The sequence below is a fragment of the Mytilus trossulus genome, chromosome 2, assembly GCF_036588685.1.
Source record: "Mytilus trossulus isolate FHL-02 chromosome 2, PNRI_Mtr1.1.1.hap1, whole genome shotgun sequence".
Taxonomy (NCBI): Eukaryota; Metazoa; Mollusca; class Bivalvia; order Mytilida; family Mytilidae; genus Mytilus; species Mytilus trossulus.
In genome coordinates this window covers 15027080-15099168 of record NC_086374.1, presented here as the reverse complement: position 1 = coordinate 15099168, position 72089 = coordinate 15027080, and the positions used below count along the sequence as shown (strand labels likewise).

At 31.5% G+C, this 72089-nt stretch overlaps 1 protein-coding gene across 1 annotated transcript; it reads left to right on the top strand.

The window, feature by feature from the left end:
• Nucleotides 1–31061: 31061 nt before the first annotated feature.
• On the top strand, nt 31062–35237 carry LOC134705624 (uncharacterized protein K02A2.6-like). The gene is made up of 3 exons (XM_063564346.1): nt 31062–31989; nt 32194–34842; nt 35092–35237. The coding sequence occupies exons 1-3, from the start codon at nt 31062–31064 to the stop codon at nt 35235–35237; spliced, it is 3723 nt and encodes a 1240-aa protein (XP_063420416.1).
• Nucleotides 35238–72089: the final 36852 nt, after the last annotated feature.

Sequence of the window (72089 nt, the reverse complement as noted above, 5' to 3'; positions counted from 1 at the left end):
CATAAACAAATATAAAAAAGAAGATGTGGTATGATTGCCAATGAGACAACTATCCACAAAAGACCAAAATGACACAAACATTAACAATTATAGGTCACAGTACGGCCTTCAACAATGAGCAAAGCCCATACCGCATATACTGTATAGTCAGCTATAAAAGGACCCGAAATGACAATGTAAAACAATTACAATGGTTCTGTTTCTTTATGTTTGTCTTTCAATATTAAATTAATTTCGTCAGCCAATATCTGTTGTTTTGGACAGTAAATGCTTGGTGATCTGAAACTTTGATCAAATAGTTATCAAAGGTAGCAGGATTATAATTTAATACGCCAGACGAGCGTTTCATCTACACAAGACTCATCAGTGACGCTCAAATCAAAATATTTATAAAGCAAAACATGTACAAAGTTGAAGAGCATTGAGAACTAAAAATTCGAAAAAGTTGTGCCAAATACGGCTAAGGAAATCTATTCCTGGGATAAGAAAATCCTTAGTTTTTTCGAAAAATTCATAGTTTTCTAGCAGATAATTTATAAAATAGATCATAGAATTGATCATAAAGTGCTGACTACTGGGCTGGTTATAGCATCAGGGACGAAACGTCCACTAGCAGTGGCATTGACCCAGTGATTTAGTAAATAGTTATTAAAGGTACCAGGATTATGCCGGCGTCACACATTGGCGTATAGACCGGCGTTCACCAAACGTACAGAGAACATTAACAAAGTCGGTATACGTGTGTTTGCACGCCAGAGGAACGTTAAGCAATCGTTAAACGCGCGTTGCATAAGTTTGAAGTAAGTCAAAATACGAAGGTATACGTTTGGTGAATGCAACAACTCGAGTAATTTTTTAAGCAGCATACATTCGTCTCAAGCGTGTGTCAAGCGTTTACCTATACGCTACACGCACGTTAAAAATATGCTTCGAGCGCGTTTAACACGCTACAGATAGGTTTGAGACACGTCTAGGGAACGTTGAATACGCTTTGAGATTGTTCGACTTTAACTAAAACGTATGCGGGTGTTTTTGTAACAAAAACCCTATAAAAGAACGTCCAAGATACGACCGGGACGCGACTCAAATACGTTCAAGATTTTTTTTTCCTTCGTAGCGTGCATTCCATCTACGTTAGACAAACGCCACCATACGTTTCTTGAACGCCCGATAAACGCTAAGATACGCTTCTCGTACGCCCAACACACGACCAAAGCTCGTTGTGCACACGTTACAGATATGATTAACAGGTTGAATGCATCCAAAATTACTAGCGTATTGGCAGCGAAAATTATTTTTTAACACGCCTTGCGTACGTCGGAGCTATACTCTGACGTGTGACGCCGGTATTATAATTGTATACGCCAGACACACATTTCATCTACATACGACTCATCAGTGACGCTCAGATTAAAATAGTTATAACGAAACGTCAACCAGCAGTGACATCGAGCCAGTGGTGTAAATAGCAAGTTTTATTTCATTACTATACTTTTTTAGATTCATGAACTTTTATCTTTTGACAATTTGGATGATACATTCGGTTGAAATTTGGAAAAAATGATTATTTGAAGAAATACATGTAACCAGTAGTTATTTCTTGTCAATAAATCATAAAAAATAAACTGACAACGCCATGGCTAAAAATAAAAGGCAAATAGACAAATAATAGTACAGAAGACACAACATAGAAAACTAAAGACTAAGCAACACGAACTCCACCACGAAAAGATATCTGATTGTGATGAAGGAAAAAGAAAAATATCAAAATGACATATGTTTTACTAGATGAGCGATTCAAATTATAGGGGTGCTTTTGTTATATATTTGATCTCTTTTGATTATGGTTATTTTTGCGATCATACATCTTTGATTTTCAAAACTTTTGATTTTCATCGTTTCTCATTTTAGTAAAAATGGAAAACATCTGTAAGGAAAAAAAACCCGACCCTTAATGTTTACACAAAGATACCAAAGTGCATGTCAAACTCATAAATCGAAAATAAACTGACAACGCAATGGCAAAAAATGAAAAAAGACAAACTGACAAACAATAGTACATATAACACAAAATAAAAAACTAAAGAATAACTAAACAGGTAAATTATCTAATTCGGTAGGTCACATTCATGAAAAGGAAGGGGATTGTAGTTACGACGTAAGGAACATATCCGATATCATTTGTAAAACGCTTATTCCATAACGGGCAACCAATTCGTGATTGCGTCCGTAAAATTTAAGAAGGGATGATTTCAACTTCACCATTTGGAACTCTTGGTTTAATACCTTTCTTGTGAGCAACAACCCTCTATCAAGAAAATCACGATAGAAAATGCAAGCATGGAAATATCGAATCAATTTGGAAATATATATCCCGTATGCAGGTGCTGTGGACTGTTGCTACTTAGAAATGAAAAGTTCACAATTGGAATGCTGAAATCATCTCTTTTGTCGTAAAGTTTTGTTTTCAACCGACCCTCATTGTCAATTTCTAGATGTAAGTCAATATATGAGGCCTGTATCTGTAGTATCCTTTATCTCCAGTTCGATGGGATAGATGCGTTCTACATAGTCACCAAATTTTGAATTATTTAGTGAAAGAACATCATCTATATAGCGGAAAGTAGAGTCAAATGATATCGCTAACTTTTTATCTTTCTCCCTTAGAAGTTCCTGCATGATGTCAGCCTCACAATGATAAAGAAACAAGTCGGCAAGTAGAGGGGCACAATTTGTTCCCATTGGAATGCCGACAGTCTATTGAAAAACACGTCCTCCGAACGTAACAAATATGTTGTTAATCAAGAAATCAAGCATCTTGATAATATCAGTTTCAGAGAACTTTTTGTTGAATCAGAGTGATCCTTTACAAGGTACGATTAATCCCTCCATAAGACAAGATACTTGTATCTGCGTTGGCCATTCTGTTTTATGAAGCAAAGCAATGCCAACTCTTTCAGTTTGTCTTTAAGATTGGACTGTGGAATACTTGTGTAAAGAGTAGAAAAAGTAAAATATTTTAATACTGTTACAATGTTACAAGATGAAAGAGAGATAGCTAGCATGTACTCTAAATCTTTGGAATTTTTAAGTATCCACAACTGAGTTGATACCACAGCGTCCAATTTGTATATACACCAGTGTTCCAATCGCCCGATTGTTAACCTTCCGACTAAGTTGATGTAACAATATTACATACTAAGATTTTGTGTTAAAGATTTTCAGACCTTGAAGACATCTTTGACACATGTAATCACATCCTATTTGTTTGCATTTTGCAGTAACGTTTGATATAGAACTTTGTGATAAACATCAATATAAATATATTGGTATTTTAAATAATTTAATTCTCAAAGAAACTGATCTTAACATTCACATGTTCAAGATCTTTGGCTGTATTTATTGGTATTAGCATTGATATTTTTTATCTGGTTGATACTCAATAAAGCATGTAACGCTGTTAAGTTATTACCACTTCTGGTCATAAATTTAGCCATTTCACACGATTATGATTTTTTCAGATTGCTTATGTTGTCTATACGCTACATTCGTTGGAGATGTACTAAATGATTCACTATGTGGCTTTCTCAAAAAAAGAAGCTTGTATTGCTGTGTTTGTAGGAAGTAATTGTTTTAGGAGAGGTTTAGCGCTATACAACCCGGTTTGATTCACCATTTTCTACATTTGAAAATGCCTGTACCAAGTCAGGAATATGACTGTTGTTGTACATTCGTTTAATGTGTTTTGTCATTTGATTTTGCCATGTCATAAGGGACTTTCCGATTGACTTTTCCTCCGAGTTCCGTATTTTTGTGATTTTACTTCATATACAGGAGTGTGCTACTAACGCAGACACTGCTCCAACAAAGTTATGAGGAGGACAGATTTAAAATGACACTCCGTAAATTTTACGGACACCATCACGAATTGGTTGATCCATACGATGTATCTTTGTCCAAACTAACTATGGACATTTTTACCACGTGTTAGATTGTGGTTTGTCATTACGTCGTCTGCTCCTTTTTTTTCTTTTTTTTTACCGATTATTCCCGATTGTGACTGTTTTGCTGAGTGTGAATTCGTATTGCTTTAAGACGTGGCACGGTACTTTTCCATCCCAAATTAATTGATTTGGTTTTGATGTTGTGTTTGTTGTTGCCATCGGATTTTGTCAAATGTCTGAACGTTTGTAGTTGTAAATACTATTTTTTCTGTTGTATTCGTGTGTTGTGATGGAAATTTACACGATATATTTGGTTTGCAGTTTGATCAGAAAAAATACCGACAAAGCTAGATAATACAATTAATTATCTAATTACTACTTACTACATTATAAGTTTTATAATTTTCACAGTTTTTAATATAAGTTAGATAAGTCATACAAATCTAAACTTGAAGTTCATCCAAATTCTTTCTTGGTTTAGAAATTTAAATGTGACGTCACGTCAATTTGGGCGTTGCAATGACTATGGCTAACATGGCTGTGATTGTAATGTATTCGTTTCTTTTGCTAGTCACCACTTCAGTTTAATTATGTATATCTATTATATAGTCATTTTATAAAATTAACTGTTTGCAAAACTACGTGTTATTCTTGATAATAATGATGTTTTTGTCCGAAGCGGATAACCCTGGCCTCACAACTTTTTGGAACTTTTGGTTATCGGCGATCTTTAACTTTGGAGTTGTCATGACCTTCAAACTTTTTCCATCTGAGCATAGTTTTATGTGGACGTAGCAAGCGTCTGGCGTATAAAATTATGTTTTAACCTGTTACCTTTTGATGGCTGTTATTCGTTTGTTTCTCATTTTTTTCATAAAATACCCTGTACCAAGTCAGGAAAATGGCCATTGTAACATTATAGTTCGCTTCTGTGTGTTTTACAATTCGGTGTTGTGTCGTAGTTCTCTCATATTTGATACGTTTCCTTCAGTTTTAGTTTGTAACCCGAATTTGTTTTTTCTCTATCGATTAATCTATTTTGAACAGCGGTATACTACTGTTGCCTTTATATACTTTTTATTGATATCACTATTAGTTCAATCAGGTTTATTGAGTTAAGAAATGTGCAAATGAGTATTCATTTCTTAACTTTTATCATTCGCCTACGATATACTTCGTATGGCGTGACAGATCTTCCGTTAATTGAAATATTTGTTGTACAATTTGCTAGAAAATGAACAATTGGAAATACTGTACTCTCACATGAAATAACTCGTACTTCGAATCTTAAATTAATTTTGCAGCAAAGCATAAAATTCAATACATGCTTATGAGCTGCAAAACAGGAAATGAGTGTCTGCATCTGATCTATGCATACTCATTTGCGTACTTTTGGTATGTACTATAAAAAAAATATAAATCATAAGACATTTTCATTATAAAAAGACGGTTCATTTGATTCGTTTTCATTTAATTTATATAACGAAAACAAGAAAACAATAAATAGTTCTTGATAATCTGCCGTTATTGAAAACAACTAAATGGTTTAACAATGTAATTTTATCCTAAATTAATCAATTTGACATTATTGTAATAAAAACGTATTCTTCGTCCTACGTATTATTGTTCTTACATTTACTTTGTACTCAAGATTAATTCAAACTATCAATAAAGATTCATTGAATTTGCAAATGAATAACCAAGTTATTCTAGTGCTGTAACCATCCATGTCTTAAAACATAAATGGATTACTTTGATTTACAATAAAGTTAAATAAGCATGGATTACGGTGTTTAGTAAAATTAAATACTGAAGACTTCAAAATGTCTTATCATAATTACACATCCGTCGAGCAATTTACTTACTGACTGATCGTTTTATTTGTCCTTTTTTAACATATTTTGGTATTGATAAAAGTGACAATTTTAACATAAAATACGTAATTCAAGTGGCATTAAGTTCAGTCTGAGGGTCGAACAACAAGTGTTAACTGAGAATCCTGTCTATAATGGTTTTATTATTTAGTCAGACTATCAACTGTTTTCATCCCTAAAAATATTTTTTCATAACAATATATAACAAAAGTGTTGCAGGTTTTGAAATTTTATTTTTTGCCTAGCCATATAGCCATGTGAACGACGACACAATATCCAAACACATAAACATTAGTTGACATTACACAAAGCAACTCAGCTCACCAACAAGATTTCTGTCACAGGGTACCTGATGTTAAAATACGATCTGCAATGGTTGCCAATCAAAACACGTTAATCGATTACTCAACTCTATCCTGATTTCTAAATTACTCAAATATAACCATAAGCATCGTTCGTGAATACACAAACCAGTTCGATCCGTCTTTTTAATATCAATTGTTTTTGAGTTTCCTTTGATTATCACATAAAAAATATTTGAAAAGAATTAAAAAACAAAAGAGGGACGAAAGATACCAAAGGGACAGTCAAACTTATTGATTGAAACAAGCCCAACTTGTTTATTTAAACTGTAATTCAAAAATTGATTGTTTTTCTAACATTTTGATTTGGAAGACAAGTATGATTGAACCGATGGCATTTCTATAAACTTCTTTTTTCGGAGGTAAATAGTTAATCAAAAGTGCCGAATTCAAAGGCATATGTTTAAAACTAAGATATTGGTAGTCATGCCGCCTCTTGTGAAATGTTGCTGTGTTGTGTTTAAAAAAAATCATCTGTTTATGTTCGGTAATTTCAGATTACCCAGCTGAATTCCTTCTGTTTAGGAGTTCAAGTTTAAGTATCATTTAGTCCAACTGGGGTTTCATTTATTAATGTAAGGATCATAAATGTGTTCATATTTAAATCTCCCAATTATCCGCAAGCTCATTGTCTTGTTCTTCACAGAGATCTTGCTTTGAATTGTATTATAATTTGATTCAATTAAATTATTGAAAATGTCGTTGATCCTAATAAAAAGGCTTTGGCGCCTGTATATTTACTTGTTAAACTAAGGACTAAACCAACGATAGTAAATAAAAGATATAGGAAATATTGACTGCATATTCTATTCAAGATCGAATGAGAGTCTTGGGATATTACATTTATCACTTCGTGCTTTATTTTTGTCTTTTCAACTTGTTTTTATTCGAACGTCACTGATGAACAATTTTCAGCTTTCCAATTGTGAACTAGCCATTTCTAAGAAGCAACGTTCCAGCAGCACCTCCATACGGGGTATATGTCTCCCAATTGATACGATATTCCCGTGCCTGCATTTCTACCATGATTTTCTTGATAGAGGGTTGCTGCTCACAAGGAAGCTATTAACCCAAGAGTTCTAAATGATGAAAATGAAATCATCCTTTCGTAATGATATCGGATATGTTCCTTATGTCGAAACTATAATTCCCTTCTCTTTCATGAATGTGACCTACCGAATTAGACTATTTACCGGATTTGTTATATCATAAGCAACACGAATGGTGCCATTTGTGGAGCAGGATCTGCTTACCCTTCCAGAGCACCTGAGATCAACCCCAGATTTTGGTGGGGTTCGTGTTGCTTATTCTTTGATTTTCCATGTTGTGTCATGTGTTTTATTGTTTATATGTGTGTCTCCTTTCATTTTTAGCTATGAAGTTGGCAGTTTGTTTTCGATTTATGAGTTTAACTGTCCCTCTGGTATCTTTCGCCCCCCTTTATAGACGAAACGCGCGTCTGAATTTCAATCTTGGTATCTATGATGAGTTTATCTACAACCACTGAGTTGATGCAACTGCTGGTGGAATCTTATTTCGAGAAGGTATCACCAGCACGGTAGTCAGCACTTCTATGTTGACATGAATACTCATTGATATGGTCAAAATTCGAAACTAACTGTTAACAAAACTTTTAGTTTTTGAAATACTAAGGCTTTTATAAATCAGGAATGGAGTAATAAGCTTTATTTGGAAAAACAGGTCCTCGATGCTCTTCAACTTCGTACTGTATTTGGCCTTTTTAACTTTTATTTATTCGAGCGACATTTATAGACGAAACACGCGTCTGGCGCGAATAGTTTACGTCAATCAAGGTATCCATTATAAGTTAATGTTATAATATCTCTAGTCATCTTCAAGCTATTTTTAGGTTTCCTTGTTTTCTCATTGAAGTTAACCAAATACCTATTTTCAAATTCAAGCCAACAAGTTAAAATTATAAACCCACTTCTATATCTAACCACTTCATAGAAATACTTAAATTTCATCCTTCAAATTCATTGAATAGTCACCGCTGCCTATAAAGCAAAGCAATAACCACTAATAGTTAAATAAATGTCAGAATATTATTTTAGCAATTCAAATAAACCAAGACATGTTTGTCGGTATAACGCGTAATACGGCATACTAGTTCTTAAAAAATGAGGCATGGTATGCAGTCAAATTTGAAATTATGCCATTGTAAAGACTATTGGTTTATTTATAAGCATTCACTGTCATTCTGTGTAATACAATTCGACCGATTGTAATAAGCTAATTTAATCAGTTACTGTATCTAAACGTTATTTATATCATCTAATTTTTTATTCTAATAATTTCAAGGAACTAAATGTCTTCGATAAACATCAAAAGTACATCAGCGAAGTTATTACTTATATTAGAATGGTTTATAACATGACATTTATTAGATATGTTAAAAAAATATGTATTTTGATTGACAATATAACATGAGTATCATATTTGTAAAGCCGATAAAACTTTTGAGTATTTTTAGAGCGTTCTTTTGAACGTTCGTATTAAATGAAGTTTTGTTATGTACAAATGACATAATTACCCATAATAAAATTTTGGATAAGACAAATGTCATGAATCATGCAGTTAACCATCTCAGCCAAGAAATATTTAAACATGAGGCTGTGAAAATCATAAATATGAGACTGTGACAATCTAGCTATGAGGCTGTGAAAATCAATATCATGATACTGTGACAATCATTTTCATGATACTGTGACAATTATAATCATGATAATGTAACAATCATAAATATTAGGCTGTGATCATCTAGATATGATGCTGTGACAATCATGAATATGATGCTGTGAAAATCATGAATATTAGGCTGTGAAAATCAGGAATATGAGGCTGTGACAATCATGAATATGAGGCTGTGACAATCATGAATATTAGGCTGTGAAAATCATGAATATGAGGCTGTGATAATCATGAATATGAGGCTGTGACAAACATGCATGTAATGATGTAGCAATAAGGAATATGAGTTTGTGACAATCGTATATATGAGGCTGAGACAATCATGTATATGATGCTGTGAAGACATCTTGACATAGTAGAAACTACAAAAAACATTAGGCTGCGACGATACCATATGACCTAATCTCGATTTATGTCCAATTTTAAGAAATTTACCTGGACGTCACTTTTTGTGGCTTTGGTAAATTCATGTGACACAAACGTAAAGGCAACAGTAGTATATCGCTGTCATAAATCATAAATCGAAAGTCATAAATCGATTGGAAAACAAATCCGGGTAACAAACTATAACTGAGGTAATAAATTATAACAGGAAAACAACGAAACAACAGAAACACTGAAGTGCAATAAATAAAAAAAGACAATGCAATACACACAAAAACAAACTATAAGATAAATACTGCCATTTTCCTGATGTGGCACACAACATTTTTACACTTTTAAAAAAAAATATTTTAGGTATTCGTTGTTTTTCTGTGGTTAACATGTCGAAATGTACTTTTTATTATTTATTTTTGTTTTTCTCTGTCCTTAGTGTTCTTGCATATTTTTGTTCTGTATTCCTGTCATATCATGTTGTCAGTTTACCGGTACATTTAACATAACCATAAAGCGCGAGGTCTTGCTAACAACAAAATCAGGTTGAACCCACCATATTTTTTAAATGTCCAGTACCAAGTTAGGTACATGGAGATTGACGAACCAGGGGTATGTCATAGAACGTCTAGTACTTTTTCTATAAAAAAATCATCGGAATGTACCACGACCTTATTGATAAATATTCCGTATCAACTCTACAAAATATACACGATGTTCTTGAAATATAAATTTTGGGTGGTTTATCATCCTAATGACGTCATAAAGTATTCTTTCATTTGTGTAAATGAATATTATTTTCCCTGTTTAGTTTGTTTGTTACTCTGTGGATTTGTACTTTTACATTCCGTCATTGTGTTATTGTTCTATGAGAAAATTTGTTTTCTTGTCTTTCATTTTTGCTAATGTGCTTTGCATATATGCATTGTTGTGTGTCTTTGATACATATGACGTGAATCTGTACTTATACATCCCGCCAATGTGTTATTGTGCTAATGTAAAACATTTTGTATCATTATGCTTCACGTCAAAATGCCAGAATGTGTTTGGCTAATAGTGGGAAACAATTTACTCTACCCATGGCTGAGCGGGCGACATTTTTTTAATGTAATCCTTTCGTCCAGACCAATAAAAAATCGATAACATCAAGGACAATGGATTTAATTTACATCAAGTAATTTAAGACGTTGCCTAAGTTTTGGTTCTCATTTTATCAAGAAAAATATATTGCTTAACTTTTGTTAATTTTTCTTATACCCGTAACTTTGTTATGTACGTGACGTCATAGACAATACTTAAATAAAATTCATATGTAAAAGACAATAATGATAGGTAATTGAGTATAATAAATCAGTGTTAAAAATAAAATAAATCAATAGCACATAGCTGAGGAGTAAATAGAGCAGATTGATAGCTCGAAAAAGCATTGTCAATATTGGCTTCGCCGCGGTTGACAATGTTTTTTCGGGATTACAATCTGCTATATCACCTTCTAAGCTATGTGTTATTTATAAACCTTTGACTTTAATTTTTGCTTATGTGCTTTGACTACATGCGTGTTTTTTTTTTACATATTTGTTTGTTTTTATAGTAATTAAGATTATAACATAATTTTGGCTGCCTTGCTCCTTTTTGACATTTTTACCTATGTCTGTATGTTTTATTCATACATAGTTGTCTACATAATGAAATTTGATGCGACTGTCATTTAAGTGAAAGGTTTAGCTAGCTTTAGGAACAAGTTTTTCGACAGAAGAAAATTGTGACATTTTGTATTGATGATGAAGTGTGAAGTAAGAGTGTTCTGAAGCTTATGTTTATTATTTTTACTGTATATTTATGCCGATTCTGTATAAACTTTTTGTCATGTACTTTGTAATAGACCTTTTCAACATCTCTCGACACCGACTAATGACACCTACAGTTTACAGGTAAAATGGAGGGGTCGTCTCAAAGACAAAAACCATCATGATTATCATTACGTAACATATTGGATTGGCGGTTTTATACTGTTTTGACTATATAGTTTAAGAATATATATCAACCAAATGAATAAATAATTGTTTGCGTTTTTGCTTTCTCTATTTCTCGATTTCCCAATTTCTCGATTTCCCGATTTCTCAATTTCTCGATTTCGCTTTCTCGATTTCTGGATTTCCCCGAAAATACGAAAAGGGGAAACGTCTGCATCCGTCCACCATATATATGTCTCTGTCATATAATATTTTTATTTCGTATGTATTTGCACGACATTTCATGTTGAATTGATTAAACAAATATTACAATCATTCTGGATCCTAACCCATTTTCTCTTCACTTTTGTGATTATGTGAGTATTTCGCCAAATATTTGCCGTTTTTTTTAGGTCGAAGGAAAATATCATGTTTTTTTATCTTCTCCGCTTCAAGATATCTTGTTCGAGTTGAAGTTTTTCCTTGATGAATTTTGAAAAAAATATAATTGACCCCTCGATTCAATATAACAATATTTAAGCAGTGATTGGTGAATACAAAATTCAAGTGGAACACCAAATTGGTGAATTGAAATGATACAAAGTATTGAGTACATTATGGAGGCATCCAAGGCTAAAACTAACAGACATATGCCGCCCTTGTCAACCGACATAATCATTGTTTAATTTAAAAATATCAACTACAATAAAACATGATTTGTTCTTTTCGTTTTCCAAATTCAACCAGGACAGCTAGAAGATAAACGTCTAAAAGATGAAATGTGACTTAAAGTCTGTCATTTTCTTTATAATAAATTTTAAAAAAAATGTCATTTGGACTCTGTAGGAAAGTTGTATCATTGTCAATGATTGAAAGCAATAAAATCAATAATGATCTCATTTTTTTTTAATTTTTAGGACGACCCTGTCGTAGTCGTTCTCAACTGTAGGTGTCGAGAGATGTTGTAAAGGTCTAATATGACATGGTAAACAATGAATGTACTAAATGTGATAGTAGTAATCAGGTTTTAATCGCAAAACTCCAAAAACGCATGATATATATTTAAACGCGGTCACATCGATTTTTAATGTTTAAGCTCTATCGGGATTTTTACCTGTCTTATAAAATATCTTTTCATTATCATATCTTCATTCTACTATATAACATATTAATTTCGGCGTGTTTATTTGAGTAATCGGGAAAATGAATTAAAATAAGTCGCTTGTCTTAATCATTGTTATGCTAAACGGGAAAAAGAAAAGGAAAAAGAATATGGGGTACTGATATGACTTACACCGCTATACGATAGATTGTCAAAACAAGAATATTAAAACATCTCATTTGATTCGTCATTTAAATCAGTTGATCTTTATCACAGTATTTGGAGAGTTTTGCTTAATGGGAAAAGGATTGAGACGTTGACACTTGTCTTGGAACCTCGTCCATTATATCAGCCGAATCAGTGTTTATATTGATTATTTGACCATTCCTATTCTCCCGAAGCGGTGTTAGAGACGACATATTAGATGACCATAAATAACATAACATCATCGCAGCAATTTGTAGATGATGGCACTGTTTACCTTAACATTACATCAATTAAGTAATGCTGTCTAGGTAATTGCGTTTGTGTGAAGAATATATCGTAAATATATTTACAAGATACTAAATAAATCATTATGAGACGGTTTTTTTCAAAAGTGACGAGATTGATTGCCTTTCTTAACTGACCGACTAGAATGCTTATCAAATGAATCTGCTTTTCAAGTTTGTGAACAAAACTATGTTTAATAGATGAACGTGATGTTTAAACAAAAAGCTCAAATCTATATTTCTGCCAATCTGTCAAATAAAGTAAATCTCTTTATCATGGAAGTATTATACCAAAACTTTCCTTGTCCTTAAATTGTAGTCTAGGATTTAGTTAACGTCTTTTTCATACTGACTGTGAGTTTTAGTTCCATTAATATTTTTGCCTGTGCTTTATCCTTTGTGATCGTAGAACGTAGAAGAATTTAACTTGTTCTGTTTAAATGATGCTTTACTTATTTAGACTTAAGGATCCATGTTCCAACATTTGGATCTGAAACCGTCAATCAGTCTGGATGATTCTTAAGAAATACATTTCTACTTGAATTTTTATAGCATCGACGTCTTTTCACATAGAACAGTAAAAGTATGTTATGAACGATTTTCCAGTTATAAATGCAATAACGATAAAACTCCGATACATGCACTAATCATATAATCGTTACTATCCTAAAGAAGAAGGACCTATTTCTCCCAAGAATATTTTACATCAGACCCATTATCAAAGTAAGGGTTGTGTGTACATTCCTATTTTGATATCATTTTGATATTTTGTTTGGCATATATTTGCTTTAAATTCGTCAAGGCTTTAGCGATAGATGCTTTACAAGTTACGGTGGCAAAAATAGAAATACTGTGGATTCATTATTATTCGTTGGGTACTAATTTTAGTGGGTATCTCGGGAACAGGTAAACCACGAATTCAAATGTTCAACGAATTGCTAATTTTCTACAGGCTTTAATGCACAGATTGTTAAAACCACGAAGTCAAATATCCGTGGATATGTAAGTTTCCCTCAATCCACGAAAATTATACAGTATTTTCCAATCTGCTTTTTTATAATTCGTAATCACTAAATATTGTTTTTCAAGAAAAATACGTCAGGAGAAACACGAAAGGGTCTCACTAGCGAAGCCAAAAGTTCTTACACCTCAATTTTACATAAATGTTATTTTAAGTGCTAATTGTGTCAATCATTCTGCTGTTTTTTGTGATTTTTTTTGTTTATATGGGTTGTTTTTCGTCGTTTTGCTTCTGACCAATGCGTTTCTGTTTTTTGTCTCCATATTCTTTTGAAGTGTTATTTTACGAAAATTCAACCGTGATAGACTTTTGTTCACAACGAACATTTATATCAAAGTTATGTATCATAGAGTTTAAATAACTGAATTTTTAGGCATATTTCGGAATCACGACTGTAATGCACCAACCGAACATACGGTTATATCATATACCATTTTAAAGCTTTTTATTGTACTTTATGTTTTGCCCGGTTGTGTTGTCAGTGTTTTAGAAAGTGCATTTTGTGTCAAGACCAAGTTCAATAACTAAGTCAAACTATATCTTCTCGGAGGAAGAAAATATGAAGTGTTTGTAAAAATGCAGTAATTGTGAACAGTTAATTTATCATTTTACCATATCAGTCATAACGCATGTTAATACAAAAGATCCAACTCTAGGTTCTAACACCGTCGATTCGGAAACCCCAAATATTAGTGTCATCGACCATGTGGTTTTTAATACACTTCTTATTTTTGTATTTCAGAGGCGTGATTTGTCAACATTAGTGACGCTCGAATCACAACATTTCAAAGAGCCAAATAATAACGAAGTTGAAGAGCATTTGGGACATACAATTTCAAATGGGTTTGCCAAATATTTCATGCAACTGAATTTTAATGCAAATAGAACATTGCGTAGTTTGATAGGATCTCCTACTTTGGACAGTCACAGAGATTATTTCCAGAGTCGTAAAATAATTGTTTAAACTTTTTAGCAGGTAGTTGTATTTTGGGAAACTGTATCGGATATTATGATTAGTTTCATAATACGAAAGAAGTGTGATAGCAGAAGTATGATGTTACTAAAACCTTCCACATCACTAAACGCAATATGTTATGTGGTTGTGTATTTAAGCTGATTAATAATTGAATCACAGACAATTATTTTAGTGTTTATTCTTTTCTTTTTTTATCATTTTCATTGTTATTTCTGGAATAAACGCTATGAATTTTAAAATAAAGTTAAGTACATGTTAAAGTGTGTCTTATAATTGATGAATAATATCTGTTCTTAAAGTTTGTTCAACATTTCCATATAAAATTTTATTATTTCAAAGGCAGAATTTGCAAATACTGGCATCTGCTTAAATACGAAATTGTCAGTCCTCGAACTTTTTATATAATGACAAAATGCGCAGAAATTATTGTTCATTTGGTCCATTTTTCTTTGTCTCTTACGCATTTGAATCGAATGCGTTTATTAATTTTTACTCATGAAACAAAAACGACCATTAAAATGCTATTGCGACAGGAGTAAACAAAAAATGAACAGCTCTTGTCAAAAGCATTTGACGACAAATTATTAAAGATATACATATGGAAACTAGAATTTGTATTCATACTAAAACAACAAACAACAACATGCAATACAACAAGAAATCAACAAAGAACATTTGATATTGTTAACAGAGGATGGTGAGTTTCTCTTATAAATTCATATCAACCCTTGAGCACAGCTTTTTGTTAAAACACATTAGATCAAGATTCTTTTGATTTTGAGTTTTTCAACATCTAATTAAGTGCTAATAACACGAAATTCAGCTGATTTGTGTAACTATAACATCATTCAAATATATTTATACTAAGTGCACGTAAACTCGATGAAAAGATATAAAAGCGGAGAGCAAAGTACATTTTCGTCAGCACTAAAGATATTCAGTATTTTGAAATTCAGTTAATTTTATATCTAAAATAAAATGTTAAAAAAAAACATATTTTTATCTCATTTAATTGACATCTTTACCGAAGTCAATGTGGAAAGTACATTGTTCATATATCAAACCTTCATTTATATCACAAAGCAGCCGATTACTTGGCATTTACAATAATCAGTTTCCAAAGAAAAGGTTAATTTGGTTCAAAACAATGCTAAATTATTTTATTTTTTTCAATATACTTTATCCACCTTCAAACATATTTCGTTAATATATTTGCAATCATATTTTCAACTATGGTTCGTTAAATAATTTGCACTTCTTAATATAAAAGACTGATTTGATTTATATGAAAATCGGAACTCTTAATTAGATTTCTTGAAAAATATACTTTAGCAAAAGTAATTTTCTGTAGTATTTAAGCGTTAGTAGGCCTTCGTATACTGTCACAGCTTGTAATAAACAACAATTTAAAATTAAGTCTTACAAGGCAAATTCGAATTAAACGTTCTTGTAAAAAAAGAGAAAAACCGGTTTGATTTTCCAGTAATATTCTTTAAAGATTTTGTTTTGAAATTAGATTGAATCCATTGAACTTCTTGCTGAATTGTAGGAAAGAACGCTGCATTCAATATCGCCATATTTTTTTTTTATCGTTCCCATTTTGTTAATTCAATTTTAACTAAAAATCAATGCTATTGCACTGCAAATCATTTTAAAAGTCGATTAGTTTCGATATTATAGCAACCCTTCTTCTTGACATATGTTACATGCCAGCTTTTATTAAACTATTGAGTTAAAATGCTCACTTATACCCAATTCTGTACAATCGTTGTTTATCTAGTAGTTTTTACTTAAATAAGCAGCAAGCCGCTGTCCACATGTGGAACATGACCTACTCACCGTTCTTGAGCACTTGCGATAACCCCTGAACTGTGGTGGGGTTCATGTAGCTCAGCTTCAGTTTTCATTGGTGTGTTATGTTTACTTTTGTTTGTCTTTTGATCTTATTTCTTATTTTGTCGTAGCATTGTCAGTTTTTATTTCGACTTTTAATATCAGTTTGTTATCTTTGTCTATCGTTTTCTTTATCTCGATGGGATAGAAGAGTTCAACATAGTCACCAACATTTTAATCATTAGGTCAGAGAGCTACGTCTTTATAAAAAGACGGTTGACTTCATTTCTTTATTCCTGTAAGAAGTTGACTGTATGAAGTCAGCGTCATAAGAATAAAGATTATTAACTTCTTTTCTTTATTCCTGTAAAAGTGCTTGTATGAAGTCAACCTCATATAAATAAAGATTGTTCATTCCTTTTCTTTGTTCCTGTAAGAAGTGCTGGTATGAAATCAGCCTCATATGAATAAAGTGACAAGTTGAAAAGAAGAAAGCACAGTTGGCTCCCACATTGATTATGCAAATTTAATTGAAATACACGACAGACCGAAAAAGAATTAACTTACGTAATAGTTTCTATTATTGAATCAAAAATAGTGAGTTTAGGTACAGAAATATTTATCATAATTTTGTATAATAACATTAACGTTGCCAGTTTAATTGCACCATATGATTTTTCGACAACAAAAGTCTATTATGTCATCCTCAAGGACAATATATTTGAAAACCAAAACCGAATGCAATCGTAGAAGAGCTTTTAATACGTAACTATGTCCGGTTCGAATAGAAAAACAATGTTCTGTGTTGGATGAGTATGTTATAGAATTTTTGTTAGAATTCTATGAGAAGTCCATAGCTTGGCTGCTACAAGACAACCATGTATTCCCCAACCAAACATAATCTTTTTATTGGTAGTAAAATTTTACCCCTTTAGACTTTACCTCGCAGAACCTAAATAGTTCATTGATTGTTTGTTGTCGAACTGATTATGTAAATATTGACCACTTGACGTTAAACAAGCAACGATTCATCTTTAAAATCCTGCGGCCCTTTTCACAAAATTTCTTTATAGTCAAAATACTGGTAAATCGTACAAATTTTAGCATAAATTATGATCGATTTAAATTTTCATTTTTTTTTGGTGAAAAGTCCATGAAGTTTGCAGACAATTGTGTCCGACATATTGGACCAAGTCGAGTTCCAAGTCCTGGTATCTATGATGAGTTTTGACAATTGGTAAATTGCTTCCGGAGAGTCAAAAAACTAAGTGAATTATGATAATATCATTTTGGAGTTGTTTTTTCGTTGCATAATATTGTAAAATAATTACCTTACAAGTATTATTTTTTTCCTCCTCATCTCTAGAGAGAGTTAAATTGATGGATGGATATTTGCTTAAATTGGAGACTTGAAAAGTAATCTAAACGTTTAAACTAAAGTTATTCATGATTTCGCAGTATTCATTTTGGATAGTTGTAACTTTAATAGTCTCTTCTGGGTGTGAAGCAAGCGAGATTAAGTTTATTTTTATACATTCTTTTCGGTTTAAAGTTGAGTTAAATAACATAACGACGAAGTATATCGTTACCATTCAATAATTTAGAATTTAAACATAGTTTTAATCAAATCTGGAGTAAAATAAAACAACCCCTTTTAATGAATCAAATATTAGCCCAGAAGAGTTGAGACCAATCAGTTGATAGAAATAAATTATGTATCACAAAAAACATTCCACATGTAAGGAATACTGGTTTACCTGTTCTCAAAGAGGAGTTTACCATGCTTGTTTTCTGCTCCTTTTGTTTCAATTTGCTTGGTAATTTCCATGAAAACAGTTCTTTATATAAATTCATAAATTCAGAAGACATGATTTCCAAAAATAAAATCGAATAGACAAACAAGAGTCAAGAGAACACTGCACTATAGTTTTCGAAACAAATGAGGGTCTGACAAAGCTCTAGTCCAGTTTGAATGCATCCAGTTTTGTCTATCAAGGCTTATGACAACTTAACACTTAGCTGTCTAGTACATTTGAAAAAGATTATTCTACATAGTGAATAGCACTTTGCTTAGATAATTAGCACTCATGAAACCATAGCACACTCTTAGAAAACAAAAGCATTGCTTTTTTATATACTTTTAGGAAAACAGATCGCGAAGGATGCATTAACGATTTTGTTTTATCTGTTGAAACAAAATTATTTAACATTTGTTAAAAATAAATTTGAAATGTTTTCAAGAAGTCACGCTATTTTTATTCTGTCCCTTAATGCCATAAGAATCAATGTATTTTTGGCAAAATGGCAAAATACATTGTGAGCGAATTGGTTATCACATGAATACACTAAACACAACAATATATTACATACTATGCATTCTAAACAGTACCATAAAACATTCATGGAAATGAAATGAATAACTGTATGTAGTGTTTCGTAATGTAACAGAAACGAGCAATGATTACTGTACAAATACTTCGTACATTCTTTAAAGGAAATAATTCATCCTCATAATTATTCATAAGGAAAGGTCAAACCAAAACCATCCATACAGGTTTAATTTGTCTAATGAATTTGGAACCGTTCTTTTTTAAAAATCTTTTCATTTATTAATTGAGAATTAAATTATCTTAGTTACTGAGATGACGGAAAGATCAAAACGACAAATCTTCATGCAGTGATATCAACCTATTTAGTTATCAAAGGTACCAGGATTATAATTAAGTACGCCAGACGCGCGTTTTGTCTACATAAGACTCATCAGTGACGCTCTTATCAGATTATTTATATAGCCAAACAAGTACAAAGTTGAAAAGCAATGAGGATCAAAAATTCCAAAAAGTTGTGCCAAATACGGCTAAAGTAATCTATGCCTGGGATAAAAAAAATCCTTAGTTTTTCGAAAAATTCAAAGTTTTGTAAACAGGAAATTTATTTCATGTAAACACCGAAATGTGGACTACTGGGGTGGTGATACCTTCGGGGACGAAACGTCCATCAGCATAGGCATCAACCTAGTGGTGTAAATAGTTATCAAAGGTACATGAAAAGGAAAATAACACTTTATAGATGTGGTACGTCCCGCTGCATGACAGCAAATTGTCATATACTACATTGTTTCTATAAATTTCAGAATAACTGTGTGAATACAATCCTGTTAAGATATGTGGTAACATTTTGACAAACATTCTCTATATACTGTGGTGATAGAATTCTAACACAATTATATTAAAGGATAAAACGTTTTTTCAAAGAAAATCATTGGTTTTTTAACTCGACTTATTTACTCACAAACAAAAATAATTTTAAAGGACTTTCATATATTTATGAGTGACTTAGTCCGGTTTATGCATCAATAAATTCCATCAAAAAGTGGCCTTTACAGTGTATGGTTTTGTTTTGTTTGCATTTCAGAAAAAAAAACGAAAAAAAGCAACAAGAAAATATATTTGTACCAATTTTAATGTTTCAAAGAATTTACACTTTTTAACAAGTTGCTTTCTCAAAACTGTTTCTCATTGTAAAATGTCGCAACTGTACAACACATGAATAAAGCAAAGAAAAACTAATATGAGGCATGCATTACCTGTTAATGGGGACGACATCTGTATGATTTTTTTTAACTTAAATATTTGTAAAAAAAAAAAGAAACGGAAATACCGTAACGTTTCCGATTTTGGTTCTGTTGTTAGGGATTTTAGTTGTGACGTTATTTAAGTTATGACGTCACATGCAATGTAAACAAAGAAATGCTTTCATCAGGCAACGTTTTTTCATATTAAGGAATTAATATGAGGCAGGCATTACCTGTAAATGGGGACGAAGTCTGTATGAATTATTTTTCTGTAACTTAAATATTTGTTAAAAAAAGAAACGGAAATATACCGTAACTTTTCCGATTTTGGTTCTGTTGTTAGGGAGTTTAGTTGTGCGTAAGTTATGACGTCATATGAAATGTAAACAAAGAAACGCTTTCATTAGGTAACGTTTTTTCATATAAAAATGAAATTGATATTGCGTTCCTTCCTATTTATAATAGACTGGTAAATATATATTTTACTGAAAGATTCATACAAAACAAAACCGAAAAGGGAAGTACATTGTAGATTTCTGCGCAGGTCCGGGATTTCAAAACATGACATAAAAAAAATTGAATGATTTTGAGTTCATTAGTACAATGAAAAATTCGGGAAATTTTCCCGATTTTTTTTTTATTGAATTTTCTTCTGTTATTGGGGACTTCGTCCCCATATTAAAAAATGAAATTGGTATTGCAGTCCTTCTTATTTTATACTAGACTGATAAATATATATTTTCTCAAAGTTTCATACAAACGAAACCGGAAAAGGAAGTACATTGTAGATTTCTGCGCAGGTCCGGGATTTCAAAACATAACATAAAAAAAATTGAATGATTTTGAGTTCATTAGTACAATGAAAAATTCGGGAAATTTTCCCGATTTTTTTTTTATTGAATTTTCTACTGTTATTGGGGACTTCGTCCCCATATTAAAAAATGAAATTGGTATTGCAGTCCTTCTTATTTTATACTAGACTGATAAATATATATTTTCTCAAAGTTTCATACAAACGAAACCGGAAAAGGAAGTACATTGTAGATTTCTGCGCAGGTAAGGGATTTCAAAACATGACATAAAAAAAATTGAACGATTTTGAGTTCATTAGTACAATGAAAAATTCGGGAAATTTTCCCGAATTTTTCTTTTTATTGAATTTTCTACTGTTATTGGGGACTTCGTCCCCATATAAACGAGCAAATTAGAAACAAAAACCAGGCACATATGGTCATTTTTGTATTCTTGTCTTTCAGTTTTGCTTAAGTGATTTTTCTTCATGTGATTTTTATCTTTTTATCTTCTTTTCACATATTTGTTTGTCTTTATAGAGATTAAGATTATACACCTCAAGATTTTCACCAAATTTATTATGTCTGTTTGCTATTGTTCATCGTATACTAGCGTAATGGAATTTCATGCGACTGACACAAAAGTTTGAGGTTAAGCTATCTTACAAATCAGGTTTAACTCTGTATTTTCTACATAAGGAAATGCATAATAAAGCGTATATTTACCATTCGTTTGATGTGTTTGAGCTTTTGATGTTTTCATTTGTTCATGGGAAATTTCCGTTTCAAATTTTCTTTGCAGTCGTTTTTTTGTTTTATTATTTTGCTGGGTTTTTTTTTAACAAAGATACAATCTCTTTTATCAACAACATATCATTGTCTTTTGGCATTTTAAAAATAACTAATTGTCCATATAAAACACATATCCTGTTTCTTCATTTTTATTATATCCCCGTCTAACTTCCGTTATCTGTGTCGATAACTGTATATGACACAGAGCACGGAGGTATTTTAAATGGTTGACATTTACGTCAACTCTTATTCGAAAGTCAACTATAACTAACGTTTGAAAAGTGGAAATGTTTTTATTTAGTACGTTAATCTGATTGATTGACTAAGCTTCACAAATAAGTAATAATAACACTTTAAGTTCTTATTGAAATAATGTTAAATCTATCATTTTCTACATAAGGAAGTGCCTGTGCCGAGAGACTAATGTGCCATTTGTTTTCATTTGTTTGATGTGTCCCCGAGGGTATCACCAGCCCAGTAGTCAATAATGAATATATATCAATAATGTGGTCATTTTTATAAATTTCCTGTTTACAAAACTTTGAATTTTTCGAAAAACTAAGGATTTCTTATCTCAGGCATATATTACTTTAGCCGTAATTGGCACAATTGTTTTGGAATTTGGGTCCTCAATGCTCTTCAACTTTGTACTAGTTTGGCTTTATAAATATTTTGATATGAGCGTCACTGATGAGTCTTATGAAGACGAAACGCGCGTCTGGCGTGCTAAATTATAATCCTGGTACCTTTGATAACTATTTACACCACTGAGGGTATTACCAGCCCAGTAGTCAACACTTCGGTGTTGACATGAATATCAATAATGTGGTAATTTTTACAAATTTCCTGTTTACAAAACATTGAATTTTTCGAAAAACTAAGGATTTTCTTATTCCAGGCATAATTTACCTTAGCCGTATTTGGCACAACTTTTTGGAATTTCGGGTCCTCAATGCTCTTCAACTTTGTACTAGTGTGGCTTTATAAAAATTTTGATATGAGCGTCACTGATGAGTCTTATGAAGACGAAACGCGCGTCTGGCGTACTAAATTATAATCCTGGTACCCTTGATAACTATTTGAGCTTTTGATATTGCTATTTAAAAAGATATATTTTATTAGATTTACTTGTCGTTCAGCATTTTTTTTAAATTAAAATTTTTGCAGGTAATCTTTTCTCGCGAAGCTATAATAGTATTTCACAATTTTGGCGATCAATTATACCATAAACGCTTATCTTTGATCAGTGTTACAACAACTACTTACGGGTGGACGATGCATTTCCGAATTTCTTTCAGTTCAGTAGTTGGTACTCATGTTTTGTGTTTAAATATCGTTTTGGCACACATACGGTAGTAAAATAAATATGTGTTAAAACAATACTCAGACATCAAAAGTATTCTTAATCTGGCAAAACTATATACAATTTTAATCTTCAATGTTTTTCAAATTCAAACTTGATTTAAAACCGAAACCAAACCCTTACTGTGAAAAATAACAGTAAACATACAATATTAACGGATTTATAATATTTGTATCAGTTATTGATAACAAAATCATAACCTTGACCAATTCATATTCTTAACAAACTCCAGAATAATATCAAGAATAATGTGAATCTTGTATTGTTGTATTAGAACTAGGCTTCATTTCTTGTTCGTGTTTGAATAAAATATGTAAATCATTTTTTAAATGTTTATTTTATAGCAGAATCTTCAATTACACAAATGCCAACAAAAAGATCAAAGTAATTATTCTTTTATTCAATGGTTGTTTGATTGGCAATCATATAACCTGTTTCTTTTATTTGAATTAATGACATTCAAATAATTCATTAAAAGTTATAAAAATCTTGTTTAATCACACCATTAGCGTGGTAAAGTTTGGTTCATTTTTCACTATTTCTTCGTTTACTGCTTTTCAGAAATATGCTTATAATTTGAAAAAATAATAAAAATGAAACACTTTTGAATATTGCTATTACTGTTTAGTCTCTTTTTGGTTTTATCCATTTCACATGGCTCCGAACTTATAATACATCCCGTCATTGTGTTATTGTGCTATAATATTCTAATTTTTATTCTTGTCTTTATTTTCGGTTATTTGATATTTCTATATGTCTTTTTGTGTTTCTTTGTTACGAATTTGTTTGTTTTTGTGTGATAAAGATTTTATCACAATGTTGTTTGTTGTACCCTTTTTCTGACATTTTCACTTATTATGTCTGTTTGTTTTGTTCAGACATCGTTGTCAATGTAATCAAATTTCATGCGACTGTCATAGAAGTAAGGTTTAGCTAGCTATAAAACCAGCTTTACTCCATCATTTTCTACATAAGAAACACTTGTACCAATTCAGGAATATGACAGTTGCTATCCACTCGTTTAATGAGTTTGGGAATTGATTTTGTCATTTGTTTTTTTGTTTGAATTGTCCTCAGAACACGGGGTTTTTGTATTTAACTTGTATGCAGACGTTGGTATTCACCACATACGAATATTCATCTATAAAAAAATTTAATAAAAAGTCAAACTTTGAATAATTGGTATCGAATTCTAAAATATAACTATTATGGTGTTTGTTATACAAAAAATAGTAACTCTTGAGTTGTGGAAGTAACGTATGTATCAGTAATCTGACTAAAAAAATCAATTTGAAAAGTTATATCATTGATAAAAAAGATAAGGAGTTGTGGAAAGATTGCAATGTGATAACTATCGACCAAAGTTGATGTTAGCAATTATATGCAATCATACAGTCTTCAACAATGAGAACAACTTATACCGTCAAGTCGGCTATACAATGTTTCTTCGTGAAAATCCTTAAGATGTTATTTATAGAAAAAGTATGAACTATTCGAAATACAAAGGATAGTCTGGCGTATCAAATTATAAGTCTGGTACCTTTAATAACTATTATATAAAAAAACTAATTTACGAAAAAAACCAAATACTAGTAATCAATAGAGACATGAACCGGCGACAATTAACCAACATCAGGTCTTTACTCGCGACAGGTTCATAAAGAATATTACAGGGTTTAACATGTTCGTGTGCGCTTAATAATCCTCTAACCTGGGACAATGATATTACAGGACAACGTATGAACTATCTATATACAGCTAAAAAATGCTTAACTCATCAGATAAAATAAGGAAATAACATCGAATAAAAACACAGACGCGTCCAAAAAGAACTTGAATTTCGTTTTTAATCCTAGAATTTGGCGTATTACTTGCTGTTCTATCATTTTTTAAATTGTTTTCGGAATTCAGTAAGCGAATATCAACAATATTTTCAGTCATTTATGTGGATAAAAATCAAGTGACTTTTTGTCAGATTTATCCCAGTTACACCACTTGTTTAAATAGGACAAAACAGCATCTTTGATTTCACCACGTTAAAAGTACACCATTATCAAAATTAAGAATTAAAATATTTAAATAGCTCAAACGAACATGAGTTGAATGTTTTTGTATATTGTCAAAATCTTTTTCTGTCTTCTGGTTCTTTCCTCTTAAATAAAATGCAAAGTACAAATAAGGGTGCAATAGAAGTATGTTTATAGTATTATATGTTGATCTTGTTACAACAATAGGTATAGATCTTATTCATAAAAAGCCATAGTCCTTTATAGTTTAGAATATCAGTTATACCAAAACGAAGGCGTGTTATCTTTGATGAGTTTGTTCACCTGTTGTTAAACTTCCAGCCACTGAGTTATTTCCAAAACGTGTGACCTTTGATAACATCCATCTCGATATCTCTTGACATTAAGTTCCACAATAATTATCTTATTTGAAGTAAACAAAAAGTATTTAGTTCTATATTTTCAACATAAACGATCATATGAGGTAAAATAATAGTTCAATATTTCAATTCTCAATTCTGTTTTATAGTTTTATTTCGAAAGAGAGGAAAAGGAAAATGCTGAATAAAATTGCGTAATGATTCATGGAAACAACGATGAAAGGTTTACCTCTAGTTTGTATATATAACATCATGACTACATGTATATGCAGGAATATGACAGTTCTTATCTATTCGTTTGATGTGTTTGAGCTCTTGCCTTTTGCTTATTAACCTTTCGTTTAGAATATGCCTTGGCCTTCGGTATTTTTAGCTATGTTACTTTTTTATGAGAAGCCACATATATTTACAAAAATCAGTATGAAAGATAACCAACATCAGGCACAAATATGACTGTAAAACAAATACAACAAACACCTCCAACAACCTTCTAGAAATAAAAACACCAAAGCAAAGGTATAGAAAGATGCATTATATACGGGACAGCTTAAAGTTATGGACACTATATATCAATTTGAAGCGATTTCTTGTTATTTCTTTATTAATTGAAATTTAAATGCCTGTCCTTTATGGCAACATAACGTAGTATGGAGGCAAGGATGTGATACTTCTCTGCTTTATAATTGTTAATGAGATATAATAGATGCAAAAATGTTCAATGAGAAGTTAGGAATAACTTTGTTCTTTTCTGTTGATAGAAAGCGTGACAAGGTACTACTATGATGAATATTAGCTTTCATTTGAAATACTATTTGATCAATTTATTGACTTTTAAAAGACTGCAATCGAACTTGCTCGATCAGAAGGTGGCAAAATTTTATTTAAAAACAAGATTTGAAACTAGAATACAATGTTTAATTTGTTTCTCTCCCCCCCCTCAACTCAAGTTGTCAAAACAGAGGTAAATTGTTTATATACTGAAAATATGTTTTCAAATTAGATGTTCTATTTGAAATTGTGTACTGCAAGATAGTACTCATTATATAAATATGGGCAAACTTTTCTGTGAGTAAAAAAACTTCCAAAAGATCATACGGTTTTACGACATGTAGAAAATGGGCTGTGATGTCCTTAAATAAATGCTAGCTATACCTTACCTTTCTGTCTGCAAATAGTTCCAAATAACGATGATTCTTTACAATCCCAACAAGTGTAATATTCGAACCTGTAATAGACAAAACGTCAGATATTTAATTCCAATAATTCGAGCCAATCAGTTGTCTCATTAAACCAGTTCAAACTTTTCTAACTATGTTTATGCGAACATCTCGTGCTAGGTTAATATATTTTCTTTTCCAATATTAAATTTGTTTTTCTTCAAGCCAAAGAAGCTTTATATACCAGTTTATTGGAATATTCTCAGAACAAGTCAATTTTAGTGGTTATTACTATCTAACGTTTTTTTCATTGATTAGAATGATTTCCGTAGCGAACTGGAATCATTTCTTCATTTTTCATCAACTATCAAACAAATTATTCCTAATATTTCGTACAAATTAAACATAAGTAAAGTTTAAATATTATTTTTTGCATTGAAATAATATACATACAATAAAAGAAGATATGGTATGATTGCCAATGAGGCAACTCTCCACAAGAAACCAAATGACTTAAAATTAACAACTATAAGTTACTGTATGGCCTTAAATACGGCTTTGTTTTTAAAGTAACAGTGAACATTCTTTAAAACAGTATTTCTTTGAAAAATATTATTTTGATTACGATTTATCCCTCTTTCCTATAATAGGACATTTACATAACTAAACTAAGATGTATCCTCATTTTATAGACTTCATTAACCGGAGTTTGCGTCACATTAGCTCTATAACAGAAAAGTGTTCTTATTTGAAAATATACAGATTTTGTCCTTTTCCCTATGCAACATTTTTGTAAAAGAGGGACGAAAGATACCAAAGGGACAGTCAAAACATGGCGTGTGATGCATTGATAACATGAGACGCTTACCCTGTAACAAGTATCACTCATAGTAAGCTATTAAAGGCCCCTCTGTGAAAACATGTGATACACTTCAAAAGAGAACATCAATGGTATGGTTTTCACTTAACACAATAAATAAAAAAAACAGTTGTAGCGAACAACTACTGAATAGTAGGTTCCTGTCTTCGGAACGAAATATAAAAAAAGTGTGTGATGGGGTTAAACATGTTTGCAACCGATCATATATCTCCCTGAACTGGGATATGGAACAATTGTGTAAAAACAAAGAAAGGGCATGACGTTGTTTTTCTCTCTTACTTGATGTGTTTCCATCGGTTTTATTTTATAACCCGGATGTGATCTCTTTCAACCGATTCATGACTTTTGAACAGGCGTATATTTCTGTTGCCTTTCTGAAGTCATGAAAATGCAATAATATATACTTCAAAATTGGTGCACATAGGAATACCTTCAACCTCTCGATTCGATAACTTTTACTACTGAAACGAACATAGATTATATCAAATCTAAAATTATAAGCTTCAATCATCTCATCATTGTTCCTTTAAATATATATCTAATATAGTTATCGTTTTAAATACAGACAAATGTTTTATATCAGTTTGCAGAATGTTGATTTATTTTCAGATGGTGTTTTATTTTTCTGCGCCTCTAGATTAAATCGACATGCATATCTCGATTTGTCCCTTTATCAAACAACTTGATATGCAAAAGTTGTCAAATGCAGGGTATTAAATTAATTGTGGATACTAAAAACATTGAGAAAATTAACTAGTTAAGCCTCAAAATCTACGGCACTAATTATATTTGACATTCTAAAGGTAACAAAATTCAATGAATCGACAATTACAAAAATCTTAAAGATTTAACCCAATCTTTATGGGCTATTAAAAATGGCAAAGTAAATGATGCTCTTGATTCTGCTGTATCCGATCTTGCGTACTTCAAATAACTATATTAAGATTGCTGATATCTCTAATGGTGGGATTGATAATACTCGACAGCACAAGGACAATCCTTAAGCCAGTACATGTAATTTAGAAAATGTGTGTCAGAATATAAAAGCAAAACAGCAGAGCTATTAGAAAAAATAGCGATAAGCAAACCATCTGGTAATACATCAACACATTTTTGTCGCTCTACATCAGCTTTTTTTGTCACTTCGCTCACAAGGTGATAGGACGTCGTGGTATGCAGTATCACCACCATATTTACTTAAAATGTGAGTTTCATTTCGAATCTTTTCGTTTTTGGATAACATCAAATTAACAAATTGGTATACATTATACGCATTGCTATTTTTGAATAATGATGGTGCATATGATTTGATAATTGGCACTACAGAATCAGAGATAGTCATACGATATCATTTTATTTTATTCTGCAATATCCGCATTAATATACTTATTAGTTAGCTTGAATTGTTCTGACTTGTTTTTACATACAGTGATATTCAAGATCCATGACACAAGAGTAAGATTGTCAAATGTTAACAAGCATCCTTCACTTTAATATTAATAAAAGAAATGATTGATTATAGAAATGAGAGCGTAAACACTAATTTCTTGAAATATGTAGCGTTAAATTTAAGGACAAGAGTGCTTCTCACATGCATTTGAATGATTCTATTATTTTATGTTTAAGTTTGACGTTCATTTTGTTTACTTCTATGTATATATCTTTGAGCAAAACATGTACTGATTTTTTGAGGGTTTTTTTTCGACTATTAATGGCTGCCTATATTTTCTAACATATCTTGTATTTAGACAGCTTGCATATTTTCACTAAACTGACGATATTATAGAAAAGACAATCTGAAGGTTAACAATTTGTTCTTTACCTGGATAATGGATTAGACATTGAACTAGACTATAACTTGTGTAAGATCGTAGCAGAATCAATCAAGCTATATTTTATTAAAGCGTGTTTGTATCAAAGTCAGACAAATGTTTGTGGGAACCTACTAAACGTCTTGTTAAGCTAGTAATCTTCTTGATACGGAGCCTTGCTGCTGTATAAAATACCAGATCGGGGAATAAATAAGATATTATATACCATAGAAGACATTCAGTCGAGTTTGTCGACGCTTAATGGCGTTTATTTGAGAAAGTTGTGTCTTTTAGAGGTCAGATTATATTTTCATATTTAGTTATTGGAGACATAGCTCTAAAATTATTGACAAAACATTTAACTATAAACGTGGGTCATCTGGTATTTGGTATTACATAAAAAAAAATGAATATAGTATTGAACTGTTACAATTCTAATCGTAGTATACGTGAGAAGCTAATGTAAACTATTTCAGTGTTCCAGAATCATCCTTCAACATTATATACAGTGATGCTTATAACACAGGTTTCAGGTGTTAATTTGTTGAAACATGATTCATTGTACAAAGCATGTTAATTGAGTCCGTATTCGTGCATATTTTTTATCCAGTAAAAGGGTATTTAACAGGTGCAAATGATATCGGATATGTTTCTAATGCCGTAATTACAATCCACTTCCCTATTCACCATAAATATGACCTACCGAATTAGACTATTTACCGGGTTCATTATAATATGAGCAACACGACAGGTGCCACATGAGGAGCATGACCTGCTTACCCCTGTAGAGCACCTGAGATCACCCAAGCTTTTGGTGGGTTTCGTGTTGCATAGTCTTTAATTTTCTATGTTGAACTTGCCTTTTGTACTATTATTTGTCTGTTTGTCTTGAACATTTTTAGCAATGGTGTTGTCAGCTCATTTTCAATCTATGAGTTTGACTGTCCCTATGGTATCTTTCGCCCTTCTTTTGGAAAGTGCGATCACGAGTATGATAAAGATGAATTCTTTAGTGGATCATGCGATAATGAAAGTGATAATATATGAATAATAAGATTGGTTTGTATTCGACCACCTTTATTAAAGTTTCCTAGTTTATTTGACCTTTTGATTGTTTTCAATTCTTGCGTCATGGATGAGACATTTGAAGACGAAACGCACGTTCTTTTCATAATTATTCAAAACCGTAAACCTTTTTTTCAACTATAGACAGAAATATGCTTTTAGTGTCAGATCTGTACTAAGTGTGTTTTTGTTGTTTGGATTTACAAGTACCCAGCCACGTCCACTATGTCTTTTTTGTATGATGTATTTCTATTTTTATCCTCATGAGATTAAACCTTTTTCAACTGATTTTTATAGTACTTTTTTTTGTTATACTGGAACACCACTGTCCAAGGTTAGGGGGATTATGCTAGCATGTTAAACCTCGCCCCATTTGTAATATTCATTTGGTACTTTGCTATTCATTTTGGTATTTAACCATATTAACCTTTTTGGTTATTAGCTATACTTGTGTAACCGGACGTTGTTAGCTTGTCTGATGTGAACAATAAATGTGATACTTTATTGGCTTTATTAATTTGGTTAAATCCAGTAGTTTGATGACCATCAACAACCAATACATTACAATTTGGCGACGAGGATAATCGAGGATAACAAAAGATGGCAGAAGCACGTCCAATATTGTCTGATGTTGGTTTAATTCCATTTTTTGACGTTGGCAATGACATTAATTCGTTGGGACAAAGATGGACACGCTGGCTTCGATCTTTTAATTTGTATGCAACAGGTAAAGGAGTTGTAGAGGCACAACAGAAAAAAGCATTATTGTTACACAGTGCTGGAATGGAAGTACAAGATGTGTATTATACCCTGGTGGAACGAGACCCGGGTGAACATGAAACAGTGTACGAAGTTACTGTAGAAATTTTGAACAATCACTTTACACCGCAAGTAAATAACTCTTTTCAAAGAAACCAATTCCGGGCAATGGAACAAAAACCCCAAGAAACAATTGAACAATATATAACCAGGTTACGACAAAAGGTAATTTATTGCAATTTTGGTAATGTAGACGAAGCTATTTGCGACCAAGTAATAGACAAATGTAGTTCAAAGAGATTGAGAAGAAAATTATTAGAAAGGCAAAATGTTACCTTACAGCAATTGCGTGAAACTGCACAGGCAATGGAAGCTGCAGAGAAACAAGCAACTTCGATAGAACAACCAATTGAATCTGTCAACAAAGTTTCAACTTATGCAAGTAAGAAACAAAATCAAAATAAATCAGAGTTTAAACAAATATCATGCTACGCATGTGGGTTTTCTGGACATTACAAAACAGACCCAAAATGCCCAGCAAAAGGGAAGAAATGCAGATTATGCCAAAATGAAGGACATTTTGAAAAATGTTGCAAGTCGAAGAAAAAAATTTCAAAGAATCACTTTTCAAGAAAAACAAATGTGCGACATGTTGAGTCTGCAGATGATACATGCAGTGAACCAGATTACGATAACGAAGATGATGATTATGCATTTACAGTACATGGGAATCAAGGCAAAGTCAGCAAATTTACAGTTAATGTTGGAGGTATAGATGTTCCTGTGGTGATTGATTCTGGTGCAACTGTAAACATTATAGATAGGACACTTTAGGAACACTTAAAGAAGAATAAGAATAAGTGCGAGTCTAAGACATCGTCTAAGAATTTGTACGCTTATGGTAGTAATAAGCCACTTACTATAGCAGGCAGTTTTAATACAAATGTTTGTGTGAACGACCGCTGTGTTTCAGCTGATTTTTTCGTGATTGAGGAAGACGGCCAGGCATTAATACTTGGACATAAGACGTCAATAGAACTTGGTGTATTGAAAATAGAGACAAATGTTAACACAGTGACTGATAATGTGGTGAAAACTAACTATACAAGTAAATTTCCAAAGGTATTTTCAGGTGTGGGAAAATTAGTAGACTTTCAATTGAAAATTCCTATAGACAAAAGCATTCAACCTGTAATTCAGCCATTACGTCGTATACCGTATTATTTGCGAGGAAAGTTAGAAGAAAAACTGAATGAACTTGTAGAACAGGACATTTTTGAAGCCGTTAATGGGCCAAGTCAGTGGACATCACCAATTGTGGTTGTACCAAAGAAGAATGGTGATATACGCATATGTGTTGACATGAGGCGCGCAAATTTAGCAGTCATGCGTGAAAGATATCCAATTCCAACTGTAGATGAGGTAATTCAAGATTTGAATCAAAGTAAAGTCTTCTCAAAGTTAGATATTAAACTTGCGTACCATCAAACTGTTGAACTGACACCAGAGTCCAGACAGATAACTTGCTTCATGACACATAAAGGAATATTCCGATATAAAAGGCTCATGTTTGGAATAAACTGCGCCCCAGAGATGTATAACAAAGTAATGAGTCAGGTATTTCAAGGACTTGAAGGAGTAAGAAACATTTTTGATGATGTTGTTGTGTATGGCTCGGATTCTAATGAGCATAATGAGAGACTCGATGCTGTTCTTCAAAGATTAGAGGAAAGAGGACTGACACTTAATATTGACAAGTGTAAATTCAACATGGCAAACATTGAGTTTATGGGTCACATGTTATCAGAACATGGGATTGGTGTGTCTCAGTCTAAAGTTGAAGCAATTGTAAATGCTAGAAGGCCAGAATCAGTTTCTGAGACCAGGAGTTTTCTAGGGTTAGTTAATTTTGTTGGTCGTTTCATACCAAATCTAGCAACTGTAGCAGAACCACTGCACCGCTTGCTCCACAAAGAGACAAAATTTCAATGGGGACCAGAACAAAATGATTCTTTCGAAAAATTGAAAAAAGGTCTGGTGGATGCGTCTAATTTAAGCTATTTCAGCTTGAAAGCGAAAACTCAAGTAATTGCAGATGCCAGCCCTGTAGGCTTAGGTGCTGTTCTAGTACAGAAACAGAATGATGAGTACAAAGTCATATGCTATGCAAGCAGAAGTCTCACAACTATCGAAAGGAAGTATTCACAAACAGAAAAAGAGGCGTTGGGGTTAGTATGGGCCTGTGAGAGGTTCCACATGTATTTACTGGGCCATGATTTTGAGTTGCTAACAGATCATCGTCCGTTGGAATTTATATTCTCGCCTAAGTCTAAACCATGTGCTCGAGTTGAAAGGTGGATGCTTAGAATGCAACCTTTTAAATATGTTGTGAAATATATTCCAGGATCACAGAATATTGCAGATTCTCTATCACGGTTATTAGCGGTAACGAAAACTGAATCAAAACAAGGAGAAATAAATCAAGCTGAGGAGTATATACGTTTTGTTGCATCTGAATCTACACCAAACGCTGTAAAGATTGAAGATGTGGATAAAATGTCACTTAATGACAAAGAATTACAAAATATTAGAAATTGTTTGTTAAATGGAAGATGGCAAGATTTGCTAAACAAACAGTATTTAACAGTGAAACAGGAACTTAGTTCTATAGGTCATATTGTTCTTCGTGGAACAAGACTTATTATACCGACTGAATTGAGGAATCAGATATTGGAGTTAGGACACGAGGGACATCCTGGAATTGTTTTAATGAAACAAAGATTAAGATCAAAAGTTTGGTGGCCAAACATGGACAAGAGTATTGAAGAGTATTGTAAGTCTTGTTATGGGTGCCAGCTTGTCGCAAACCCAGAGAAACCAGAACCGATGATACGAACGTCACTTCCGTCTAAACCGTGGGAACAGATATCAGCAGATTTTTTAGGACCGTTACCGTCTGGAGAATATCTATTTACCGTTGTTGACTACTATTCAAGATGGTTGGAAGTGACAATAATGAGTAAAAGTACAAGCGCAGACCGTGTAATTGATGCTCTGGACAAAATGTTTACTATACATGGTTTACCTATTTCAATCGCAACTGACAATGGACCTCAATTTATTAGTGACACTTTTAAAACATACTTGGATCAAAATGGTATAGTGCATAGAAGAATTACACCCTTATGGCCAGCCGCCAATGGGGAAATAGAGCGTCAGAACCGTTCATTGGTAAAGCGCATGCGTATTGCAAATGCTGAAAAAAAGAACTTGAGTACTGAAATACAAACATATTTAAAGATGTACAGGTCAACACCGCATTGTACTACAGGGGTAAGCCCAGCTGAATTGTTATTTAATAGAACACTTCGCACAAAACTACCTGATATTCAGATCCGTTCACATGACGACACTGAAGTACGTGACCGAGATAGTCAAAGGAAGGAGAAAGGAAAACTATATGCGGACACAAGAAGGAATGCGACAACAAATGATTTGAAAGCAGGAGATTCTGTCTTAGTGAAACAAAATAGAGGAAATAAATTGTCTACAACCTTCAATCCGAAACCATTCACACTGCTGGAAAAGCATGGAAATAGTGTTGTTGTTCAAAATGATGATGGTGATACATATAAGAGAAATGTCACACATATCAAAAGATTCATTGAAAGGAAATCTAGTGAAAATCAAAATGTCAATAGTGAAAATGTCAATTGTGAAAATCAAAATGTCAATAGTGAAAATCAAAATGTCAGTAGTGAAAATCAAAATGTCAATAGTGAAAATCAAAATGTCTATAGTGAAAATCAAAATGTCTATAGTGATGTTCAAAATCAAAATATATCTAGTGATAATCAAAATGTGTTAAAAGGAAATCAGAATGGTGGAATTAATGATAAAGCTCAGTCTAACAAATTGATGAAATCCGTCCCAAGTCTAGAGCCGTCCAAACCGACTAGACCAACTCGTGACCGGAAACTACCATCCAGATACAAAGATTTTGTTTTAAGCAATTGAGACAATTGTCTACTTGAGTTTATAGACAGTTAATTGAGATGACAATTTTTTATTGTTTTTTTGTTAAATCAAATTCTAGTCAAGAATTTAGTATTATGAACTTTAAAGTATTTTCATACGTTTACTTCATACTCAGGTTAATCATGTTAATTTTGATTTTTTTTAAAAGACAAACTTTACATTCAGTAAAATTTTTGCTGGTTAAGTTTTGAAAGATTACTTGAAAGCTAGAATTAAGAAATTTAAAGAAAAAGGAAATACAGATAAATTTTTTAGTAAAAGGGGAGAAATGTAATATTCATTTGGTACTTTGCTATTCATTTTGGTATTTAACCATATTAACCTTTTTAGTTATTAGCTATACTTGTGTAACCGGACGTTGGTAGCTTGTCTGATGTGAACAATAAATGTGATACTTTATTGGCTTTATTAATTTGGTTAAATCCAGTAGTTTGATGACCATCAACAACCAATACATTACACCATTCTGTATGTTTGTGCTTATCCCATGTGAGGATCCTTTAATTAAATGGTTGTAGCTAGTTGCTGTGTTACATACCTGTATTGGTTTTTCGTTATTTTTGTACATTAATTAGGCCTACTTTTCTCGTTTGAATTGTTTTACATTTGTGATTTCGGGGCCTTTTATAGCTGACTATGCGGTATTGGCTTTGTTCATTTTTAAAGGTTGTACGTAGACCTATAGCTGATAATGCGGTTAGTGCTTTTCTCATTGTTGAAGGCTGAATGGTGACCTATAGCTGTTGATTTCTGTGTCATTTAATTGGTACCCTGTGGGGGATTGGTAACTTGTAGGCAGTTGTCTAATTGGCAATCATATCAAATAGGGATTTTTACATTTAAACTTTGATTTATTCATCTAAAATTATTTACAAATGAAAAACCGATACTAATCAGTTCGACTATCTTTAAGTTGTACGGGGGAATAATTGATTGACGCTTTTCAACTGTTGCAGCTGCTTATTAGACATATGTACTACATTTTTTGTTTTTGTAAAAGTACAACTTAATTTAGGAATTGCCAATTGTTTATTTAAAAGTAATCATGTAAGATGACGTTCCATGACCACCAATGACGGATATTTATAGTTTCTTTGAAATAACAGATTAACTGTATCTAAAAAATTTAGATTTATGACCTAAAACTGACTGTTTGTTTTCAAGCAAATTGAATTCTATAAAACAAGATATATTTATTTGGTCTATTCTGTCTAGTTCAGTACGTGAACACTGACGTGTGGATATCAAATTTTGTTCTTTGGCTTTATTAGTATAAATCAGATATAATAAGTTTTGGTTGTGCGTATAGTATTATGCTGTCTATAAGCGTTTGTAACTATAGAAGGCATGTAATTTCAACCTTAAGATGGAATTGAATTAGATTAAAACTAATTTCCCCTAGTTATCTGTCAAACAACAGTTTGTCCACGCTTCATGACTAATTATTATTTAACACGATATGACCGCTTCGGTTATATGTGTGTCAAAAGTAAAATGTATCTTACTCATTTGAATTCATGGATTTTATGTACTCGGTTTTCTTTTAACTGAAATAAATAAATGAAAACGAACCCTATTTTGATGGAATACCATTATTTATAATTATAAGCAAATTAAGCCGAGTACTTGTCGCTATCGAGTGTGTAGTCATTGAAAAAAACATTACTATCCAGACAAACCATATCAAATGGTTTTAAACTTATGATAAATAGTACAAATCATAATTAAGATATACATACATGTACGTGTTTATTCAAACATTTGAATACAAAATATGTGACATTAAGTCATCATGCCCCTTACATTATCAGATTTCAAAGTTAAGGAACTACTTAATCCGTGTGTAATGTTATCCCTTTATATTTGGAACTGGACTGACGGACGCACAGATTTGAAAAAAATAAAATCATACGTTTGAGGTATCATCTTACAACTGTCATCACATATTCCATGCACACCTGTTTTGTATAACGTATTTGTATAAGTTAAACGTAATACATTTCATAAAAAACAATTAAGTATTATAAACAATTATACAGACTCATGCATCGTTCTAACAACTAAAATTATTAACTTATTTAGTAGAGTGTAATCATATTTTTTCTTGCAAATTCATCCTCACGAATTTCATATATTAAAAGTCATATCAGAGAGAAGCATAAGTGATCTGAGTTCCTACCTCTGACAAAAGTATATTGGCCTACATTTGGGAAGTATGTTAAAAAACAAGTAAGTCGTATAAAGCATTTTGCTGTGATTGAAATTCATGTTACATTAATATAAATTATAAATCGAAAATAAGTATACCATCGCGCTTCACTTTCATTATATCTATTTTATCAAACTGAATTTCGATTTAGCAGTGTTAAGAATTCAACCTTTGAGACAAATACATTTCGGTGAAGTGGAATAAGGAAGTAATGATCGGTGCACCTAATTATCGTTAATTTGGTTAACGTATTCCCATAAAAGGTTGTTGTCAATAAAAATCCTCCCAAAATTTAATAAAAAGAAATATGTGCGCACGATATTGGTGTCACTTTGGAAATATGGATTAGAAGGCGGGTTATTCAAAATTAATCTCTTATCATATACAATAAATAGCCATGTTATGCATATCACTCGAAAGGAAATAAACCATAGAAATCAATAACATAGATGATTTTGTGCTTCGGATATATTTTAATGAAAAACTTTGCTCATTTCGATGCCTATAACGTCATTTTAGGGTGTCCCACTGTTACAATTTTGTTTTATGTGCGTCTTTGAAAACCCAGTGCGGATTCATTAGTAAGTAGAATGGTTAAAAATTTCACAAATATATTGTTGACATTATATGTTATTTGAAGTAATAGACGTTTTTAATTTTAAGAGAAGGAAGATTGTCAGAAGAGTTTAAATAAAAAAGTGAAAAAATGTCCCAATTACCTGCTCAATCCGTAAAAAAACTTTCTGTCTTCATTTTCATAAGATATAACGGTCGAAAATGGATTTCAATAATATCAGAAAATTATACATGTCCCGAAGAAGCTATCTGAAGTCATCATTATGTAACTGCGGTCTTATTTTAAAAACATCGTCATTTTTCCCGTGTCCAATTAAATGTCCCGATGGACAAAATAACACAAAAAAAAAATTCAGAGGCTTTTTATCAAACGAAATTCTACTGTATCTCAAATATTTAACACCTGTTAACTGATATGAATGGAAAGTACATTTAATTTCCTTTAATATGATATGATATGAACTTTTGTTTGAGTTGCAGGTAGAAAATTCGAAACGGTCTAAGATGTCCAATGAAATGTCCCCGTAACCGTAATTTAACGTTCGCGTTATCATAACGTTAAACTGTATACGAATTTTCTTGCATATTTATCATAACATAATTTCATGAAATGGTCTGATCTATATAAAATAAAGTTCTCGTTTAATATGCATAAAAATACAGATCTGCATTAATTCATGCATATTATAAGATGTCGAAATATTTAACTCGGATATTTCATACAGACAATGCCCCGGAGGTATAACTAACTAATGACCACACTCCCACTTTATAAAAGCAAGATACATTCAAAAAGAATATGCGATCAAAGGTAAGATCGTCTTATTTATCCTCCTAAGCCAGATAGTATCTGTAGTTTCTAGCGTTGCTATTAAAAGATTCGAAGCTATATCATATGCATTAAAATTCTCACAAAAATTTTATGAGAAAAAGTACACCTTAGTCGTGAACATTTCAGTAAAACGTGCAATCATTTTGTTGTCGCATCGACTCATTTAACAAAAAGTTTTATCAAAGAAATACTTGTATGCCATAAACATTGCAGTATAGCTAACGATCATTTTTTTTTTATCTAATGTGAGTAGAACAATTCCTAGTCATCTACCTAGCAATATGTGTCTGAAAAATAAGGTTATTACATTAAGAAGTATAGTGTGGCAGAATTGCCTCGTACATAGGCATGTGATGAAACTAGTTTATTCAAATTGAAACTTTTCCTTTACCGTAGTTTGAGAAAGAACGAAAGAGAGAGAGAGAGAGAGTGAGAGAGTAGTTGTTCGACATATATGATGGATGGCACACAGACATGTAGCAGCTAGCTCCAAAGTATTTTACAGACACTCCCAACTCATTCTAAAAAAAAATCAACCAATCAATCTGCGGTGTAAAAAGTAGATCTTTTTTTTTATCTTCGCAGAACGCCACAAAACAGCTTGAATATTATTTTTTACATCGCGATGACCGTAAGGGCATTCCGATGTATTGTGACTTTCGTTTTTGACTGATAACCGATCGTATGAATATGCGGATATCATCGAGTGAAAAAAAAAACATTTCTTATCGCTTGTTATAAATTTACTTCTTCATTAAATACTCATAAGAACAGAAATTGATAATACGAAAATATTATGTCATTAGAAATATTTATATGCAGTAAAATATATGCACACGTACAGACAAAATTGTGTTAATGCATGCGGAAGAATATCACAAGAAAGTGTTTTGAGAAAATATGAATGTCTACTCAAATCAAATCTATTGGAAAAATCAAACTGTTATAGAAGAGTGTCCTCCATGCACTTGTACTGCACTTTTATTAGAATCGTAGAATAGAATGATATAAAATTGGATGAAAATTATACATTCATGTATTACTGCTACACTGTAAAAATCGTGCTTAGAATTTAAACACTTGTGATACATGTTTAGGTCTAAACGTGTTTAGGATTGTGTTTAATTTCTAAACACATTTTTCAGTAAGCACATAATATTTAAACATGACGTGAATTTAAACACGTTTAAAAATGAAAGTGTATAGAAAATAAACACATTTTTCTAAGCTAAACACGATTCTAAACACAATCCTAAACACATTGTACTGAGACACGTTTAGATCTAAACATGTCAAAAAAAGTGCACAAAAGATGTGCTTAGAATTGTGTTTAGGATCTAAACACCATTTTTACAGTGTATATACAATTATTAATATAATATATAACAACAAACTAGAGTATACGTATTTGTATCATCACAATATAGTAGATATTAAAGCAGTGAAGTTGAATTCCTTGTCATTTATTCATCATCCACACACGAACTTGTCTCAGAAAAAATATATCTCTGTACATAAACCTCAGTTTTCCGGTTTAGAAATGTGATTTTTTTTTTGAGACAAGTGCTTGTGACCATCCAAAAGAACTGTGGTCATCTGAGGTTCAGTACTTCAGTACTTTAATTAATACTTTTAAAATAATGTTAATACGAAACCAAAAAGATTGAAACCGAAAACATAAAATTAATCAGATGAATGTCAAAGAAGATTAAGTGTAAACCGATACCCAGTTATATGTTGAAAATGGAAGCGCTGAACTAAAAATATTGTATAGTATTAAAAAAAAATGCATGAAATGCATTCTTGGTCCATAGTTGTTCGCTTGAGAAAACATTGATCTATGTAAACATGCACAAATAGCAGTTACTTAAAAAATCACATCTAGTAAAAAAAAATGTATTATTCAAAATCGGATTTCGACCTGCTGGTAATCTGTGAGGTAAGTATTGGTCTGTGTGAGAGTTTTCCATACTTTGCAAAACTCTATAATTTCAAACATTTTAAAAAAAGTATTGATTGTCGACCTTTCTTTGAAGCTTGAGTTTATGAAACAATATCAGATGAAATGATAGCTTGTAAAATATGTTTCCGAAAGCAAAAACAAAACAATACAGAATCACGGTTCTCATTTTCAAAATAAAGTAGAAGATGCGGCCGTATAAGACCAATTAATGATTTCTATATGCAAACAACAATGAGCAAAACCATTACCTTATAGTCAGCTATAAAAAGCCCCGAAATGACAAATGTAAAACAATTCAAACGAGAAAACTAACGGCCTGATTTATGTACGAAATGTGTAAATACCTAATTATTTGCCTGGTAAAACAATCCTGATTTAAAAAAAAAATAATCAATGAAAACGTTTTCTTTTAAAAAATATAATTTAGACCCCGACCAACTTTAAATCATTGAAAGTTGACAACGGCAGCATAAGACCGCGTATTTCTTTTCCAAACATGATGCACATTTTTAAAGTCTTTTGTTAGAGATTTCTGAAATACACCAATGTAATGATATATTTAACATTTTCCATAAAATCGGTATTGATGTTAAGATTCTGGACTTACTTATACGTTAAAATACGTTTATATTAACGTTAGTATAATAGTCCCAGGATTAAAGTGTTGATACAATAAATAGATTATGAAAAGAAAAATAACTTGCAATATACTACCTACATCTACCACATAATCAAAGACAAATCAAGAAGAATTTGAATATAAACGTTAATCGAGGGAGCGAAATTTACAAATTACAAATTACATATATATATAAACATGTAATTGGGGAAAAGAGACAGAAACAAGAAACGAAATATTTACAATTTCACTAGCAAAGATAGGAGACGTCTTCTGGCAGAGAGAACATTGCTTAACTTTAAGAAATAGAAGAAAATGATTGTTGAAGGCCGTACAGTGACCTATAGTTGTTAATTTATGTGTCATTTTGATCTCTTGTGGAGATTGGCAATCATACCACATCTTCTTTTTATATATATAAATCATTTTACAAGACATCAAATTGTCATTTTGTGTTATTGTTGTAGACAATTCTTCGCAAAAAATAAAAATTGTTCATGTATCTAAAATTTTGTTTTAATTCAATGGAAATTTGCATTTGCACCGGCTTGAAAAAATAAAAACATATGAAGAAGCAACTTCGAACATCTTTTTTCTTTCACATGAGTAGAATATAAGGTCAACGTTTGAAACTTTCCGTGGAACAACGCGGTCAAAATCGTTGTCTTATTAGGAACGTCGTGTAACTCTAAGTGACACCAATACCGTGCGTAACGACGCATCGAATCAAAATAGCAGATTCAGTTACTTTTTTTAGATAATATCTATTCCAACAAAGTCTGTGTATTTCACAAGCATCAGATTCAATGCTGCAATGCAAAATGCCAATATACGTTTAGATAGGTTGGTTTTGTAGAATAATGTCATGTTATAGGAAATTTCTAGTATGTGTTACAATAAACTTATCCTAAAAAATGTATAATATTAATAAGTTTTGATACCTTCATCCATAAAGAGAATTCTTCGACTTATTACTTGTTAAACAGTTATTTTTACACAGCTCTTGGACATCTTTTACGATTGAAATACACTACTTTATCAAATGATAACGCCTAAAAGGCATACAATTTCTTTAGAAAAAATCCAGACTTTTTATTTTTGACGAATCGTGTATTTTTACATTTAGTACCAAATTGTGATGACAAAATTGGTAGTAATTATAGCAAAAATTCAGCTTGCGCTTCCATTTCAGGGCAATTACCTTTCATTTGAAGAATGTTTTAGTCATTGCTAGTTTTCTCATATTTCAGTTTTACAACATCACTAAATGTTAACAGATGTAATTTTGAGGAGAATAAACCTATTTTACTAATAAATCATGCTTCTGTTCCTGTTGGAAAAATTTTATGTTCTTTTTGAAGGTCATAAAACTACGCAGGTCTTCAAAGAGTATTAAATCACTATCGGAGTTTTTAAAATGGAACACCACAACTCTTATTCAATGACAGAAAACAAATACGACCAGTGATTTTATCATTCAAACTTAACAGAATAAACAATCAACAACTTGATGCAAAAACATAAAGTATAGCCATTGAAATGAGATAGCGTCTCGTAGCAATAGATCAACCACCGCGTCATACGAAACATGTTAACATTTGTTTTATTTCACTTCAAAAGGCAGTGCACTTTAATATATTCTTAAAGTTGTTGGTAGTTAGGCTAGCGTCAGTGCAAGACTTATTGTCTCATTGGTAATCATACCACATCTTCTTTTTTATATTTAGTAAATGTTTGCATGCAGCAAAGGCACGGATTCAAGTAATAATAAATAAGACAAAAGAGCGATAGAAAGATAAAAGTGACAAGAACATATCGTCTTCAATTATGTATATATCTCTTAAATATAAAAACCAAGATGTGGTATGATTGCCAATGAGACAACTTTCCATAAAAGACCAAATTGACACAAACATTAACAATTACATCTGAATTAAAACGGAGTAGTTATGCATTTTCTATGTCGTTTTATAAGAGTATTATGTGTAACTGAAGGCTAGGTAAAAGTACATTTCAGCTATTAAATAAATCTAGTGCATAGTTATTAACTGTAACAAGTTACTACTTTATACGCAATTTGTTTTTTTAAAGCTTCTTGATTTTCATTACATGTAACCTACCATCAAAGAAATATGCACACAAACTCTACACTTGCAATTCAAGGAGTATTTTTTTTTTTTTTAAAGATTATCGTACTTGAAATACGTGCTACTTTGTGATTTCAATGAATTTTCAAAGTAATTTATTTGAATATGTATATTACGGCTATGCTGTCAAGATAATTCAAAAGTTTGTAAATTTAAACAAGTAACTTGTTTTCCTTCACATTTCAAGAAAATGGTAAATGCTAAATTCAAATAAAATGTAACCGATTTGAAATTTCGTATCGATTTGGAAAGGGTGTCCATTAATCAATTATATCTTGCATGAAAATTCATTAATTCATTTGGCAGAAAAATCTATCAATTTAAATAAACGGTGCCTATCAAAACCTGAAGCTAGTATTTTTATATTTGTAAAATAATCAATCAGTCTATTGTTAAATGCGGTAGTATTTTTAAAAATGCAGCGCCAATGATATTCCATATTGTATTGTAACAATTTACGGGAAAACTTCAGATGCAGTGTCAATACAACAGTTTGAGTCACAGTTTAACTCGAAAATTTATATTGTGTTCATATGTGCTATAGAACTTAAAATGAACATTCAGGCATATAGGTACAATATGAAAACACTTTGTGAATGGCCTTTTGTCCATTCTTTTTGATGTGTTTTGTCATTTGATTTTGCCATTTGATTAGGGACTTTCCATGTAGAACTTTCCTCTTTGTTTAGTATTTTTGGTGATTTTACTTTTTTCAATGTTTAATTGTTTGCTTCCTGGTATAATTGTGAATTTTACACAATTTGATAATTCGCTATTTTACTTCTATCTTTTTTTAAAACTAATAGTAGAGCAGTTGAAAGGGCAATTGAAATATATAAACGCCCAAAACAATTATCACACAACGAGGGACATTGTACATCCCTTTTGGAACTGAAATACGAAGGACATTGTAAAGCTCTATAAGAACTAAAATTGACAAACGCGATTATGCTTATTAACTCTATCATAAAATACTATCATTTTGAGTTAACTTCATTTATTATTTGCAATCAGTTCGGTTCACTTTTCAGGGAAACAAATAGGCAGTGATTCCTGAAGCAGAGCTGTGACCTACTGAATTATACTTTTTACCCAATTGTGTGACATTTTTACCTAATGTTTCTGTTTGTTTTGTTCACGCATCATTATCAATATTATTAAATTTGATGCGATTGTCTTTCGAGTGAGAGTTTTAGTGCTATTAAACAAGGTTTATTCCACTACTTTCTTCATTTGAAAATGCCTGTACCAAGTCAGGAAAATGACATTTGTTGTCCATTCGTTTGATGTGTTTTGTCATTTGATTTTTTGCCTTTGATTAGAGACATTACAATTGTCTTTTCCTCGGAGTTCAGTATTGTTGTGATTTTACTTTTTTATAGACAATTTTGAAATGATAATGCTTGTAAAAACAAGAAGATAACACATGTGTTATACTTGTTTTAAAAACTCTGCATCTATCAAATTTTTACCAAAAAATAATGATCAGGATTTTATCCTTACAACACGTAATAGTTTATGAAATTTTCCTTTGATAGCAGACGAAATATGAATTGTCTTACGTACAAAGAGTTCATACTTGTAATTTGGTATTCCAAATCATCTTTAAAGCAATATCGTGAATGATCAATACATACTAATTACATGTTGAGATAAAACATCTAGTTCTCTTACTTTCAAAACCGTCCTGTACACTGCAGAGTTGAAATGTTTATAGGTCAAAATTTCTAGATGATACATTTTGTCATTTGAGTATTATCGGAAAACACCATTTAACATTGATTTCATTTTATGTAAATAGCTAATTACTTTTATTGACGACTTTAAGCTCATCAATCTTTATTTCTTGAATATCTGACATTTACTAACCACAATCATTCAATTTCCGTGCAACCGCTTTACAAAGTTAAAAAAAGATTAAGTTTTTTTTTCCTTTTTTAAAATAACCAAGGTTAACCTCTTATATTTGATGTGTTTCCCTTGATTTTAGATTTCAACTAGGATTTGTTTTCTTAAAATCGGTAAAAGACTTTTGAACAACAGTTTTCTGCCGCTGGTTTTATCTATGTAGCTAAATATTCACAATTATCAAAATATAAAGAGGTAATTTTGTGCATCTCAATTTCTGAAGCAAAATCACCTTGTCATTTATTTGCTGAATTTGCAAGATTCTGTTTTTGCTTTTTTTATGATTCTTAGTGAAATTCTCATATTTATGTTCATATCAACAATGATTTTTTTAAATAAGTAATTGTGAACACAGAAAAAATGTACAAATATTGATTGATTTTTTTAATTATAAATACTCTGAAGCAAATACTTACAATATGGTATCATCGGCAATATTTGATAATTCACGCAAAAACTAAGTTTTCAAACATTTTAAGAATGTATCTCATAGAAAGAATTGAAAAACCTCTTTTGTCAATGCCATTTCATTTCATTTCATCTTTCTGTGTTTGATTTTGCATGTGATTATGGACTTTCCGATTAGATTTTACTCTAAGTTCAGTATTTTTGTGATTTTACTTTTTAAGTGAGGGCAATTTTATTCCATAAACATATACCGTTATAAGTAAAATAACAATAATGCTATAAACTCAAAGGAAAAATCAAAATCTATCGAATGGAAAACAATTGTCATATTCCTGACTTTGTACAATTATTTTGCTTATAAAATTGCACTTTAACAGTGTAAATTATTTTTAACTTCCGGGTAAAATAATTGTCGTGTCTCTGAATTCAGATTCTGAGCAGACATTATACTGTCTTTTGAGGGAATCAAGTTGAGACTGAAATTAAAAGCACAAATGACTTACAACAAAATCAATGTATTAACACTTATATTGATTATCATATATTATAATAATAATTATGATGCTTTAAAACTAGATATATATAAAAGTATGATAACAAAAATGCTGAACTCCGAAGAAAATTTTAAACGGAAAGTTACTAGGTAAATGACTAAATCAAAAGCTCAAACACATAAAGCAAATGCATACAAATTGTCTTATTCTAATCTTGGAACAGGCATTTTTGTATGCAGAAAATAGTGAATAAACCTGAGTTTATAGCTAGCTAAAACTCAAAAGGGGGTATAAGACAAAAAGAATGTTAATTCATATACATATACCAGCTATTAAAAACATACATTGATTGAGTTAAGTCTACCAATTGATATTTTATCGTATGTTTTTCTATGTTGTGATGTTATGCTATTGTTTCAGAAAAAGGGAGAAGGTTTGGATCCATTAATCCCGCTGCAAATGTTTGCACCTGTCCTAAGTCAGGAATCTGATGTACAGTAGTTGTCGTTTGTTTATGTAATATATACGTGTTTCTCGTTTCTCGTTTTTTTTTATATAGATTAGACCGTTGGTGTTCCCGTTTGAATGGTTTTACACTAGTAATTTTGGGGCCCTTTATAGCTTGTTGTTCGGTGTGAGCCAAGGCTCCGTGTTGAAGGCCGTACTTTAACCTATAATGGTTTACTTTTTAAATTGTTATTTGGATGGAGAGTTGTCTCATTGGCACTCACACCACATCTTCCTATATCTATGTACTTCTTAGGCTTACATTAACTATCGGCTGCATGTAGACAAACAAGATTTAAACTACATGCAAACATTGAGTTTTATCAATGAGAACGTAATTGTTTTTAGTTAACGTGTGAACAACACTTACAAAACACCGAGTTTAGGTCAATGTGAACACGGCCATAGATTCCGGTAATGAGATGACTGTGTCATATTCGAGGTGCAAGTCTAAAATGAGACACAGGAAGCTGTGTCTTGATTTTTTTGAAATTTTAGTTCTGAAGGGTATATTAATGGAACAAATAAGAAAAGTTTGGATTGCTAATGGGAAGAACATCATCAATATATCTGAATATAAAATAAGGCGATCTTGCTTCTTTGATCTTCTTGTTGTTGACAAGTGTATGAAGGAACTTCGACTAATATGACAATATGAAGAGGTCGGGAAGACGAGCAACACTGTTCGTTCCCATATGAATGCCGACAATTTGTCGAAAAAGTCTACCTCCAAATTCAGCAAGGATGATGTCATTATGATAGAAGTTTCCATATCAAAGATAAACATTTTTAACCTAACGATTAATTCGTTCAAACCATGACATATAAAGAATTTGCGATTTCAAAATTTAAAATGGAAAAGATTTGAAATTATGAAAAACTAAATTGACAGGAAAACAAAAATCAACTTTATTCAATTTGCATGATAAAAAGAGATGCAATGCTTAAAACAAATGGGATTGCAATGCCTGAATCTGTTTGTCAAAGATAAATGATTGATTCAGTGAAAGAGAAGTTCACCTCAAAGTCTGAATTTTTTTCCCACACAAACATCAACGTAATTCTTAAAATGCATGTAGAACCAAATAAATATTTAGAAAATCGATAATGACAAGAAACGTTTCAATTATTATCAAATACTATATAGTTGAATTTAAGACAAATTTGAATAATGTGATGACATTAAAGCTACTCGAGGGGATTTCAAAACGGAAGACAGATATACGTTTGCAGTATTTCAAATCAACGACAAATGTGCAGATTACAAACAATTATAAACAAAAAACTTAAAGCTACAAGAATCTTATTGAGAATCAGAGAGTAAATCAACATCAACCAATGGTAATGCATCGGACGCGCTAGCAGTAGCTGTCATTGAAAGTACTTAACGGGAGGGATGGGATTCCCCCCGAAATGCTTAACACCGCGACATTCTGTCTGTGGAAAGACTTTGATATGGTTGGTACCAGTATTTAATGTTGCAATCTTGTAATTGACTGCTCCATAGGCTTACATGCAAAACAGCTGATCTTTGAAAACAAAAAAATAAATAATGCTACATAGAAAAAAATTTCATATTCATATCATTTATGTACTAATGTGAAATTATGATTTAATCGAAAAAAAGGGGGTCTTGCCACGAAGAATAAAAAGTAACGCTATCTTGAAGTCAAATCATTTTTTTTTCTTCTTTCTGTTTGCTATTTTTACTAGGCCGCACCACTTCTAGTAAACATGACATCCTTCCACTTCCCTAGATAGATATCCCCAAAAGATGCAAGATTTTTTTTTAAAGTCTTTATAAATGTTTCAATTCAGCATAAACCTTAAATCACATAGAAAAAATGAGTTCAGAAAAAAATGCAATATTTTGTTTCCCTCCATGTGTTGACATGCACCAGAAATTGGAGTTGTAATACAAGATTGATACCTTAAGAAGATTTTTTTAAATGATATAATTTCACTGATGTATATAAACTCATCATAGATACCAGGACTAAAATTTGTATATACGCCAGACGCGCGTTTCGTCTTCAAAAGACTCATCAGTGACGCTCGTATCAGTTCATCACTATTTTTGTTATATGCACTATCAAAGTAAGCAAGGAAAAAGTCATGACTCGATTTATTTATTTTGATCTTCACCTGCTTGAGGAAAAAAAAACTACATGTCAAAGACAAACAAATCGTTACAGTCATTCCATTTGTATTGAATACTTGTAAGTGCTTCTACGCGTTTAGTCCCCTAGGGAATCATCAACTCAGGAGTCAATTTTGTTAAAATAAGCTAAGCAACATCGCTAGTCAAATATTCGTCCTAATTCCATCCGTATTCATGCGATCTTCAATTGAGCTCCTTAGCTGTGCATGGGTTAAGCATGTACTATTAATATATAATAGCGATATGCTGTTTTCTGCACTTTAGTCACTTTGTTCTCATTTTGACGCCTTCCCCATGTTCATTCTCTCAATATTTCACTACACACTGCACTCAGTTTGCACGCTATCATATGAGTGGTATGCTACGAATTTCGGATACGCGTTGCTTTTGTAAAAAGATAATGCGTTCTGTCATTAAGCAGTAAAGAACCACGTACTTGAATTCCCAAACGATTGTTCAAAAAAATTTTAAATGATGTAACTTTTGGTCCAACTTTTTTCTAATTAGCAAAAATGTAGAATGTGTCCGTGTATAACAAACATACTTTATGGTACGTCACCATAGATACAAAGGTGTCAATCGGATGTTGTCAAAAAAACAACAACTGCGAATGAAATAGGTGTCCCTTAAAGCATGTTTAGAGGTTTGTTAAATTGATTGGTCTCATTTGTTGATTCACGAGATTTAAACATTGATAATTTACTGTCGCCTTAATTAGCCACTAGATCCATTAAGACAGAAATAGGTTTCCCAATACTTCTGATTTCATTGTATATGCACAAATGAAATATGAAAAAAAAATATTTGAAAATATTGAGTTGTTATAATCAAGTTATTCTACAAAATTAGTTTTGTCAATATGGTTATTGTTATTTGGTACTAGAACTTTTACAATACAATTTAGACATCTATCTTTCAAATTAAACAAACAATGACACAGAAATCTGGAGTTATAATTGGAATATATGAGAAATAAATATATATGTGTTTTTTTTGTTTTTGTTATAACACAAATGTGTATTTATCAGTTGGCACTGACAATCAACATAACAAATATTATTTTTGAAAATGATTGACCAAAAAAAACAATGATTGTTTATCGAGACATCGCCCCCAAAAAAAACACTCTTTTTTTTGTTCTTAAAAAGTAAAATCACAAAAAAAAACGAGCTCCGTAGAAATTCATATGGCAACATCAAAAAACACCAAACATCAAACAAATGGATAAACTTCTGTCACATTTCTGACTTGGTACAGACATTTTCTTATTTAGATGAAATATCTTGTCCTATTCTTACACATGATAACTTCTATATGGAAATGTCACTTTTCGAAATTGCGTGTGTCCGATACGTTATTTTTTCAAGTTTGCATTGACAAGGAACCCTAAAACCCTAACATTGAAAACCAGCGATTTATCAATACAGGGCAAATGTGTTTTTGTCATCTATTAAAACATATATAAATATAGTATATAAAAGTATAGTTACTATAAATTACCGTTATTTTCAACATGGGAAAACGCCTTTACCAAGTAAGGAATGTGTTAGTTGTTATCCATTTATTTGATGTGTTTGAGATTTTGATATTGCCATTTGATACGGGACTATCCATTTTTAATTTTCCGCGGAGTTCAGTATTTTTGTGATTTTTCTTTCTACGTCGTTAAAAATAAAAATCGATTGCTCCAATTAGCATCAAAATTTTATCTGTCAAAACTATATCAAATCGTACATGCATCTTGAAGCCATACTATCAGAAAGATGGTATGCTATTTGGATTCAACACTTAAGCCTTAGATTTGTGTTTCGAATCGTTTATCTGTGTCAATAAAATGGGAACTATCGATGTATGAGGCAGACTTTCTAGTTGCGCTAGCTTCTTTAACTTTAAGTTTACCTGGATAAATGAGATGCAAGAACTCACTGAAATTTGGACTGTTGAGTGACAGAACATCATTAATATATCTTAATTGTTAAATCAGATGGTCAAATGTCAATGTCACTGTGCCTTGATGGTCAGGAGCAATAGAGAAATGTTCTATGCGAGAAAAATCATAAAAGTCACAATTATCGTAAGAAATTACAACATTTGGAGTGAGATAATTAGCAGACCGCAGTCTTCATCAGAAGAACCGCAAGCGGGACAGTAAATATTCTACTACAAATCAGCAAACATTGTAACTTTGTTTTTTTTCTCATTTTGCTTCCGATATATATGTTAAAAATACTGTGGAATTACACATAAATGAGAAGTTATATATGTTTAATATCGATCAGTGTAAACATCTCAAATACTTTTCTTTTTTCGCTAATACATAGGGAAAACATCGCCAACATACATGTTAATCATCAATTTAATAACAAAGGTTTGTAAAATCCATCTTGGATTAAAACTTTATGTATTTCTTCATCTGTCGAACACTGAAAGAGTAATTTGACAAGGGAAGAGGCATAATGAAATAATGAAAACCAATCGATCAGGTTAAGTACAAAATAGAGAAAATGAATGATTGTCTTGTTTCAATGTCAGGCAATCACTTGTCTATTACAGAGGGAATTGTCGGACGTCAATTTTGTGTCGTTTTACTTATTAAACGCGACGTTATCATCATTTGAAAAGTTTGAAAAGTTGTATTGCGGTAATACAGTTAATTAACGATGTAGATATGTTTTGGATACTGGCATATCACATTTTGAAAATAATTCCTAAAAAATTAAAAGAGAACATAATGCGCGTATTTACAGATAAGTATTAAACCTCAAAGCGGTTTGTGTTTGTACCGGCTGACAAAGCATGACATGACCAAACCCTTCTACATTGCATTAAATTGATAAATTAAACAACACTTACAGTGATTATGATGGTGTTTTTTCGTAAAATAATTAAGAATTTTTTAAACATACTGCCGAAATTTACCAAAAGGAACTTACTAAAAATAAATCAAATTGTAACGCTTATAACTATCCTTTTGTTGATTTAGATATTTCGGTTTGATACGGGAAAATCCACACTAAAACTTTCGAAAAAGGGACGATTTTCATCGTTCACTATTGTTAATTTTCCTTTTTTGGATGGTGATGTTCCTTTGGCATCATCTTACGGTGTTCATATTTTACAACTCGTTAGTTATACTCATGTCTGTTGTGACGTTTTTTATTTAAACGAACGTAATCTATGTACTATTGGTAAATTATTAAGCCAGGTATTTTGTTATCCTAAATTCTTCCATGGAAATAAATATTTGGTTTTGAAGTTTGGTTGTACCTCAAACGGGATGGCACATACTCATTTTTTACGGTGACGCTGTTTGCGATATTGAGATCCTGGTAAACTTATCGATCTTTTAGATAAACTTTATTGGAAAGGGTTGCCAATTCAAGACTTTAACTAGACTTAAAATATGTATACTAGTACAGTGATAATGGACGTCATACTAAACTCAGAATTATACACAAGAAACTAAAAATAAAAACCATACAAGACTAACAGAGGCCAGAGGCTCCTGACTTTGGACAGGCGCAAAATAGCGGCGGGGTTGAACATGTTTATGTGATCTCAACCCTCCCCTTATATCTCTTGTCAATGTAGACAAGTAAACGCATAACAATACGCACATTGCAATTCAGTTCAAGAGAAGTCCGAGTCCGATATTAGAAGATGTAACAAAAGAAAAATAAATAAAATGACAATTAAAAACCAATTGTTCAGAGATTAATTGAAGGTCTTTCCACTAGGAAAGATCTATTTTGATATTGAAATATGAAAAATCAGTTTGAAATGTTAGTTCTTATGGCTTTATGGTGTATTTATATGAATTTAAAAGCAAAGTTCAAAATCTAGAACGTTCTTTTAACCTATGACCTTGACTTCAATTTCAAGGTCACAAACCAAGGACCTTAAATCCAAAGACCTTAGGTCTTTAATATGTTGGGTTAATGAGTAATATAACTTTACGCGTAATTCTAAATGTAAGATGGGCAAAAACTCCCATTTTTTGTCAGCGCGCCCTTTCAATCAAAATATACAAGTAAGGACATGTCACAACTAACAATTTAGTAAATATAATTTATCGATATCTTATAAGGCTAATGAAAATAAGTGAAAATAAGCCAAAATCAAAATTTAGAATTTGACCTTGACCTTTGACCTTGACCTAATTTTCATTTTTTTGGACCAAGGACCTCAAATCAAAAGATCCTAGGTCTCTATCACTTACGGTTTACAAGATAGAAATGCATATCACATATATCAAATGCATAAAGGGAAATAACTCTCGTATGGAGCGTTCATATTGCTTCGGTCAAAATAGGACAAATTATGCGAAGGATATAACGAGTAATTTTATAAAATAAATTTGTCGTAATCTTTTACGGTTGCGAAGGAGTAGTGGACACAAGTGTTTGGGGAGATAAATCCTACAAAGAAAAGTATTCGGTTAAGCAGGGTAAATTTCAAAAGCGCATAAACTGTTCGATATCATATACCAAATATCTAAGCGACATATTGCAAAACAAACATTTATTGCAAGAACAAAATTTGGCGGAAGAAAAAAAAAATCCGAAGAAAAACAATAGGTCTTTCCACAGAAAAGTGGAAAGACCTGATAATACATAAATAACAACAGACTACTAAAAGTTAACTGACAAGCCAGCTCTCAATTAAACTGATTGAAACATTATGTCTTCATCATATGAATATCAGGCCTCTGTTTTTGTTTTTAGTATCATACTATCATAAAATATATGAGAAGAAAATAATCCGTGTCATGCCAACAACTGTTTAAAAAAATGTGTTTAGTTCCGATGCAAAAACTTTATAATTGAACCAATATTAAAGCCAAAATATGCAATCTTTGAATGACCTGACAACAGTTTCGTAACTATATCCCTTCTTTTTATATTATTGCAATACTTCATCACCAGCCAAGTAGTCAGCACTTCTGTATTGGTATCAAATATTATTGATAGTGTAATAATATTAACTTAGTTGTTTACAAAACTTCAAATGGTTTGAAATACTATGGATTTTCAACCAAAGGGATATATTATCTTAGCCGTATTACACTAACGTTTTGAATTGTTGGTCCACTGTTCTTCAACTACGTACTTTATTTGGTCTGATGTTTCATTTGTGAGTTTGTTTGAAGACAAAATGAAATGTTTGTAATTTTTGTACAGAACTAAATGGTAATACATACAAAGTTGAAAAATTTGTAAAAGACGTAGGATATTAACAACTGCAGGTCAACATGCAATCTAAATCAAATATAAGCTAATGCCATGCCTTATATTAAGCGATAGATGTCGCTGCAATGACAAATGTTAAATTATTCAAGAGAAGAGGAAAGATTCTAAAAATGTTAACGAAAAAACAATTGTAACAGACACTCAGCAACGACAAACCCTGGAATACAGGATCCTGTCTAAGGATTGGTAAATAAAGATGGTGTTGGGATTTGTAAGTGTGAATCGTATAGCCTGAGAAATAACAAAACAGTTATTTATAAGTCAAAACTGTAAGCACCAAGTTCTAATGGACTTGATTCATGAAAAAGTTGTTATTTGAAAAAAAAAAAAAATAACAGAGCGACAAGGAACACAAAGTCGTTTAAAGAGTACTTGATGATACTAAAACCGTAATTGTGTTTTACCAGCAATGAGGAAATTGTATTTCTATGAAAAGAAATTATAGAAACCATATATTTTATGAATCAGTGTAACGAAACCTACCATTTATTACCAGAAGTGTGTTCATTAAAAGTGCGACTTTCGTATTACTTTTTTCACAAATATTTTTTTGATATTTGATAACGTATTGTTAATTATATGACAGAAAGACCATCAATTGTTCATAAACCAATTGATTTTGAATCGTTCTTCTTATCGTCATTTTTAATAATTTGTACATTTGTACACATATTATTTGTAACAAAGACATACATGTCAATATAAAATTAAGATTGTTTCTGAAAAGTGGTATTTATATGGAATTTCTTTTTATCAGTCTATCTATTCATAAATGACTATGACAGTTCAGGAAATTGCTTGGAATCACATTATTTGATTCTTCTCTGTACCTATGTACTTGGTGATGAGAATAAAGATATATACATGGTAAATATCTTGTGTATCGATGCATAATCTATATGGTGTATGCAAAGTGTTGACCGCTTGCTCCTCTCTATGTAGTTACATTCGATTACACAAAACAACAAGGCTACGGCACCTGATAAGGATGAACGGCCTTGGTCGACAATTATTACCTTAATTAAAAAAACTGAAACACTTGAGTTTGAAAAAACCTGGCACATAGTCAATTAAAATTCCATTAAGTGTTTGTATTTTGTGAAAGTTTCGTTTAATTATATCAAGCAATTCAGGAACAGTTACAAAAGTGTAAAAAAAATTAAAAAAAACGAGCGGATCGACAAACAGTCAAACGAACGGATTCCACCTAGTATCGTCAATTTGTTTACATAGCTATAAAACACAGATCTTAGTGCCATACGCATGTCTCTGTTTCAAATATTATACAATTATTCAATATTCTTAAAGGGAAAACGGTAGTATTACATTTTCCCAGCGTTAGGTTGGCCTTTTGTGTACCCAAGACAGGTGAAGGAAGTCAACTTATGAGCGCTGTGATTGGATGTAAGGGTACAATATATTTTTTATGTATCTATGAATAACTGCAGTTTGTATATTTACAATATAAATTTTAAAACCTATTGAAATATTTTCTAGAGAATTATTTGAAAAGGCTTCCAAAATTTCATAAATTTGGTGCAAAATGACGGTGGGCATGGATAACATAAACCAGCTCCGTTGGAAATTGGTCATGATACTATTTGGATTAAATTTTTAGAATACAGTAATAAAGTACAAACACCACACATAACTGTTTTATCCAAGTTTTTATTATAAAAACTGGTAAATTTAGAAAATGTTAGTATTGTCGCCTATGGCAGAATAAATACTACCGTTTTCCCTATACTCAAGATAGCAAGGGAAATCAAAATCAATCAGACTTCAGTCATATTATACTATTTTGAAGCATTTGATAAGAACATTTGATTTTTATCACTAAGAATAGAATTTTTTATCTGAGGACAGTACAGTGTTGAGAAAAGTGCTGAGTCATCATAATAAGTCAAATTGATGGGTACTGCTATAAAACTTTATTCTAGGGTGTCAATATTAACTATATTGTATAAACTGCACCAAATTATTGTTCTTTTGTATTTGTTTTCACCATTCGCAATGATTAATTCAATTTGAAAACCCAGATTTTAAGTCGCGACATATATTTTTAACTGAAATATTTGCCTTTTTTGCTGTGTAATTCCCTAAATGTATAAATTGGGTATTTCCCTTGACACAATCTATTAAAATTGGATATTGTCTGGTTAAGTTTGTACTGTTTATATAGTAAGACAGTATTTGGTCATACTAGAAGCATTTTCACTGTTAGAATTGTTCATCTAAGAAAAAAAGAGGCCCACTGGAGGCTAAATTTAGATAGAATTTATACTCTCCTGTGTAAAGAATTGCTCACATTGTTGGCAATTCATGCAGCAAATATTTCAATAGTGCTTCATTTTGTAGTTTCTATCTTTTATTACATCAGGCATATACAATTTGTCATTTTGTACTGTTTGAAAGGACTTTTGTTGGAATTTAATACTCCCAAGGGACATAATTCAGCTTTTTCATAGATTAATACAGGCAACAAAGGCAACTTTACAGCTGAGTATTTTGCAGATTTAATGTTTTAAGTGTCTAATATCCTTGTTTTTATAATCTCAAGATAGAATAATGGATTTTATAACCAGCTCTGAAATTTTGAACCACAATATGGCATATACTAAAGCATGGAATGGAGATTAGTATGACAAATCTTGAATTTGTGCTTATGTTGTAAATTTGGGATAAAATGTATACAAATTGAATAGAATTGTCATTTTTATTTGTTTAAATGGAAATGTTTATTATTATTCATAAATAAGATAAGATATAGTTGGAAACAGGTTGTTCCTTTAGCCTTATCTGAAAGAAGTAGAGAAAGAGGTAAATCAGCATGTTGGGGTGGGGACAGAAAATTATCCATGTTTCTTTAAGTAATAGGGATATACAAGTATTAGTTATAGTCAAGGTTTCCACAATAACCCAGTATTGCATTGATGGTGTCAGAAGAATTCTTTATAGCTTTGTGTCACAGTATAGGGAAAACGGTAGTATTACATTTTCCCAGCGTTAGGTTGGCCTTTTGTGTACCCAAGACAGGTGAAGGAAGTCAACTTATGAGCGCTGTGATTGGATGTAAGGGTACAATATATTTTTTATGTATCTATGAATAACTGCAGTTTGTATATTTACAATATAAATTTTAAAACCTATTGAAATATTTTCTAGAGAATTATTTGAAAAGGCTTCCAAAATTTCATAAATTTGGTGCAAAATGACGGTGGGCATGGATAACATAAACCAGCTCCGTTGGAAATTGGTCATGATACTATTTGGATTAAATTTTTAGAATACAGTAATAAAGTACAAACACCACACATAACTGTTTTATCCAAGTTTTTATTATAAAAACTGGTAAATTTAGAAAATGTTAGTATTGTCGCCTATGGCAGAATAAATACTACCGTTTTCCCTATAAGCTGATTGAATGTGTAAAGAAGATAACAGTATCAGTTATTAATAATGATTTTGTAGTTGAGTCGACTTTTGTAGCCTTTTATCACAAATGGATGATATCTAAAGAGATAATTAGTTTATCATTTTATAATGATTGACTGTAATTTTCCCACATTATGCATTTAATTCAGAACACTATCCTAATTTTTTATCTATAAGTTTATTAAATGACAAATGCATTAGACAGTCTTCAGATACATCAACTGTGTATTGCTTTAATCGGTAGCATATGGTACATAACGTTAGAATCGTTATCATTGATATCGGCCTTTATTCTTATATTGTATAGACAATGGTAAATGACGGAATTTATAAAGAAGAAGTAACTGGATAGAAGCAAAAGGTTTTCAACAATGTGTCGACTATCGTTATACTTTAGAATAATATGTTCACATATATTTGACTTATAAGCTCTATCGTTATACTTTAGAATAATATGTTTACATATATTTGACTTATAAGCTCCATTGTCCCTACGTTATACCGGATGTGGATACGCTTCTCTGTTTCAGAATAACAAGCTTTTTAAAATACTATTATGAAAGGATTGTATATAAGGAACTAAAACATAAATAAGAGTCCATGTGCTTGTTTTCAAGATATATAAACTATTTGAATGTTGACGGGAACTGAATCTCTCTTCATTTTTATTACTTTAAAAATTGTCCGCTTTTCTCTTTTAAACACTATGTATAAATAACAAGGATTTTATAGATTTAAAAAAGGGCTTTTAAAACTATATGTCATAAAATGATAGAAATAAATGTAGAGAGTAATTGACATTATTTTTAATGGTTTCGAAAATCTTGCAAAAAATTAAAAACAAGAGGGGCGAACATCCTTAACTTTGGAGTAATAGTTTTTGTTGTTCATGAATGGTACGAACATTTGAAAATTTATTTATGTGTATTCAAGGCCAAGAAATAACATGTATTTTTAGCTTCAAGGTCATAAATATTGTCGACGTTAATGCCATAGAATGTTTGTTTTAGATTAAAAATTTCCGATGGTTCTGGATACTTAAACCTAATGATATCAATACTCAATGTAATAGTAGTATCAGTATTAACTCACTCATGTCATGTTCTAATCTTAGATGTATGATATATTTTTATTAGTTGTTATTGACTATGAAGTAGATGTCAGTAACTGCGAGTACTCTGAAATCTGTACTGTTTGTTCTTATGTTGTAAAGGATGTAGAAATACACTGCCACGTCCGTTCTGTGATTTTATAAGATGTGTTTTTTTCTACTTTGTTCTTAACTGAAAATTTAAACTGTCCCAGGTAAAGGGAGGGTTAGGCTCTAGCATACTAGTTTAACCCTGCTACATTAGGCATGTGCTTGTCCCCAGTCAGAAGCCTGTTATTTGTTTGTTGCTGTAACCCATACCTTTTTTTGTTCATTGTTTTTTACATAAGTCAGGCCGTTAGCTTTGTCGTTTGAATTATTATTTATTTGTTATTTCGGGACCTTTTAAAACTGTCTATGCCGAGTTGTTATTTCTCATTGTTGAAGGCCGTTTTGACCTAGTTGTTAATATTTATGTCATTTGGTTTGTGGTGGAGAGTTCTCTCATTTCAGTCATATTACATCTTGTTATTCTTATATCATAAAATGAAATAATATGTGGGATAAACTTCAATGAGACACCACTCAAACAACATTAAAACCAAAAGGCAGCAAAATATCAATTTAGGGTTCAAAAATATCGAATTGTCTGAACAATATATCTTTTCGCCCAGACTTGAAGAAAGTTGTAAAAGGATTGATAGAGCATATCAAAATTCTGTCATCATTATTCAATGCCTTAAAAAAATCTAACGAAATAATCTGTGGTTAAGAAGTTCATATTCATCACGGCCCCATTTAAAAATGGTCTCTAATCTCAGAATTTCCTAAATATCAAAATAATTTGAGGTTTTGCTGGAATAGATCGCGTTCTTTAAAGATTAAAGAGGCGTCTTTGAAATTATAAATCAAATACTATATTTAGGATGCTAACTATAGGACCTGTTATTGGAATACCATAAAGTATTCCCAACTTTTCCCCTTTACAAAAGTAGTCACTTTATAAAGAGAGCAGATCCCTGTTAATTTTCTTATAATTGCCTATAAGGTTAAAGTTATAGTTACTAATACTTATATATTCGGGTTTTTTTTTCTTACTCAACCTGCAAATTACAAGTATATCGATCAATTAAGTTACAGATACTGACAATGCAATGTATTTTTGATTATCCTTACATAAAGCAACAATTATTGTTACAAAATAAAGGAGGCGTCAGTTCATACAATTTGCGAAGAGTGATAGCTATAGGCCCACTCTACATGTTCAAATATGCATTGTTGAATATTTATATAAGTTCAGTAATTTTGATTAGCTGAAGGTTTACAGAATTCATATTTTATTTTTGTATAAAATTTAACATCTTTGATCACATAATTCATATATTTCCTCATGTCATCATTTGACATTATCCAAATCAATAGATCATTTTTATGTTTTTCTTATAAGTTGTGAAAAAAAATATGTTATTAAGATTCTTTTATCTTATATATAAAGAGCATGCCAATTGAACGGGGCTGAGTGGGTTTCCAGATAAAAACCAAGTCATCCAGCATACATTTCATTTAGATTTGCAAATACATTATATCCCAAACACAATGCAGATAGATGTCATATGAAAATTAATAAACATTTAGAAAACGAAGAGGCAAAGGTTATGAAAAACTACACAGCTACATTTGCAAAGTTACTATTTCTGTACTTAAAATCTGTAGTACTAGAAAATTTACTTTTAATATTTAGTACTATTTCTTTACTTTAAAATTATTGTAATATTTAGGTACTTGTATTTTCCAGTACTTCATCTGTACCTAAAATATTGGTACAAAAATAATACCAATGATGATCACAGTATTCAATGTTTGAACATTATAACTTTACGTGATTTGAAAAAGACAAAATTTCAAAATGCTGAAAATGTAACCGTGTAACCAAAAATATGTAGTACTTAAATTTCAAGTACAAATCAAGTACTATAAAATACAGGTACCTTGTTATTACAATAACTCTAAAGAAACAAAATAGTACTGAATATTAAAAGTAGATTTCCAATACTACAAAAATTTTGGTAAAGAAATAGAACCTATGCAAAAGTAGCTGTGTAACATTTACTGGAATGATTCTGCTGAATATAATCAAATGAGCATTTTCTTTCTTTCACGTCTAGACAAGATCGGTGTCTAAGTGTCTCATGTCATTATATCCTATTTGAAATACCTCAAATTTGAATTATATCTGTAATAATTATGTGGAATCTGTGCTGTATAATATTATACCCTGATACCTCAGGGATAAACTAAACCAATTTGTTATATATATAGACCATTATGGATACTGTTTATTACAATTATGTTGTAATGTTAAGTAGATTTATATTTCCGACTATCGAGTGGTCATACATAAAAATCATTGTATTGTATTGTCTTATGCAAATGTGTGATACTGTCAAAGCTTATAATATATACATCATAATTGTATTCTCAATATTAAGGTTACTTTAGAAACAACATTACCATACATCACAGTTCATTATGATAAGTCAAAGACAAATTCTATTTAAAATTCTTAATATCGCGAAATACCGAAATAGGTCAAACAACTTCATGTGTATTTCGAAGTGCACAATGGTATATTTACATAATTGTTATCGATTATGTTGGCTTTGATCAAATTAAATTCCAAAAAAACTGCCTCGCACTTATATCATTTATAAAATGCTTTTTTCATTCAGCAATTCAAACCGAAGAATTACTCTATATACAAAACTATAAAATTGAGAAAGGAAATGGGGAATGCGTCAGAGCGACAACAACCCGACCATAGAGCCGACAACAGCCGAAGGCCACCAATGGGTCTTCAATGTAGCGAGAAACTCCCGCACCTGTAAGCGTCCTTCAGCTGGCCCCTTAAAAAATATGTATACTAGTACAATAGTAATGGACGCCATACTTAACTCCGAATTATACACAAGAAACTAAAATTAAAAATCATACAAAACTAACAAAGTCCAGAGGCTAATGAATTAAGACAGGCGCAAAATTGCGGCGGAGTTAAACATATTTATAAGACATCAACCCTCCCCCTATACATCTAGCCAATGTTGAAAAGTAAACGCATAACAATACGCACATTAAAACTCAGTTCAAGAAAAGTCCGAGTCCGATGTCAGAAGATGCAACAAAAGAAAATGCCAGCTCCAGACCTCAATTAAAGTGATTGAAAGATTACATCTTCATCATATGAATATCAGGCACAATCCCTCCCGTTAGGGGTTTAGTATCATACTATCATAAAATATATGAGAAGAACATAACCCGTGTCATGCCAACAACTGTTTAGTTCCAATTCAAAGACTTTATAAATGAATCAATATTAAAGCCAAAATATGCAATATTTAATGACCTGACAACAGTATCGTAACTATTTCCCTTCTTACTAAGACTAGTTAAAGGTTTTGTAAGCTATTTATGTGTAAGTTTATATCTGTATTTTAAATTATTTCGTTTTCAATTGATTGTTTAATTCTATTTATTTCAGCAGGTTGGGGTTTAAGAAAAATGAAAAATAAGATGAAAAACCGACATACAAAGTAAAAAACGTATTCATCAGCCATGACGTCATAAGAAACTTCAAACTAAAAAATTAGACATATGTTTTTTTTTTTTAAACTGTTATGATATGGCTAGTTTTTATAATAAAACCTATGTAAATATACTTTTCTGAAGAAAATTTGTTAATTTTGATAATCAACTTTTTTTTTTAAGTTAGCTTCCAGACAACAATATGCCGTCATGTTTTCCATATATGCAGTAACCACGGAACCTTTCTCGTAAACATCCAGTTATTGCAATTACGCAAGTGCGAAGGGGGAAACCAAATTGGCAGAAGTATCAATAAACGTAAACATCGTTTTCCGTCATCGAAATAAACTATATCTTACTGTATATATTATACACGCTCTCGACTGATTATCTTCTTTGTTGATTGTTTACAAAGTTGACAATCGGTCAATTTCGACCATTAATTAGCTGCAATATTTTTACAACAATACTGTCGAGTGGCATATTTTCATCCACGATTATACGAAATGGATCCGTAAAAAGTGATAAAACCATGACAAGAAAACTAAGTTTATGATATACACATGCATTGGTTCAAGTATTGGATTACATTATGTTTTACCAGTCACTCGTTTCATATGACTGTGAGTATCTGTAAAATATTCAAAGATTGATTATTAAAAAGTATTAACCTCAATTCATTATTGGCTTAATATACAGACCGTTTATCAAGAAGTATGACAAGTTGTGAAGTATGTGACGGACCATTAAAAGAAATAAACGTTTATGACAAGAACGTTCTTACCAACCTACCTATTGATGTTATGGATGCAGTAGTAGCTGTTCCGTTATGTTAATTCATATAATTTTTTTTACATTATCATATGTTCTGGTTCCTGTACTTATGTATTGTCCATATTAAATATATAGTTTTAATTCGTATGATGATTTTTTTCCAATATATAAGCTCACTGGTTATTTCACTCTCATATATTTCGGCTAATATTTTTTAATGTTTCTATCTTTTCACCACGCATTTGGCTCCATTTTATTGTTGGTAATAATAAAATTTGTAGTTTTTCTCCACAACTTTTGACATACAGGCAGGGCCGTATCTTAGTTGTTCTTCTCGGAAATTGTTTAATGATTAAATGTCTTTTGTTTGGATGGATTCCATACACTATTGACATATTCTAACTGTGTTCAAATCAACTCCTTTTAAAATATCAGACAAAATGTTACATAATCTAAATATTTGAATGTTTGTCGGGTGATACTGACTCTTTTGTTTGTCTTGTTTGTCTGGGTTGTATATATTTGTCAAATGCAAGATAAATGTCTATGGTTACTCCAATATCTTTTTCTATATCAATCTTATAAAGTTTTGTAATACCTTGTTTTTCTTTTTTCATTTCAAAAGCGTTTCGTGTAATGTTTTCTGGCATATTATAATTTTTCAGTACTTTGTTTTTATCATATTTGTTTTTCGCTCATTATTTGTATATAAATTAGTTTTCTCGTCTGAATTGTTTTACATTTTCATTTTCGGGTCTTTTATAGCTGACTTTGCGGTTTGCTCATTGTTGAAGGTCTCACGATGACCTATACTTGTTAATTTATGTGTCATTTGGTCTCTTGTGGAGAATTGTCTTATTGGCATTCATACCATTCTTCTTTTTTATATTTAGTTAGTTGTAAGGAGGCAGATTTTCTACTGCTGAACGAAACTAATTGTTACTTAAAGGTTTATAGCTATTCACATGTAGGGCTTTTCTCTTTTTTCTCACAATGTTTGTTCTAAACTTTCCATAACAGATTTAACTTGTCAAACGTAACGGTCTATAATTAAACAGTTAAACGAAGATGTTTTATCACCTAACTTTTAGCACATACTTACAACTTTTCTTCCAATCAAATTGCTTGAATTTGCCTTCTAAATATCATAGTACATATTTTTTCGTGTACAAAGTAACTTCGCATGAATGAACACAAGGGTACGATTTCATTGTATCGTAATCAAGATACTTACTACTTTGAAAAAAAATGTTGTGTTCCAAATTAAACTAAAAAATATGTTATTAGTTTTCAAATTAATTTTTTAACATATCACCATTTAATCTTTGGATCTTAAAATGTTTTTGACAATTAACACTCTCTTTCAATTAAAAAAAGTGTGAAAAATATAGTTCTTTATAACTTGATTAGAGTACAATGCAATATAAAATTGTAATCATTTATATTATCTTCCATGTAATTACTTTGTACCCAAAAATAGTGTGAACCATGAAACTTGTAAAGGGAAATACAAGCAGTTTGATTGATTTGTTTGAATATTGGTTACTAAATGTCCAGCGATAGATATTTCATGCATGTTAACTATTCACTACTAGACTACCTATGGGTACATACCAGGGGCAGATCCATCCATTTTTAAAAGGGCCCCAACCCAAAATAAAGGAGAGGGGTTCAACTGTATGTTTTAATTCAAAGCATTGATCATCCAAAAAGATAAGCGCTTTTAACCACCCTCTTTTTTGGATCTGCCACTGCAAACTATCTATATGTGTTATGTAGTCATCCAAAACAGAACAGTAGACTAATTACAGGATTACGCAAATTGTAAATATGTGCTAAATTTGATAGTGTATAGAAAGGTGTATACTATGAAAATAAGAGCTTGGGACAAAGCTCCTCGCTTTAATTGTCTTAGTATATACCTTTATATACACTAACCGACAAAACTTAGGCCGATTTCTGACCTATTCAACCATCTTTGGTGTCACTCCTAAAACATTCGATAAATATACTACGTTGTGGCAAGTGAATAATAATAACCAGTCCAATTAAAACATTAAGAGTACTTGTTCATGACCTGGGGATTTAGACGTTTTAAGACTCTTTGATATTTTATTTACGTCTGTACTATTTAATTACTCACAAAACCTCTTGCTTCTATCTTTTTGATTGTTTGGTTAAATGTAAATACACTACGGACGAATTCCGCTAGTTCTTTTGCTTTTTGATTGTTTTTAGATGCTACAAAGTCTGTACCATTCAGTTTTTTGCGCAAATCTGATATTTAAATATAATGGAATTTGAAGCGACTGTCCTACAAGTGAGAGGTTTAGCGCTATAAAACCAGGTTCGATCCACCATTTTCCTACATTTGAAAATGCATGTACTAAGTCAGGAATATTAAAGTTGTTGTCCATTCGTTTGATGTGATTTATCATTTAATTTGGCCATTTGATTAGAGACTTTCCGGTTTGAATATTCCTCAGAGTTCAGAATTTTTGTAATTTTACTTTTTTTTTAATATTAATAACCAAAAAATTAGCTTTTTGTTTTCGTGAAGCTTACTTCGTTGATAGATTTGTATGGATAATCGGGGTTACAACACATTGATATCGTAAAATATCAGCCATCAGACATATTGTGACGTCGCTGATAATGCCTGCTCTCGTCTCAAAGACGTGATACGAGAATTACGGAGCAGGGTTATAAGAACTATATTATCTGTATCGTCTACAATCCCTCGTTTAAAAAAAAATCGGGTCCATAGTCTCTTTTTTTTCTTAATACATCTTACGTCTTTATTTGAAAGTGTCTGTCGCTGGACCTTAAGTAACCAATAATGAATTAAATCATGACGAAATATATCAAACTGCTTTTTTTTCCTTTACAAGTTTCATGGTTCACTCTATCTTTGGGTACAAAGTATAAGGGAAGATAATATAAATGATTACAATTTTAGATTTCATTTACTCTCATCAGCCTCCCACTGTGTTAAATTTATCTTTGAAAAATCAAGTTTCGTTTAGGTAATATTATTTCATATAATGTTCATTAAATGCTTAGTGAATAGGCTAAAGGTTCTTATGGAAACGTGTGTTTTATAGAATAAAATCTACAAACCAGAGTTTTAACCCATTCCTCCCCTTATTTAATATCTAAGGATCTAAGATCTAAGCTGTACCCAAAAATGAAAAAAAAGCATGTCAAGGAATGAGTTTCTATTATTTTGGACGATGTTTAGCCAATCACAACATTTTAGTGTGCGGTTTGTATAAAGATATAGGAAGATGTGGTGTGAGTGCCAATGAGACAACTCTCCATCCAAATAACAATTTTAAAAGTAAACCATTATAGGTTAAAGTACGGCCTTCAACACGGAGCCTTGACTCACACCGAACAACAAGCTATAAAGGGCCCAAAGAATGTATTGGAATCTAAAACTGCTTATTGTTAGAAAACATTAACGGTAACAGTTTTAGTCCACCATATGCACATTTTAACATTTAATTTTTATTAATAATGAATGTTTCTTGATAAATTATCATTTCCTGTCCATTCTGTAATATTATTCAATAATACATGGTTCAACTATCATCGGCAAAAAGTCTTTCTTAACATTAAATAACGTCCGCTATATCATTTATAATACCATGAAGAAATAAAGGTCCCAATATTGAGTAATGGGGACACATCTTTTCAATATTGCAAGTCTTGATGAGCGCTTTCTGTTTCATTTTACTGGGAAAGACAAACATATAATGCAACCTTATATTTTGTCTTTTTTTTTAAATCTTAATGCCAAAAGCAATTATAACACCGTTGTCTTCAATAATTATCGTAGTTTGTTTGATGATATTTGAATTGACAGGGATGGAAACCCGATTGGCATTCACATAATTACTTGTGTTTAGAAATGGAATTTCATTCAAAAATTTGATTGCACAACTATATAACATATCAATCGGACGATTATATGAGACTAATGATGACTAATTTGTAGATTTGATGCTGGTGATACATGTAATTAAAAAAAATCAAAATGCCAATGTTTTAATTATTTGTCTTCTAATCGAATTCATGGGTTGTATTAAATTGATATTCAATTCGGCAAACAACTTTACCGCATCAAAATGCAATGTTTGCACCTCAATATGGAGCAGCACACAGATTCAGAGAGCTACTGAATCAAACTATTCTACTAATGTTGATTGTTGAATGTTTAGCCACAATTCGAATGTTGGGTTAATACTAAGATGTTTTACCCTGGAATAGATTAACTTATCTTTATTAGGCAGCACAGCTAGGAATTTTGGGTTCTAACCACTTCATATTTATTTGGCCTTGTTAACCTATTGGATTCGAGTGTCACTGTGAAGTCTTTTGTTGAATGACGCATGTCTATCGTACAACACTTTAAAACTGGTATCTATTATGAGTTTTTTAACACCAAATATACAAGGTAAATTCGTGAGTGAACAAGAAAAAAACACAGGTCAAAATTTGTAAGAGTGCTAACTTCTTTGTACATGCTAACAACTGGAACATGTGTATCTATTTGGTGTTTTTATTACGCCATGGACATGTAATTGTGTAATCAATCTAAAATCTAACTGAGATTTCACCTGTACTTTGTTACGCAATTTAACATGAATACAATCAAGGGGTACAATTAAAATCACGTGATGGATATACACACACCGGAAGTTACAGTCGAACTCGCCGCTTGAAAGGTAAGTAGTTGCATTTTCTTGTTTATATCAATTAAATTTTAATTAATAAGTTGGCACACCGAATGTCGGATAGTATGTAGTTTTAAAATACACAATTGTTTTTGCTAGAAAGCGTGCACCTATTGCAAACACTTCGACACAGTTATCTGGTGAAATTTTGGAACTGTGTCGAAGTGTTAGCATTAACTGCACGCTTTCCAGCAAGGATACTTGTGTATTTCAAATCTAGATAGTATCCGACATTCGGTGCACTACCTTATTTATTAAATTTTATTGATATAAACAAGTTTATACGACTACTTACCTTTTTAGCGGTCTGCTCGACTGTTACTTCCGGTGTGTGTATATCCATCACGTGATTTTGATTGTACCCCTTGACAATGGTGCTTTAGTTTGATCGAGTGGCAATATAGGCAACAGTTGTAAACCGCTGTTCGAAAGTAAAAAATATGTGTTATCAAGGTACTCACGTTCATAAAACATATATATCCTTTCTTTGTAAATATATTCATCTTCCTTCAATAACTAGTTTTAACTGATTTTACATTGTTAACATTGCTATCTTTTCAAATTGTTAGTTTTTGCATATTAACCTTTCATCTTTCGCGAGATGACGGAAAATGTATGTTTTGGAGTAAATTTAAACCATTTATAAAATAAATGCAAGGAAATTATAGGAACCAGAATAAATCAAACCAAATATGTACTAACATCTGCTACTATTATGCTCTAAGGGTATAAAATCAAAATCTAAATATTTTTTGTGTGTAATTGATAATATGAATTATTACATATGACATAATGTCTGCTTGTGCACGTAAAAGTACTAAGGCGTACTGCTACTGGTAAATTTAAAAACAAAAAACCTGGAGGAAAAGTAAAAAAAATTACAGTTCAGAAACATTCAATAATCTGAATAATTTTCAAATTAAAAAAACAACAAAACAATAAAACCAATACTGCATTAATTATCAATAATCCATCATTATTCGGGTTAATAAATTTAATATTTTCTAAACATGTTTTTGATTTAAAAAAATCTCACTTTTTTTGGTAAATTTCAAATAAATGTTCTTTTATACAGTATAGCTTTTGTTAACAGTTTTTTATACATCTTTTTATACTGTGTTCGATATTCAGTGACTTTCTCTGATAATCTTGTAAAACGTTGATTAAATAGTGGCAGAGACATATATAGTGGCTAATGGACAGGAGTTTGAACTTGATGCACTCTTAATGTACAAGCGCTATCAAAAAAGCAAAGTAAGACAAACTCAATTTGTACATGTATAGGATATGTGAGTTAAATATCATGAGATAGTAAACCAATGCAAAGTTCATTAATAGTTATCCCACAAGAACGCGATGGCCAGAGGGTGATCTAACACTGACACAACAAGTCCGAGTGGGATTACTATTTTACATCCAAGCTGTTTCAGAGTAGACTAAAAAAACATTTACAATTCATAAAAGTTAGTTTAGAATTAATATTCTTTATATATTACTATATGATGTATACCCTTTATGACCCACGAACAGGGTGAGTAGATATCAAACAATGTCAACTCGTCCCACTTGCCAAACGGCCCATACTCTATCGCCACTTTACAAAAAAATCGCCCCACTTTGGAAAAAGTGTAAAATCAAATTGAACAATCAGTCTGATAACTCACTTATTAACGAAAAAGGTTTCAACCCCAAATGAATAAAGGTCTGCCAACTGGCCCCATATATAAAAAGATCTTGCTTCCTTTAAATAACTGTAAGTTCGTATCCAGTCGTCTTGGGGTAGTGGTATGTGTCGTGGCTTGATATGCTAAAGGTCTTGATTTCGAATCCCAGCATATACACTGGATTTTTTCTACGTGAATTTTGATAGATAGTCTTCTCCGTATAATTAATTAAGTTTTATAGTGGACTTGAAAATGTTACATAACAAAGGAAAGCATGCATAACAAAGAAACTCAAACTGGGGTGATCCGGCTCAGATCACCCCAGAGGTGATCCGGCTCAGATTTGTTAGAACAAAGGAGCACGAATGTAATACAAAATTATCATGTGGTCCAAATTATAAATCACATTATTATTATTTACAAACACTAGAACACACCCGTGACATCGCTGGTCCGTGACTGAATTAAAGTATATAACTATGCGCAAGCCTTACTTTAGTATTAGTATTGTAATCTGATAAAATCATGCCGATTATAAGATACACAGTTTTCTCTGCTTTCAAATCTTTCTGTTTGAACCCGTCGAACTGGAACTTATCAATTATTGGTCATGATAAATACTAATTATTTGGAAAACAAAAGGTCCTGGAATGGAGTATTTTTAAATCAACAGCATTGTCCTATATTAGTTATAAATTAAGTTGAATTCTTTGATTCGCTGTTTTACGTCACTCATGCCCGCTAACAAATTGAAAACTGTACCTATACGCCTTATTTTTAGTCCAGATTTTTAGTATTCGTATTGTTATCTTAGAAAGTCTTACTGATTAAAATACTACAATAGGTCACAATTTGACAATTTAGTAGTGTCAACCCTGTGATAATGACCCGTGTATATAGCATATTAATCCTGCATACACTGTTTGGTGGTGCCCCTGTCAGATGCGGAACGTACAGATAAGGTAATAAGTAACAGGTGATTATACTATTGGTATCGGTATCGCACTCGACCCGGAACTTCTTAATTATTGGCAATATTAATTACGTGGACAACAAAAGGGCCTGGAGTGGTGTAATTTTTAATCTACACCTTTGTACTATATAAGTTGTATATAAAGTTGAATTCTTTGATTCGTCGTTTTCACGTGATGACGGCTGACAAATTGGACCTCGTAATTTTAGTATTATAGATATAGATATGTAACTTTCAATTATAGATTTTAAAGCATCCGCTCTATTTTCATTCATTTCAAAATTTTCTAAAACCGAAACATTTTGTATAAAGTTCAAATTTAATTTTTATTTCCTTTTCAAATGACTAATGTCCAAGTTTAACTTATACCCCAGCATACCAAATTAACAATAATAAACGCTGGAAAAACAGATGAATCCCAATAATGCGGCCTATGAACCTTTACAAAATGGTTATAACGCATGTAATCTATGGACAGTAAAGCATTACAAATACCGTAAATCAAATGTATTTACAGTTTAATCGACTCTTTCAAATGAAATCTACAGCTATGAATTTGTCGAAGAACGTCGGTCAGTGGGCAGGTGGGCACTGGACAGTCGGGCGACAGCAAACAGTTTATGTTCAATAAGTTTAGACCCGTTTTTACTTGTAACATCAACTACTAAAGTATATTTTACAAAAGTAAACTCTCAAAGCATGGAAATCATAGCATACTATTAAAAAAAGAAAAGTAAGGAAGCGTATACTCTAGGCATGGAAATCATAGCATACTATCAAAAAAAGAAAAGTAAGGAAGCGTATACTCTGAGCATGGGAATCTCGAGAAGTAACTGAACTCTTACAAAATATAGGCGAAAGATATCGCAGAGAAATTCAAACTCATAGATAGAAAATAGACTGACTCAAACGCAATCGCTAAATCTGTTATATATAATATATGAATCATTCGGTACTTTTCTATCATTCCTGAGTCACACCTAGTTTTTTGGTGGGGTTCGTGTTGTTTATTCTTTAGTTTTCTATGTTGTGTTATGTGTACTATTTTTTGTCTGTTTGTCCTTTACATTTTTAGCCATTGCGTTGTCAGTTCATTGTCGATTTATGAGTTTGACTGTCCTGCTGGTATCTTTCGTCCCTCTGTCATAAGAAACGTATTCTAACTGGGTTATTTTCTAAAATTTAAAAATCCAAACTTGTAAATCTCACCAGACTCTTCAACATCCAACAAATCTTTAGATGTGTTTATATTACATTATTGATTTATAAAAACTTGTTCAAACGTGCTATAAATGATATTTCATTGGTTTTTTTCTAAAACTTTTAAAATTGCAGTGGATATAGCAAGCTTACAATTTTTTTTTATTGATAAGTGAGAACGGAGAGCAATTTATGTATTCTGTAAAGTGAGAAACATGTTGTTGGAAATATTCAGTTCGAAAACTTGTTTGTTTCGTCATAAGATAATAACTATCAAAAGCTAGAAGTAAAAAAAGATACATAA

Excerpts from the sequence above, each read along its gene's own strand:
- LOC134705624 (XM_063564346.1), top strand. The coding sequence starts at position 31,062 with ATGGCAGAAGCACGTCCAATATTGTCTGATGTTGGTTTAATTCCATTT. Across the intron at positions 31,990-32,193 it reads ATTTACAGTTAATGTTGGAG|CTGATTTTTTCGTGATTGAG; the intron begins GTATAGATGTTC and ends GCTGTGTTTCAG. Across the intron at positions 34,843-35,091 it reads TGTTGTTCAAAATGATGATG|GAAATCAGAATGGTGGAATT; the intron begins GTGATACATATA and ends ATGTGTTAAAAG.